The 67,174-nt window shown below is 36.2% G+C and overlaps 3 protein-coding genes and 3 pseudogenes across 3 annotated transcripts; 2 read left to right on the top strand and 4 right to left on the bottom strand.

Moving 5' to 3' along the window:
- Positions 1-7,003: 7,003 nt before the first annotated feature.
- Positions 7,004-7,966, top strand: LOC106828923 (olfactory receptor 52E8-like). Its single transcript, XM_014837737.1, has one exon. It carries the CDS (start codon positions 7,004-7,006, stop codon positions 7,964-7,966), a length of 963 nt encoding a protein of 320 aa, XP_014693223.1.
- Positions 7,967-20,044: 12,078 nt separating this feature from the next.
- On the top strand, positions 20,045-20,986 carry LOC106828992 (olfactory receptor 52E8-like; annotated as a pseudogene).
- Positions 20,987-30,656: 9,670 nt separating this feature from the next.
- LOC106828924 (olfactory receptor 52E4-like) lies at positions 30,657-31,595 on the bottom strand. Its single transcript, XM_014837738.3, has one exon. It carries the CDS (start codon positions 31,593-31,595, stop codon positions 30,657-30,659), a length of 939 nt encoding a protein of 312 aa, XP_014693224.3.
- A 10,638-nt stretch (positions 31,596-42,233) lies between these two features.
- LOC106828925 (putative olfactory receptor 56B2) lies at positions 42,234-44,532 on the bottom strand (annotated as a pseudogene).
- A 2,237-nt stretch (positions 44,533-46,769) lies between these two features.
- On the bottom strand, positions 46,770-47,729 carry LOC106828926 (putative olfactory receptor 56B2). Its single transcript, XM_014837739.3, has one exon. It carries the CDS (start codon positions 47,727-47,729, stop codon positions 46,770-46,772), a length of 960 nt encoding a protein of 319 aa, XP_014693225.3.
- Positions 47,730-61,817: 14,088 nt separating this feature from the next.
- LOC106828993 (putative olfactory receptor 56B2) lies at positions 61,818-62,739 on the bottom strand (annotated as a pseudogene).
- Between the last annotated feature and the right edge of the window lie 4,435 nt (positions 62,740-67,174).

Here is a 67,174-nt window from a genome sequence, read left to right as displayed (position 1 = left end):
TAGTTTTTCTGAAAATTAGTGCTATACCTTGTTGAGTTTTTTATGTTTTTTCTACTTTATTATTTTATTCATTTATGTTTGTTATTCCTTTCATCCGCTAGTATTTATTTTGTCATTTTGTTTTGATTAGTTAGAATGGATACTCCTCATTTTCAGCATTGCTTTTTCCAAAGATATGCATTTAAAGGCAAGCTCTTTATTCTACAGGCAGTTGTGTTTTATCACACAAATTTTTTGCAATAAATACTTTCCAAATAACTCATGCGTACTTGACTGGCATTATGATATATGTGAAAAAATAAAATACTTTTTTTCTCAGAAATCTGGTGAGGATACCATATTATGAAGGGAAGAGTGATTGATATTGTGACATGCAAGAGAAATAATAAAAGAGAGTGAGAAAAGTGTCTTTAAAGTGTCAGTTTACATTGATCTATGTAAACACGTGGCCCATTAACACACTGAGGAGAGAAACTAGCAAGAAATGTATTCCAATGTGTTTAGATTCCTCCTTTTGGAATTACTTTATTATTTATTTGTTAAAGATAAATTAATTGGCAATCACTATGTTTCAGACACTCCTCTAATGACTGAGGATATAACTAGGAAGAAGCTGGTCATGATGATGTGGATTAAGGCTGTCCCAGCTAGAGAAGCCCAAGGTGACCTGGCCTACATGCCAAACTATACGACCCAGTGGACTTTTTTTATGGTATGAATTAGGGCCGCCCCAGGGAGAGAAGCCCAGGGCATCCTCACCTACATGCCGATCTATATGGCCAGATTCGTATCTAAAGTTTTATGACCGCACAATAACCAGACCCCATCTGCACTGAAATCATTTAATGACTTTTTACATCATCTTTTCTTTTCTCCAGTAAAAATAAGTCACGTACCCATGCCTTATAAAATTAGCCCTAACCCTCAACTCAGGGCAGCAGCAGGAGCTCTGACTGCCCATGGGTCCTGTCCCCATGCAGCAGCAGCAGGAGCTCTGACTGCCCATGGGTCCTGTCCCCATGCAGCAGCAGCAGGAGCTCTGACTGCCCGTGGGTCCTGTCCCCATGCACCAGCTCTGCCTGCCCATGGGCCCTGTCCCCATGCCAGCGGGGGCAGCAGAACTGGCGGCAGCAGAAGCTCTGACTGCCCATGGGTCCTGTCCCCATGCTATTCCACACTATTCTCTAAATAAAAGAGCACTACTGCCAGATCTTGAGAGTCTAAGAAATCTTTCTTTCGACTCCTCGGCTCACCGACCCCGCATCAATGGTCTCTGCCCTCAAGGAACTAATATCTTTATAAGAATGAGAGAAAGAGAAATGAGTACAATACAGTTTTATTTAGATGTAAATGTTGTCAAGAAAAATTAAGCAGGCTAAGGGAATAGAGTTGGGAGGATGACTTTCAATGCAAAGGTCAGGGAAGACTTCTTTGAGGTAGAGATATTTGATGAGGGACTGAGTGAAGTGAGGGAAAAGACTTTTGAAAGCGCTGGAAAAGGGTGCTCCAGGTTGCATGGATGAAAATGACAAAATAACTGGGTTAAGAATTATCTGATACTATTTGAAGAAAGATGTAAAATGCCATGTTCCTGGAGTGAAGGAAAGAGTGAGTGGTAGCAGATGGCTTTAAAGAATATTTCAAGGGCAAACTGACCATCTTAAGAAGTTTAAATTGGATAATGTTGATGCGGGGTCAGTGAGCCGAGGAGTCGAAAGAAAGATTTCTTAGACTCTTAAGATCTGGCAGTAGTGCTCTTTTATTTAGAGAATAGTGTAGCATGGGGACAGGACCCATGGGCAGGCAGAGCTTCTGCTGCCGCCGCTTCTGCTGCCCCCGCTGGCATGGGGACAAGACCCACGGGCAGTCAGAGCTCCTGCTGCTGCCCTGAGTTGAGGGTTAGGGCTAATTTTATAAGGCATGGGTACGTGACTTATTTTTACTGGAGAAAAAAAAAATGATGTAAAAAGTCATTAAATGATTTCAGTGCAGATGGGGTCTGGTTATTGTGCGGTCATATAACTTTAGATATGAATCTGGCCATATAGATCGGCATGTAGGTAAGGATGCCCTGGGCTTCTCTCCCTGGGGCAGCCCTAATTCATACCATAAAAAAAAGTCCACTGGGTAGTATAGTTTGGCATGTAGGCCAGGTCACCTTGGGCTTCTCTAGCTGAGGCAGCCTTAATCCACATCAATGTGAATAAAGAAGGAAAAGGAAAGAGATGAATAGATTAGTCGAGTTTCATTCCATGGAGAACGTTATTATAAGGAGGAGTGAGAGAGCAAAAGGAGAAGGCAGGGAGGGATGGGGAGAAAATGAGAGAGAGAGAGGGACAGGAGAGAGAGAAGATTGATGGACAAGGTAATGAAGAATATAGGATAGGATTGGAGCTAATAAACCAGGTTTTTGACAGAGTCTTTGAAATGCGATTTGGAAAGAAGAGATCATACAAATTCTATTATGTTGGTAAAAGAATAGATTATTTGGGAAAATAAAGAAGCAATGAAAAATTCTTGTCCTGTAGTCTCAGTGTAGGGAGAAAGAGTTTCCAAAAGAGACTCTCTAGTGGATATTAATTAAACTATGTCAAAGTCTCAAAGATAGAATAGTACTCCAGGGGAATCAGAGTTTTAATAAAAGCTTAAATATCTTCTCTTCAGTATGTTAAAATATGTGCTCCAGAAAGATTCCAAATGGTGTTACAAACAGTTGCTTTAAAATTTTGTGTGTTTCTTATGTAACAACTTACAAATCTAGTCCATTAAACAAAATCCATAATTAAAATTCACTTCAAGATAAGTCCTTCTCTACCTTAGACCTTCTGTGAGGCTGCTATAAGGGTAATATTATTAAGTTTCTTAGAAGCCTTACAGGTTAATAAAGAGGGTTTATGATGAGGATTTTTAGGCTGGTTAATTTTAAAACTACAGATGAGAAGCAGGCTCCGAGGAGTGGAATTTGCTTGTCCCTTTGTTGGGAAACATTTACATTTCTAAGGGAAACCTCTATCTGTGAAGATGCCTCCCTCTCTGTGCCAGGAAGAAGGCGGGTGGCCTTATCTCTAGAAACTCTTAATCAATGCCAAAGGCAAGAACTTAAGTCGTTTATTGTCTGGCAACCTCATGTAACTGACACCCCCCCCCCCAACATCCTCCTTTGTCTTTAGTTGAAGATAATATTTAAGCGGTGACTTCTGCCATTTACTCAATCCGGTTTGATTCTTATCTAAAAGTTGTGGGAGGCCCAATGGCCAGACCCTATGGGCACTGATACCATTTTAACTTTTTTACATATTCTTTCCTTTGTCTTGTAAAGAGATAACTCACATACCTATGCCTTAAATTTAGCCTTACTCTCCACCCATGTTTGCAGCAGTGGGGGGGGGGGGGGGCAGCAGCTCCCCATGCCAGCAGCATCTCTGACTGTCCGTGGGTCCTGTTCCCACGCAGCAGCCCTGACTGCCCATGGGTCCTGTCCCCATGCTATTCTATACTATTCTCTAAATAAAAGAGCACTACTGCCAGATCTTAAGAGTCTAAAAAATCTTTCTTTTGACTCCTCGGCTCACTGACCCCGCATCAGTTTATAAAGTGTAAACTTAAGATCCTGGAAGCCTTTTTTCAATCTATCAGAAATGGTATATGAGAAACTAACTTAGGTCTTTGAGATCTTAACAAAGATTTTATAGTCACTCTCTTAATTCGATCTTTGCCTTGGAACCATCTCTTATGTTGAGAATGTTTTGCAGTGAGGAGAGGATAAGAATGAAAATTGGCTTGACTTTGGAAACCAGCAATTCCTGGCTCCTTTATATTTCCTCTAAATTTTGGTTGAAAACTGAATACTCCCCTTTTTAACTTGTCTCTCTCTATCTGAATTTTATTGTACATAGATAAAATAAACCATTTGACACTTTCAACATTCTGCCTGGAAATCTCTTTAGCCAAATCCACCAGTTCATTGTATAAATATTTTCTATTTTCCATGTTACTGAAGACAACAGTTTGGCCAAACTTTCTTTCCTTATATTGAAATGATCCCCTTTCTTACAGCTCTCAATTCTGTCTTCCTCATTTTTCTTCCCACCCGCACTTCAGTCTCCCTAAGGTCCGTGGATCTTTCACTCTATGCACAGCTCCAAAACCAATGACATATTTTTTGGATTTTATTAAGATGGAATCTAATTTGTGGTAGAAGATTCTCTCTTGTTTTTGTTATTTTTTTTCTTGTGTGTCAAGAACCTGAAAACTCAGTGTAAAACAACAAATCAAATATTTTATTATGTTCACAGATTCTGTAGGTCAGAAATTCAGAAAAAGCATAGCAGGGAAGGCTCTTATTCTCTCTAGAAAATCTAAAGTCTTGGAGTAGCTCAGATGTATGAGATCAATTTAAAGAACTTGGAGACTGTGACTGTTGGGGCTACGTGATACAAAGCTAGTCTCTTCACTTGTAGGTCTAGGGCCTAGGCTGGGATGGTGGATGGATCGACTCAGCTAAGACTCTCTTGTCTGGGGCTCTACAAGTTTCCTTGTATCTAAGTGGCTTCCCTCTGCCGTGGTCATCAGCCTATTCCGCTGGTCCTGCAATCATTAAACAACTGGTGAGGTAATGATGAGTAAGAATATAGGCTCACTTTACTGAACGTCCTTCTCCTCAGGATCTTGGCTCCTCACATCTTTGCTGCTTTATCAAGTCTTTCACCTAAATGTTTCATGAGGAGTAGGGCAAAGGAATTATAGGCATATCATATTTAAGCTGTAACAGAGATGATCTAGAAAAAAAAGAGCCAAGGAAGACTAATGGAACATGTCATTGAAGAAGATGGCAGATAATCATTTTAACAGCTCAGGTGCTAAGCAAGAGCTTAGGCTTTTAATTTGGAAAGCAGAAAAGATAGAGAATCTCATTGGAAAGAAAAGAGGAGATGACTATTGCCCCATCATTCCAGTGCAGGGAGAGAGGTTTCTTAAGAGAACTCCCCAGTGAATATCACCTAATCTATTCCAAGAACCCAGGGAGCTACAGTCTGCATACCACAGGAAGCAGGGCTACTGCACCAATATAAATGCTTACTCCTTGCCTTGGAAAGTGTGTACCCAGAGAGATGCCAGATGATGCTTTCAGAGTGCATTCTCTCGAGATATTTGGAAAGCAAGGTAAGGCTATGTTATCCTTAGTTAGGGCTGTGGGAAATAGCATGGGTAATGCGGAATGAGTTCATGCTAAGCCAGGATATAGAGAAGGATGGAAAATAAGTGAACAATAAAAAGTTGGGAAAAGGATAAAGAAAACACACAGACAAGTTTAGGACATTGCAAATTTTATACACATAAGCCATCATGGCTACATATGTTTCTACATGTACATATATCTCTTTGTATTCATAGTCCCACATATGAGACCCTCTGAGGTGCAGAAGAAAACTCTGTATCAGCTCAGCTACTTTTTCTCACCTTACATAGTAGGGACCAAGTGTGAACATCAAGAGATCAAAGACTATGTTTTCCTGGCATCTTGCCTTTGCCAGGCTTAGCAAATGAGATAAACATGTATGTCCTTGAACAAAGGAATTCATGAATGAATAAATCATGAAGCATAACTGTAAAGGCTAGTAGAGTTTGTTTCATTTTGTTTTGTTTTATTTTTAATAAGACCCAAGAACAAAGTTAGAAGGTAGCTGAGAAATGTGATAACATGTAGATAGATCAGGTCATTTCATAATAATATATGCCATGGACTGGGAATAAGGCAGAGATAAGATGGAAATATATAGAGCAGAGTTTCTCACGCTTGGCACTACTGACATTTTGGGCCAAGTAATTCTTTGTCCTGGGGGGTTGTCTTGTGCATTGTTTGGTATGCGGTGTGTAGGTCCACTGCCAGGATCTGGACCAGTGAACCTTGGGCTGCCAAAGCAGAGTGTGAACTTAACCACTCAACTATGGGGCCAGCCCCCAATAAATTCCTTTTTATTTAGTACTTAAAAGGAGACATCCAGTAAAACATCAAGATCTGGAATAGAGGACAGCTTTGCTGGTCTCCCTTTTCCATGCATAATAAGGATTAGATAAGATTTGAATAGAGTAGAGCTCAAAATATTAGAAACTCTTTAGGTATTCCTGATTCGACTTCCTGAGATACATTCTTAGATTAATTCGAAATTTTATGGATTCAATGTATAATAAGATCATTTCAACTTAAAAATTTTATAAGTCCAAGTTTCACCCTAACTTAAAAGTTCCTGTGTAAAACTCCATTTTCTTGTCTTTATTAGTGTTCCAAAATATTTTGGATGAAAATGACTTTTCGAAGACCTGGTTAAGATGGAAATTGTGTTATTAATCTTCTAGGTCATGCTAGTTGCTGTTATCACTTTCTTCCAACTCATTCATTTAATCAACATTTTTTCTGAGAAAATGTGTGTGTGAAGTAGTTTTAGGTGCATGAATATACAAAAGTAAATTTGAGGTCTCAGACTTCAGATTCAAATAGACAGAAGTATTCAGTCAAATATATATGCATCATATATACATACATATGTACATACAAATACATATTTATATATACATGTATATGTGTATATATATAAATAGTCCTCAAGTTCCCCAATAAAAGAATGGGTTGGATTACATATGCTAAAGCATTTTTCATTTACATTAAATGCAATATGTATAACACCACCAGATACAAAGAATAAAAACCTTTATTATTTCTGCTCCTTACCTTGAATATTCACCTGATTGATGGATAGTCTTCTCCTTTCTCTTCTTGTTCAACTAAAAGGTTGAATAGGAGTGATCTTGGAAAGAGTGAAACTAGCTCTCCATCTGATGTTCAGGTAAGGATGGCAGAAAAGTTTTGGTAACATTGAATGGGAGAAAATGAATATTTCAAAATTATTTTGCATTTTACCAGGAGTCTGGAAAAATAATGAAGTGGAGCAAGTGTCACTAATGGGAAGTCAGCATCTAATACTGATATGCATAATCACCAACAATGACAGAGAGAATGTCTCTTCTTAATGACACCCAGTTCCATCCTTCTTCATTCCTCCTCTTGGGTATCCCAAGCCTGGAAGATGTGCACGTCTGGATTGGATTCCCCTTTTTCTTTGTGTATCTTGTTGCACTCCTGGGGAATGCTGCTGTCCTGTTTGTGATCCAGACTGAACATAGTCTCCATGAGCCTGTATACTACTTCCTGGCCATGCTGGACTCCATTGACCTGGGCTTGTCCACAGCCACCATCCCCAAAATGCTGGGCATCTTCTGGTTCAGTTTCAGGGATATATCTTTTGAAAGCTGCCTTTCCCAGATGTTCTTCATTCACTTCTTCACTGCCATGGAGAGCATTGTATTGGTGGCCATGTCCTTTGACCGCTACATTGCCATTTGTAAACCCCTTCAGTACACTATGATCCTCACCAACAAAATCATCAGCATCATTGCAGGCATTGCTATTCTGCGGAGCTTGTGTATGGTGGCTCCACTGGTATTTCTCCTCCTGAGGTTGCCCTTCTGCGAGCACCATATCATTCCTCACACGTACTGTGAGCACATGGGCATTGCCCGTCTGGCCTGTGCTAGTATCAAAGCCAACATAATATTTGGTCTTGGGGATATGTCTATTTTATTATTAGATGTGTTTCTTATTACTCTTTCTTATGTCAGGATCCTCTATACTGTCTTCTGTCTGCCCTCCTGGGAAGCCCGGTTTAAAGCTCTCAACACCTGTGGCTCCCACATTGGTGTTATCTTAGCCTTTTTCACACCAGCATTTTTCTCTTTCTTAACACACCGTTTTGGCCACAGTATCCCTCAATATATTCACATTCTCTTAGCCAACCTATATGTGGTTGTTCCACCAGCCCTCAATCCTGTGATCTATGGGATCAGGACCAAGCAGATTAGGGAGCGAGTTTCATGGATTTTTTTTAGAAAGATCGTTAACCATCAGTAGTCTTAGAATGTCCTACAGTTCATATTTTCTCCATAAGCTCATTAGAAGGGATTTATTGTCTAAAAAGATAGAAGGCAGAGAGAAAAGTGAATATGAACAATAATGACATTCCTTTCCCCATAATCTTTTAAGTTTAATAATGAGTTTATTGATGATAACATTATAATCTGTAAAGAGTGCATTTTTTTACAAAGTGCTTATATTTATATTGTTTGATCATCAAGATAGCTCTGTAAAGTAAGTACTATCTTCACAAGTTTTTAGATGAAAGTTTGATGCTTCAGATTGTTAAATGGTTCATCTGAAAATCCAACTGTTAGTGGGAGATCGATTATTGTCAAGTAGTTTTAAAATTGCACAATTACTGAATCACCAGAAGAAATATGAAAGCAACAGAATGAAATTTCCTCAGGAATTGTAGATAATTTTGGTGACAGGATTCTGAAAATTATAACAATTACATTATTTAACTCATTAGCATTTCCTGTTCTCAATAATTATTTATATTAATATATCTATTTTTTTATGTGAATTCAATGATGTGGTTACTCTTAATATTTGCAGTTTCATATAAGTAAATTGTGAATGAGAAAATTCTCCATAGCAAATTATGATTGATATTTTGGCTCCAGGCACCTAGGGAAACAGAAGAAGCCAGGCATTTAGAAGTAAAATAGAGTAGGGGATGATGATGCATAAATTATGAAAGATCTATTTATTGGATTAATATTTATAAACTTCTGCATGTACTAAGTTGTATGTGGCTGTTTGATGATAGACGGATGGGAAGACAGAATCCTATGTCCTGAGAAACCCATCATGGAAGAGTTAGGCTACTAAGGCTAAGAACGTCATGCATAAAATTACATACAAATTTATGTTTGGGAAGAGTTTTTTAGAAACTTTCTAATAATATTCACTAAATATTCCAAATACTGGGACAATATATTGAAGATAGCCATGCAAAACTAGAAATACATTCGACTTATTTTCGCTTTATATAATAATCATATGGCAAATTATTGACCTAGTCCGTAAAGGAGGTGTTATTGGAAACTACATTCACGTGAGTCTTCCAGAGTTATATTATCACTTTTATTTTAGCTAAAACTTCTAATTCATCATCAATTTATGACCATGGAAATTCTACTGCATGGCTGGAAAAATCTCACAGGGAAGTTTAAAAAGTTACATATCGCCTTATAAACTTGTAGTTAATTCTGACAAAAATATTGTGAACAGGACAGCATGGTTATTCATATATCATACTTGCTAAAAATATTCATAGATACAGGTAAATTTTTGTATTTAGAAAATCTAGTAGACCAAGAGTACATACCAGGGCAATTGAACAAACAGATATCAGACAAATGAATTAAGTCAAACCACCTTGTATATTTAAAAACTCTGACTCTAGATAAGGTAGGAAAACTTTAGCCATCTACATAGACAACAGAAGAGCTCATCTACTGGTACATTAAAAAAGAAAATAGTATTATCACACTCAGATATGAGTATATATAAAAATTAATAACATTAATCTACAGCAATTTAGACATTTGGATAAAATAGTCATGGTAAGAAAAAAGTTTCTGAAGCCTTTTTAGAGGAAGACTATACAGCTTGAAAATATGTGTTTTAGTAATCAGAGGATGAATAATAAAACTATCTGCTTGGTATAGTTAGGTTAGACATTGCTGGTGTTTGCTGACATTTCCAGTTTTCTTTTTCTTCCAGCAACATGGGAGGATTACATGTGTCCAACCTCTCGCAGTGTGACCTGCTATGGCGAGTAAAATATTTGTAGAAGTCACCTAACCTGTGTCAATTCTAAGAGAAAACATTTAAAAGTGAATGTGTGCTTCCCTGTTTTCTTTATCCATGCTCTTGTGTACCCTGAGCTTTTGTTAAGATGCCATGTCATAAAATTCTGGTGCCTTCATCGGAATAGATCCCTGAATGACCAATAGAGTCCTTCCCCACCCCAAAAGCCTGCACTAGTTATGTAGTATGAACAAGAACTAAACTTTTAATCTTTTAACACACTGAAATTTGGGAGGAGGTGGATGTTACCTCACCATAATCTAGCCTGTCTTGAATGATATCATACTTCTGGACAGGAAACTGTCAAAATATATATTTAACCAAGAATAGCTAACAATAACCAAGTTTTTCCTGAAGAATAAAGTTGGAAGACTTACACTGCCAGAAAAACAAGATCTTTCCCAAAGCTATAGTAACTGGGAGCATGTGATTTTGGTGCAAGTATAGAAAACCAGTCCAATAGAGAGCCAGAAACAGACCCGCAGATATATGTTTATTTGAATTATGGCAGAGATAACATTGCAGTACAGTGACAAAAGATGATATTTTCAATAAAAGATACTGGATTAACTGGAGACTCATATTAAAAAGTAATGAATCTTGATATTTATCTCCTGTCATACAAAAAATTCTTCCCAAATGAATTGTAGATGTAAACTTTAGAGGAAAAACAATACAGCTTCTGGGAAAAAAGAGAAAATATCTTCATAACCTTGAAATAATGAAGGATTCTAAAATAAGACGCAAGGACATACACATTTACATGCTAACAATATTGGAAGCATTTTGATTGGTCAGTGTATATTAAAATTAAGAACTTTTATCAAATATGCCATTAACGGGATAATAGGCAAACCAAATTACTTGTATTACAGAATATATAGAGGACTCCTATAAACTGATAAGAAAAAGGAACACCACCACCTAGAAAAATTAGCAAAGGACTTGTATGGGGATTTTGCAGAGGAGGATATCTAAATTTCTAGTAAACATGAAAAGATGTTCTACTTCCTTAGTCATAAGGGAAATCACATTTAAAATCCCTAAGCAGTTCCACTATACACAGACCAGAATGAATAAAATGAAAAATGTTGAGTAGTAGCAAATATGAGGAGCAACTGGAATCCTCATACATTGCTGATGAGAAGGCAAAATCATTACTAAAATCATTTTAGGAAACTGTTTGGCAGCATCTCAGAAAGCTAATCATGTGTATAGCCTGTAACTGAAAAATTCCACTCCTAGATATATACCCAGAAAAGATGTTACATATGTTCAATGATCATAAGGCACTAAATATAACAATCAATCATTGATACAGCTCAAATATGCATTAATAGTATAATACATAAAGTTGTGATATATTTAAACATTGAAATACTATGCAGAAATTAGAATGAACAAACTAGAAGTATAACAACATATTGAGTGAAATGATCCAGATAGAAAAAAGTTGTGTATATAACTTTGAGATTTTATATATATACAAATCTCGCAATCTTAAATTTTAAAAATCTTAAATTGTTTTAAGTTCAAGAACAAGAGAGACAACACAAGGGTTGAATTTTCAAATCAGATTCACATAAACCAATGTGAAAGTTTCCAACAATGAGAACACAGAAAATCAAAATGTTTCAATGAAACATTCTTCCCCTTGAGAAATTGAATATTGTCACATGCGGTCTCTATAGAGCTCCTTTCTCTCCCCCTCAGTATTTCTTCTAATTTTTGATTTAACATGTTAGGTTTGTTTTGAGCAATGTATGTGCAGAAATTGATTACACAGAGTGAGTTGTTTATGGTATATCCCCATCTTATACTACATTACTTATTCTGATAATTGATTATTTTCTATTATCTTCCAAGAGAAAAAAAATCCTTTGCTTCCTAGCAGGCAAACTTAGTCTGTGGTGTTAGAAGTCAGGAGTGTAGTTATTTGGTGTATTAGTAACTGGGAGCTGATATGAGGTGGCTTCTGAATTACTGGTAATATTCTGTTTTGACTTGTTTGATGTTGACAATTTGTGAAGATTTATTAATCCTATACTTACTGTTTTATGCATTTTCCTAGTAGTTTCTTATAAAGTATACTAAACTATATCTCAATAAATGATGAACATAAATTTTAAACATAACACTTAAAAGTGTAAAACTTTTAGAAGACTACATAAAAGAAGGGGCTGGCCTGGTGACACAGCGGGTAAGTGCACACGTTCACTTCAGTGGCCCGGGGTTCACCAGTTTGGATCCTGGGTGTGGACAGGGCATGGCTTGGCAAGCCATTCTGTGGTAGGTATCCCACGTATAAAGTAGACGAAGATGGGCATGGATGTTAGCTCAGGGCCAGTCTTCCTCAGCAAAGAGAGGAGGATTGGCAGCAGTTAGCTCAGGGCTAATCTCCCCCCCCCCTCAAAAAAAAAGAAAGAAAGAAAATGTTTGTGACTTTAGCTAATGCAAAGTTTTCTTAGGTATGACACTAAGCCACTACTCTTAAAAGACAAAAAAAAAAAGGATAAATTTACCTTTATTAAAAAACAAGAACTTCTGCTCTTCAAAAAGACACTTTTAGGAAAGGAAAAGGCAAATCACAGACTGAGAGAAAAAATTTGCAAAGCACATATATGATGAAAGACCTGTATGCAGAATATATAAAGAATTCTCAAAACTCACTAATAAGAAAAAAACAACCCATTCAAAAAATGGGCAAATGATTTGAACAGGCATTTCATCAAAGAAAATTATATGGCTGACAAATAAACACATAAAGAGATGCTCAGCATCATTTGACTCCAGGGAAATGCGAATTAAAAACACAGTGAGGCAGGTCTACAATCTATTGGAATGTCTTAAAAATAGCCCTGAGAATGCTAATTATTGCTCAGAATGTGGCCCAGCTTATACTCTCACGCATAGGAAATATCAATGCCCTCAGTCAACAACCACTAAAAAAAAATAATAGTACAATTTATTACTTGCTACAACAAGGGAAATCACACACACTGATGACACGGTGGTAGTATTAGCAAGAGCATGGAAGGATTTGGTGTTGGATTTGTGCTTGTTTGGGGGATGCTTTTCAGAAGTAGGTGGTTTCAAGAAAAGGGACTAATTGTTTTCTTGAGTATCTTTTTTTATTGAGATATAATTAACATATAGCATTGTGCAAGTTTAAGGTGTACAACATATTGATTTGACACATTTATATTGCAATATGATTGTCATTGTAGCGTTAGCTACAATCTCTAACTTGTCATGTAATTATTATTTCTTCTGGTGGTGGGAATAATTAAGGTCTAGTCTCTTAGTAAGTTTAATGTTCTTAAAAGAGTGTTGCTGTCTATAATCACTGTACCGTGATTAGATCTCCAGGACTTGTTTATCTACTAGTTGCGAGTGTGCACCCTTGAACAACATCTCTCCCATTTTCCCAACTTCAGCCCTGGTAACTACCATTCCACTCTGTGTATTTTTTTTTTTTTTTGAGGAAGATTAGCCCTGAGGTAACATCCATGCCCATCTTCCTCTACATTGTATGTGGGACATCTGCCACAGCTTGACTTAATAAACAGTGCATAGGTCCACGCCCAGGATCCAAACCAGCAAACCTAGGCAGCCAAATTGGAGCAAGCGAATTTAACCCCTACGCCACCGGGCCGGTCCTCCAATCTGTTTATTTGAGCTCAGTTCTCTTACATTCTGCGTATGAGAGTTATCATAGCACTTGTCATTCTCTGTCTGGCTTATCTCATTTAGCATAATGTCCTCCAAGTCTACCCACGTTGGCGCAAGTGGCAGGTTTTTTTTTTTCTCATGGCTGAATATAATTCCATCATATAAATCTATAAAATCTGTAAATTAGATGTACATAAAAATATATGAGATATTCTGGATTGTTTAGTAGTTCTATGTTTAAATTTTGGGAAACTCCACATCTTAATAATTTTTATATAGAAGGTGAGAGGAGTGGAGTGGGAGCTAAAGCTACATTTGATACAATAGCCATAGTCACCCCTATTAGCCAGAAGGACACCTTTTTTTGGGGGGGGGGCAGTGCTTTTGTTTTTGTCTCTCCTCTGACAGGATTATGAAAGAATCCTGTTTTGATTTCACTCCATCATTACTGACACAAAGTGATCTTGTCTGATGTTCATGTTTCATGAAATTGTTCATGTTAAGTGGGCATTATCATTATCAAGATGTTAATGCCAGGCCAGCTGACAGCTGACAGCTGTCAGAGCTACTTTTTTCTTTCTCAAAAGAAAACCGGTCTCCCATGATTCCAGACACAGTATTTAATCTTTCTGTGATGTTCTCAAATAATATCTGTTTCTATCTTACTTTGAAGTTTTTTGTGTCTGTGTGTGAGGAAGCTTGACCCTGAGTTATATCTGTTGCCAATTTTCCCCTTTTTGCTTGAGAAAGATTGTTGCTGAGCTGATATCTATGTCAATCTTCCTCTATTTTATGTGGGAAGTCACCACAGCATGGCTTGAGATGTGGTGCTAGGTCCACGCCTGGGATCTGAACCTGCAAAGCCTGGGCTGCCAAAAGAGAAAGTGCCTGAACTTAACCATTAGGCCACTGGGCTGGCCCCTAGTTTGCAGTTTTTATTGTGCCAGCTTTCAACTTCTTTCTAAAGGAAACTGAGTTAGAAAGCCTGGAAGTCTTACTGGTTATCCAATATTCTGTAGCTCTAAGGTTAGCTCCAAACAGCTTAAAGCAATTATTTGCATATTTATACGTGGTTAGTATTATCTATGCAACCAGAACATAAGCTTCTTGGGGGAAAGATTTACAAATACAAAACATAGCTGAGCACATGCTTAACCTTCAATAAGTGCTCAATGCCTTACCTGACTTGTAGATAAATAAATTATATTTACTGAGAAAATAAATGGTACAATGATTAAAGAATAAAATAGCTTTGGGTAACAAGATGGGGAAATTACAGGCTGGCTCAGGTACTCTTATTATGGAACTGCTGGCAGGAGAGTCATTAGAAATGGTGGGGTGCTGGAAAGTGAGAAATTCTTGCAAGTTGGGAACCTAAGGGGAAAAAGTTGAAAACCCCAAAGGATTCCTTTGCCATGTACTTTTTATGCCCATAAACCTGTGGTGGGAACTTGTGAATTCATCGTTTTTCATGCTCTGCTCCCATGGAGCCCCAGAAGAGCAGCTACTCCTGCTCAGGGAGAGGATTTTCAGTATCATATAAACTTTCTTCCTTGAGCTACAGTTATGACGCTGAGATACCTGGAGGAGTGATTACTCCGGATGATGGATTCTTTCAATATTGGCTATACCTGAGCCTGGTGAGTTGGGTACAGCCTCGGCTGCCATATGTATTGGAACATATAGATTGGGAAGATTTGAACTTGGATCTATTGATGTAATCCCTTCAGTATCTTTATATATGATACAAATATCATTTGGAGGCAATAAGTCAAAATATTTAACATGCTTATTTCTAATTTGTAGAATTTCAGGTAATTCTATATATTTTAGAGTTTTCTCATTTTTTTACAAGTGTATCTATTTTTAACGATAAGAAAAATAAAAAGAAAGGAACTAAGTGAAACAAGCAATTTGTTTTGTTGAGGTATTGTTGACTTTCTCTCTCCTCCTCTTCTGTTTCTCTCATCTATTTTCCCTCTTTTTTTCTCTCTCTTTCCCTCTCTCTCATTTCTAATTCTCTCTTTTAGCCTAATTTTACTGAACTTTGTCTTGTTACTCATTATTTCAGAATGTTTTTTGTATTTAGTATCCAAAAAAATGACATTTTCAAAATTTTTCAAAATCAAGTCAATACATTTTCTATTTTTATTTTATTGTCACTAAGGGTGAAGAGCATCAATATTTTTATAGCTTCAGTTCCAAATAGTATGTATCTTCCTAAAAGCATGCAATGAATTTTTTGCATTCTGAATTGTGCATGTATGGCTACATGTATGCATACACATTCATTCTTGCTTTATCTTCCATATTATCAAGCAATATTAGTATTAAATATATAGGCTGTAGATAAAACATATAACAGTTGAAAAATAATAAGAGGTTTTTTAATAACATCACTTTTCCTTTCCTGTGAACACGGCTATAGGCAGAACTCAATCACGCATTACTCACTGACTCTTCCAGTTTATCTATCTTTTACTATTATTCTAATACCAGGGTCTGGTTAGGAAAAAGTAAGATGACCCTTTTTCCCTCTCCCACATCATGAGCATGTGTTATTTATTTAGGTATCCACCTGTCTATCTATTTGGTGCAGGTTGGGGGGGTGGATTGTATTTGAGTTGAAATATTTCTATAGCAGTTGCTTCTGAACTAGACCTGCTCAGTGTCGTGCAGAGGAAGAATTCTGATCTCAGAGAGCTCCCCCTTTACCCAGGACTGCAGAATACCTGAGGGAACATATTTCTGGTCTTAACACAGTTCTTGAACTTTTGTTGCTCATTCTATGTAGGGATAAAGATCTCCAAGACAAAGAGAATAAGTATCTCCTAGATAGACAGGCAGAATGAGGTTGTTTTGCAGCAATTCTTCTCCTATTTTCTCTCCTACTCTATTTCTCTTCTACAGGGAGGTCTCCTGAATTCCCTTACAAGTCCAACAAGTCTACAAGTCTTTGATTACAGATTTCACAAATCCCTGGCATGATCCTTTTGCCCCTTGCACAATTCTATTTGTTTAGGCACTCTAATATAGAGTAAATAATGATTTTTATGCTGAAAACAAGTTGCCATTGTAAAAGATAGAATAACTCAGATTTTGTAACATGCACCACCATGAGACTATTTTATTGATGTTTCATTGAGGTCATAGAGCTGCAAAATAGTCAGGAGTTTCCATAAGAAGAATAAATTATGTCTATCAATTATATTTTACTTTCTATTTCTGATTTTCATGCTCACTTTCTTTTACTAAACTCTCCCCAGAATTTCTGCCTGATATTCTCCTTTTAGTACGTCACAGGCCCATTGATAGCCCCCTTTATCAAGAAAGCCTCTCATTAAAGAATTATCTTTATATCTTATGAGGATTTTGGTTCTCCTCATTTCTCCATCCTTAACTGCCAGATACACTGTGTTATTTCTGTTCCCATCCTTCTAATATGAAGCCTTTTGACCAAGAGTTAAAATTAGTAATTACCTACTATTCAATTTTTCATTAACAATTGTATTGAGTGGGAGCTATCCTGCCAGATGCTGTGGTAGACGAATAATAATGGAAAAACTACTCCCTGGCCCCCTTTGTAACTCTGCATGAAGCTTACAATTACATGGGAACTCAGATACTGATTAAATAAACATACAGAGAGATGTGGAGTAGAAGAAGAGGGCCCTAGGAGAGAATATTACAAAGGCAACATACTGATTTCAGTAAAGGCCTTTCCAAGAATGGGTAACTAAGGTGCAGACATGGAGGATTACTAGGAGGATGATACTGGTTCTTCACGTCTGTCTTGGGGAATCCCTCCAACAGGTACATTCCCATATCACAGATTTCATCATCCTTTCTTTTCTCTCATAGGGTCATGCTCTTTTATTCTTAAAATCTTCTACTGTGATTTCCTAAAATCTCAAGTGCGTGGTATATTGTGCAACATTCTAAATTCCTTGGCTTCTAGACAGAAGTCATGTCTCTCATTATTAATACTATTTGATCCTCTTCAAAGGACTACCCTTTTTTTCATTTTTTTTTTTAAAGATTGGCACCTGAGCTGACATCCGTTGTCAATCTTATTGTTTTTTCTTCTTATTCTCCCAAAGACCGCCCCCCCCAACCCCCCCCCTGCAGTACATAGTTGCATATTCTAGTTGTATGTCCTTCTGGTTGTGCTATGCAGGAGGCCATCTCAGCATGTTTTGATGAGAGGTAGTATGTCCGTGCCCAGGATCCAAACCGGCAAAATCCTGGGCCACCAGGAGCACATGAACTTAACCACTCAGCCAAATGCCAGGCCCTAAAAAGCTGTTCTTCATGTATCATAATTAATAACGTATTCAACTTTGGTTCCTTCTTCTCTAGAAATGTGAATTTAGACCATTATGTTAGCTAAATATGCCAGAGGTAATAGAGAATGAGGAAGAGTAAATTTGGAAGAAACCTGAAGGTGCTAATCATGATGGGCAATGTACCTAAAGAAACTGAATAAAGGGCTAAATGCCTGAGACTCAACCAAAGTCCAGTGAACAAATGCATTTCAGCAGAACCCTAGGAATACCAGGAGGTCAGAGAGCTGGTTGGCTATAACAAAGCAGCTTTGTTTATAGAACAGAGACATGCACCTCTGATACAGACATAAAAGAGATGCACTTATTCAGGAACCAGAATCTGTCCTGTTTTCCCCATGTGGATGATGTGAGTAGCAAGTGATATAATTTGCCTGAAATTTCCTTTTGGAATCAAAATAAATGATACTAAATGCTTAATAATATTATTTTTATAATTGTTCTCCTCATTCTAATAACAATACAATAATAGTGATGATAATAACAATAACAATAATAATAATAATAATATCCATGATTCCCTATTTAGGAATGGAGTTGGAAATGAAATGCATTATTTAGAAATGAAGTGAGCCCAAGTTGTCTGCCGTGAGGAATAGGAGAAATAAATGGGAAGCATAAAGGGTTCAGTCAGTGCTTTAAGCTTGAGTCAATCTCTCTAAAAACTGGTGGTTATATATCTAAGATTAATTATGTTGCATCGAATTTTGTGAAATTAGTGACCTTATAAGGCAAGGTCCTTGTTTCAAAGAACAAAGCATATGTCTTCATTGATTGATGACAAGAGTTAAAAGTAATAAAACAAATTTAGAAGCAGAAAAAAATATACTTAGATTTTAATGAAAGTTATTTATCAGCATGTTGAGAAGAAAGATAGGCCATTTTAAATAGCAGGAATAAGGTCCATTGGTTATAAGTGGAAATGCCCAGAGCCATATATAGGACTCACATTTCTAGTTAAATAAATTATCTTAAAGGAGAGTTTTGAAATCTGCAATATTGTCATCGCACACAGGTTGTAATCATTTGTCAGTGGGATATTAATGTATGTTCTCTCAATTTATAATTAAGTATTTCAAAATGTTAGAACCTAATATAGAATCTTATATCAACTGGCTTGGTCTACATTCTCACTAAAATTAATTTAGATTAGGGGCTGGCCCTGTGGCCGAGTGGTTAAGTTTGCGCGCTCCGCTGCAGGCGGCCCAGTGTTTCGTCGGTTCGAATCCTGGGCGTGGACATGGCACTGCTCGTCAGACCACGCTGAGGCGGCGTCCCGCATGCCGCAGCTGGAGGAGCCCACAGCAGAGAATGCACAACTATGTACCGGGGGGCTTTGGGGAGAAAAAGGAAAAAATAAAATCTTTAAAAAAAAAAAATTAATTTAGGTTATCTTGACTGTTGACGAAAATAATCCATAACCAATCTATAAATGAAAATTTGGGTGAGTTTATTCTGAGCTAAAATCTGAGGACCATGGCCTGGGGCCTTTCTTCCCAAAGGAAGAAAGGGCACCAAAGAAGTGGGGTGCACAGAGTGGTTATATAACCCCAAACAGGATATTTCACATAGGATTGAAATGGCCCTTTTACAATAGTTGCGAGACTGCTCTGTTGGCACAGTGGTTGATGGAAACAGCGGTAAGTCTGCTGTCTTGGTGAATACAGCAGGGTGGCAGGTCTGTTGTCTCGAGCTGGGTGGTCACAGGTGAGCTGGGTGATCAAAGGTGAGTGCAGCAATCAGTTCCTAGCCTAAGGAAAGATGCTTATCCCTAAGGAAATGCCAATTTGGGGAGAAGTTGCACCTTTTTCTTAAGGCTATTTGTTCTTGCCATAGGAAATGTTTTAAAGCAGATATACAATGCGTGCTCAACAGCCACAGTCAGGCCCTTTTGGAAAAAACAGTCAGGCCGAATTAGTTTTACACCAAATGGCTTCCTCATATACTCCAACATCCTATTGCTTGCCATTTCAATTTATCATTGCCCAATGTCCAAATATCTATTCATTTCTTAAGGAATATTCTTCTTCATTTGCCATATATGTCAATGAAAGTAAATGAGAAGAGAAGTTGAGGGAAAACACAATTTTTCTTCTATATTTCTAGAGAAAATGTACTAATTACATCCTTTTTGTTCTTATTCAGTAGTGAGCAGTATTGATGAGATGTTGAGAAGCCTTTATAGAACTAAATATTCTTTCAGATGAGTGGAGTGTGACCATCAGAATCCCTTAGCAATATGTCTCCAGCCAATATCTCATGTATTCATCCCTCATCCTTCCTACTGTTGGGAATCCCAGGACTGGAAAATATGCAGCTCTGGTTTGGCTTCCCATTTGGTACAGTGTATCTGGTTGCCCTCTTAGGGAATCTCATCATCCTTTTTGTGATCCATATTGAGCACAGCCTTCACCAGCCTATGTTCTACTTATTGGCCATGTTGGCTTTCACTGACCTCGGCCTGTCCACTGTCACCATTCCCAAAATGCTGAGCATCTTCTGGTTTGGCCTCAGTGTGATTAATTTTGGGGAATGCTTAGCTCAAATGTTGTTCATACATCTATTTACAGGTTTTGAAGCATTCATGCTTGTAGCCATGGCTTTTGATCGTTACATTGCCAATTGCCACCCTCTTTGATACAATACCATCCTCACCAGCAGAACTATTTGTGTTATTGCTGGAGTAGGAATGTTGAAAAATTTTGTTTTGGTTTTTCCACCTGTATTTCTCCTTCTGAGGCTTTCATTCTGTGGACATAATATTATACCCCATACCTATTGTGAGCACATGGGCATCGCCCGCCTGGCCTGTGTCAGCATAAAGGTCAATGTGTTATTTGGATTAATCCTTATTTCTATGATACTTCTCAATGTTATTTTGATTGCTGTCTCCTATGTAAAGATTCTACATGCTGTCTTCAGGATCCCATCCTGGGAGGCCAGACTCAAAGCTCTTAATACCTGCGGTTCCCACGTGTGAGTCATCTTAGCTTTCTTCACTCCAGCGTTTTTCTCCTTTATGACACATTGATTTGGCCACGATATTCCACGTTACATCCACATCCTCCTGGCTAATTTATATGTGATCATCCCCCCTGCTCTTAACCCCATTATTTATGGGGTGAGAACCAAGCAGATCCGAGATCGAGTGGTGACAGTTTTCCTTTTTAAGAAAGTTTGACTGAACACTTGATTTGAAAGTAGTCTTCAAATATTTTTTCCTTTCCATCCTTAAAAAAGGGAAGTGTCCTTAAGCTTTATAGAGCAAATGCTCTACAGAATATGCTGTTAAACACAATGTTTCCCCACCAATGGGCAGTATCAAATTCAAGATGAATTTACACAGCAAATATTTGTCCCTAGACTAAATATAAATTTTGTTGTTAAATAAATAGGTGCCATTTATTTCTATAATGGATATTAAAGTCACAATTTGAAGATAAAGTCTTAATGCAACTCAAGTGCTATTAAGTTGTCTCTTTATACAGAATTGATTGATTATGGCAGAGAACAGCTATAGTCCCAAGAACTATGAGAGTTGTAACGGAGGCAACTACACAGTGCTTCAGGGTGTGGGTTCCAGGAGTGCTAATCAAAGAAATTAAACACAGATCTTATTTATTCCATGACAAGTGTTGGCTCCCTTAACCATGTAACCACAGGGAAGAAAATAATCAATAAAACACCATAGGCATCATTTTGTACTCCATTTTTATAAATTTCAAAATAGCAACTGCAGCAATTACAGAGTCAAGTATCTGAAAGGTCTCATGAGACTTCATGGGTTTTAAGTGAGGTCAAAGTAAAGCACAGCAGAAGAAAGAAACAGATACAATAGGTAAACATAGAGAGATTGAAAAAATTGAGGCACAACTTCCGAAACCTTTTCTCGGTTGCACACGATGAGCTTCATCTTTGTTGTGAACCACCAAAAAACGTGCAAAGATGCCTCTTCATCACCCAAGTCAAGTTACGTGTTTGCTGACAGTCTTTTAAACCTAACTGGTTACATAGCAAAACTGAGAACTCCATAATATGGGTGGGCCTCATCCAATCAGTTGAAAGTCTGAATAGAACGAAAGACTGACCCTCCTGGAACAAGAAGTTCTGCCAGTTGGAATATGTCTATTCCAATTAAGCATTCTGGAACTGGAGAAATAACCACAGGATGATTTCAGGGACCCACTAGACCCTTGTGAGATGGACCTGAGCTAAAACTTCGTTGATCACCTGACCTCCACAAGTCCCTACTCTGACTGTATAGACTTCATCAAAATAAAAAAAGTATGTATTTCTTTTCAAAATACGCTACTGAGACAAGGAAAAGGTGAAGGCCCAGACTGAGAGAAAATGCTTGCAACATATATATTAGATAATGGATCTGTGTGCAGATTTTATGAAGAACTTTTACAGGTCAATAATAAAAAGATAAAACACCCAATTTATAAAAATGAAGATATCCCATAATAAAACGTGTTCTTTATAGATATTCTTTCCAGAAAAAAGAATACATTCAACTAGAAATCATGTTTGCACACAGTTTTAGGGGGGCTCACAGAACTCCTGAACTTATTCCAGATTGGGAAACCTTGATATAGTGGGAGAGAGAAACACTTGAGTATAATTTCAAGGGATAACGCTGTTAGTGAGAAAGAAATTGCCATGGAGGTTAGACAAGTGTCAGCTCTTCACAACCACCACCAGCAGGATCCAGTTGCCCACAAAAATTGAGAAATGGAGAGCAAGGAGAATTACCTCCGGAACTGTGCAAATTTTACTCCAAGATTTGCAAGGGATTTGAAGGAAAGAAGGACACAATACAAGGAAGTCTGAAGAGCCTAAAATTAAAAAAGAAAAGGCATCCCGTGAGATGGCAAGGCTAAAAAGAGAGGAAATCACAGCTAGCAAACCGTATTTCTCTATCAGGCATACCATCGAGAACATCTCAGCTCAAGCACATCCTGGTTATAAAACTAGAATTGCTAAAAATGGTATTTCTGAATGTTCCTGAGGGTGTGTGTGTGTGTGCATAGTGTAGTATATCTATTTTAAAATTCCAAAAAACTTTGCTTGTAAAGAAATTCTATTATGAATCTTATTGGAAAGGGAAGCGTTATTGTAAAATCAATGTTTACTACATATTTTAACATATTGCCTAATATTTATTTTCATGATATGATTTATTTAATGTTACTTTGCAGCTATGCAGGAGCTTCGAAGATGGACATTGTAAGGTTTATTTGTCTGAACCCCCCGACGGGACTACAAGCCTCCTATAGAACAAGAAGTGCATCTATGTTATTCCCATTGTATCCCAAGCTCTTAGCACAGTACCTGACTGATAGGCACTCAACAAATATTTGTTTAATTGAAAAATAAAAAAAATAAAAAAATGAAGGTAAAATTTTAATAGATATTTCACAAAAAGATATGCAAGTGATCAATAAGCATGTGAAAATATGCTCACTGTCACTGGTCATTAGGGAAATGCAAGTTGAAGCCACATGAAACAGCATTACAAAAATTGCTAAAATTAAAGATTAGCCATATCAAATATTAGCAAGGATGTGGAGCAACCGGAATTTTCAACACTGCTAGTTGGACGCAAAATGGAAGAAAGACTTTGGGAAACAGTTTTGCAATTTTAAAAATAATGTTTAACATACCCCTATTATATGACCCAACTAATAAACTCCTAAATATTTACCCCCCAAAATTTAAAAAAACCCAATTGTTCATACAAAGATTTGTACACAAATATTCATAGCAACTTTATTTGTAATAACCCCAAACTGGAAACAACCTGAAGAACCTACATGATCTTACTTTTTTAACACAACCACACAGAGAAAAAAACCTTTTAATATACAACATTTTATGCATTATAATAATATGTGTTCTAAGACAACTAGTCAAACATATTTCAGTTAATCAAGAAATGAGGTAAAAGAAAGAAGATCATGCAAAATAGTGAGCATTAAGTAAAACAAATTGAATAATCTTATTTAAGCAAATATGACCATCATAAATATTGCTAGGCCATTGGATATAATTCCTAAAATATTCTATATATGCATGTTGAATGTTATAATCTAAAAATTATTTAATATAAATCCATCCACAAACATACTTAGAGGGTTTATAGTTAACTTGTGAACATAGACCTTTGTAGGTATTTGGAGAGCTCTGCTATAATACCCTATTCTAGGTCATTAATACCATCTTTACATTCTTACTAGTCATGCTTGGAGACGAGGCTTCTACCATACATATGTGCTTTGTTGTCTCCTTTTTGTAGTATTATCTAAAACAAAAGAAACAGAAAATAAAACAACCCAAAAGAAGTAAAAATAGAACTTTTTGTATTCAATTGGAAGAAATAGAAACAACTATTATTATTTTTTAAACGCTATTATATTTTAACAATTTTTAAAATGATACTACAAGCACCATATTTTTAATAGACTTTATTTTTTAGAGAAGTTTTAGATTCACAGAAAAATTTAGTGGAAGCTGCAGAGATTTATCCTACACCCTCTGGCCCCACAAATGCATAGCTCCCATCGTTATCAATATCACTCACTAGACTGATACGTATGTTACTATTGATGAATCTACATTGACACATCATTATCACCCAGAACGCACAGATTACCTTAGTAAACTTGGTACTGTACACTTGGTATTATACACTTTATGGGTTTAGACAAACATATAATGACATATAGCCATTATTGGAGTGTCATACAGAGTTGTTTCACTGCCCTAAAAATCTTCTAGGCTCCTGTGCTGTTCGTCCTTCCCTAACCCCTTAACCCCTGGCGACCACTGAGCTTTTTACTGTCTCCATAGTTTTACCTTTTTCAAGATGTCATATAGTTGGAATCATAAAGTCTGTAACCATTTCAGACTGATTTCTTTCACTTAGAAATTTTCATTGAAGTTTCCTTCATCTCTTTTCGTGACTTGATAGCTCATTTCGCTTTAGGGCTGAACAATATTCCGTTGTCTGGATGAATCACAGTTTACTTATCCATTCACCCACTGAAGGGTGTCTTCATTGTTTCTAAGTTTTGGCAATTGTGAATAAACCTGCTATAAACATCCCTGTGCAGGTTTTTTGTATGGACATAAATTTTCAGCTCCTTTGGGTAAATACCAAGGAGTACGATTTCTCGATCATATGGTATGAGTATGTTTAGTTGTGTAAGCAACTGCCAAATGTCTTCCAAAGTGACTGTACTATTGTGCATTTTCTCCAGCAGTGAGCAAGTGTTCCTGTTGCTCCACATCCTTGTCAGCATTTGGTGTTGTCAGTGTTCTGGATTTTGGCATTCTAATAGGTGTGTAGTGGCATCTCATTGTTGTTTGAATTTGTATTTTTCTAATGACATGTGATATGGAACATCTTTCCATAGGTTTATTTGCCATTTTTATGTCTACTTTGATGAGGCTCCCTTTTAGGTTTTTTGCCCATTTTTTAATTGGGTTCTTTGTTTTCTTATTGTTGAGTGTTGAGTGTTATCTGAGTGTGTACTTCAGATAACAATCCTTTATCAGATGTGTTGTTTGCAAATATTTTGTCCCAGTCTGTTGCTTGTCTTTTCATTCTCTTGACATTGACTTTTGCAGAGCAGAAGTTTTTAATTTTAATGAAGTCCAGCTTATAATTCTTTCTTTCATGGATTGTATCTTTGATGTTGATTTTAAAAAGTCATTGCCATATCCAAGGTCATCTAAATTTTCTCCTACGTTATTTTCTAGGAGTTCATAGTTTTGTGTTTTACGTTTAGGTTTTTGATACATTTTGAGCTACTTTTTGTGAGGAGCGCAAGGTCTGTGTCTAGATTATTATTTTTTTCATGTGGAAGCATCGTTTCTATGAGTGCTCACTGAAGCGTATGTAGTAGAAAAGTCTCCCTCACCTCACACACCTCTGTTTCTCTGGTTCCTCTTCTCAGGGGCTAACCCAGGTACTAGCTTTTATTATTTCATTTAGAGCTATTTAAAGGTATTTCTTCATGCTTCCGTAGCTATTTATTATTACATTTTATTGACATATGATATGTTGTTAAATTTTTCCCAATGTCCAGTCTTCTAAGTTATGTATAGCCTTTGCTAATAAAAATGCTAAAACAAAAAGTCATCCAGCTTCAAAGAGGTAATTTCATGTCATTAAGTGGGCATTTGAGAACCGCTGAGTACAAATATTTCAGGACCTAGCGCAGAGCCTGCTCTATAACAAGCAATCCACAAGGGTAGGGCAATCAGTTGTTCTGTTCCCGGACTCTGCTTGACACGTTTAATTGGGTGGATGGGAGGATGGACGGCTGAGTGCTAGTGTGTAAAATATGTGGCACGGATTGAAAATTATAAAGGAGATAAAGGACAACTTGTTTGCATTATGAATTCTAAAGTAAGTTTCTAAGGGAAGCTTGAAAAATCTCCTCAGATATATTATGGATAGGAAACAGGGTTAATTTGGCTGATTCTCTGCAGGCTGGCTGCCTGGAGATGGACTTGACCTCCTGTACAGTTCCATAAAAATTGGATACAGTTCAATGTTGAAGGCGATTGGTTTTGGTAAAATGATAAAGTGGTGGATCAAGCCACTGATGCATCATGTCATATAAATTGTAAGAAAAGTGTTTGGACCCCAGCAGGATAGCAGATGAGGGTATTTCAACTTTGAATATTGAGGTTGTGGAGTGGAATTAGTGAGCAAGTTTCTGCCTTGCAGGACTACTAGAATGACAAGAATTGGACCCTATATCAGGCAGTAAGAAATTTAAATCTCTGTCCTTTCTCTTTTCCTAATCTCTTATTTTTCATTCCTCCTTCAGGCACCTTCAGTAGATTTGATAGCCATGTCAATAAAAATCCAGAAAGATTTCCAACTTTTTTCCACTGATCACTTTGTTTTGCCACTGTGATGGACCTACTTATCTGTGATATGACCTACAATCTGGAATCTTCATCTATTTTGATCTGAACTTCTAGAGATGATGTATTGGCCCTATCATATAGCAATATTCACTATTATGAAATTATAGCAATTTTCGTTGTGTTGTATTGGCACATGGATAGAAAAGTAGATGAATGAGTCAAGAAACAGACTCATCTATACACTAATATCTGATTTACAACAAAAGAGTCATGAAACAGTGTGGAAAAGATGGACTTTTCAATAAATCGTTCTGGATTAACTGGGCTATTCATATAGAAAAATTGATCTTTATTTCACATCAGACACAAAACTAAATTCTAGATGGATCATAGACCAAAATGTAAAGGTAAAATAATAAAAAATATTGTAAGTAACTTAGGAGAATATCTTCATGTTATTGAGTTAAGCAAATATTTCATCAAAAGGATATAAAGAACAATACTTTAATGGGAAATATTAATAAATTGGACTTCATTGAATGTGAAAACTTGAATTCCTCAAAAAGCACCACGTAAAGAGTAAAAAGTCAATTCACATAGTGGCAGAAGATATTCTCAGGACATATAGCTGAGAGAGATCTCATACACAGGCTATAAAAAGTTTTACAACTTTATAAAAAATAATAACCAAATTCTAAAGAAATAGGCATAGATTTTAAAATGGTGTCCCACTAAAGAGAATACCCAAATGGCCTATAGCTGTAGTTTTCACAACAGCATTAGTGATAAGGGAAATATATACTAAAGCCATAGCACAATAGCATTACATATATCACATAACAGCGACAAATAAATACACATACTCACCCACACACAAACACACATACAAAACTAATAGTGCTGGTGCGAATGTGCAGCAATTAGGTTGTACATAACTGATGAAAATGTAAAATGATATACAATTTTGCAAAACTGGAAATTTTTACTAAAGCTAAAAGCATGCACACCCAATCACTCAGCAGTCATACTCTTAGAAGTTATAATTGACAGTAAGTCTCTCTTAAAAAACGAGAAGTATTCCTAAAAATTTTATTCAAAATAGTAAAAAATAGAATAAAACCCAAATGTCCATCCAGAATGGATAATTAAATTTGGTACATTCATAAAATGGAATACTATACAACAATAAAAAGTAACAAGCTACATGTATAGACAATCACACGAATGAATCTTGCAAGCATAATTTTGAGTAAAATAAGCTATAATAAAGAATGTATTTTATATAATTTAATTAACATTAAAATCCTAAACTATCTAATCTATAGTATTAGATACAAAAAAAAGTGATGAACTCTGGAGGCTATTGACTGGTCAAGGCATGAAGACCTTTTTTAGGTTGTTGGTAGATCCCTATATTTTGATCTGAGCAGTGCTTACACAGGTTCTGGGATGCCCATCAAGTGTGAAGATACTCAGACAAGTACTTTTTGTGAAGCTTCTGACTATGTAAACAATTCGAATCACCACAAATCAGCATGCCAGCACCATTCTGGTAGACTAACCTCTAGCAGTCTCATGAAATAAATACTGTACCACCCAGTGGAGCAAACTGTTCTCCAGGACAGTACCTTGGAATTGGGACTGTGCGAAAGGCCCTGGGCAACTCTATAGGCATTATCCCTGAGATCTATGGGCATTTGTTCAACATCATGAATGCAGGGTAGTGGGTTGTGGAATGTCCCAAAGGGGAATGTCCTAAAGTGGAGAAACAGGGATGGAGTCCAAGCAGGGTAACTGGAGCTAGGGGAAGGGTGGCTAGTTCCAGCTACTGGAAAGGGACTTAGAAACTTTCAAGAATGGTGTTCCAAAGCACAGGACCCCAAATAGTACATTCATAAAAAGCCATAAAGTGGTATGTGTAAGATTCTTTCTTACTATATTTAATGCAATAATTTTTTGATTAATATAATTTTTAAATTTTTTAAAATTGAGATATAATTGGCATATCATATTGGTTTCAGGTGTGCAACATAATGATTTGATATTTGCATATATTTTAAAATGATCACCATAGTAAGTCTAGTTAATGTCCATTTCCAAACAGTTACAAATTTTTTTCTTGTGATGAGAAATTTTAAGATTTACTCTTTTAGCAACTTTCAAATATATAACACAATATTGTTAACTATAGTCACCATGCTGTACATTACATTCTCATAATTTGTTTATTTTATAACTAGAAGTTTGTGCCTTTTGACTCCCTTTGCCCATTTCAGCCACCCACCACCTCCACCTCTGTCAACCACCAAACCATTCTCTTTATCTATGAGTTCAGCTTCTTGTTTGTTTGGTTTTTAGATTCTACATATAAGTGAGATAATACTGTATTTGGCTTTCTCTACCTTATTTCACTTAGCATAATGCCCTCAACATCCATCCATGTCTCCTTCTTTACAGCTGAATAATATTCCATTGTGTATATATATATATACACCACATATTCTTTATCCATTCAGCCATTCATGGACATTTAAATTGCCTCCTTGTCTTGGCTATTATAAAAAATGCTGCAATGTGCAATGAACAAGATGGTGTGTTTCTCTTTTCAAGATAGTGTTTTCATTTTTGTTGGATAAATACCAAGAAGTGGAATGTCTGGATCATATGGAAGTTCTATTTTTAAGTTTTTGAGGAACCTCCTTACTGTTTTCCATAGTGACTACACCAATTTACATTCCCACCAACACTGCACAAGGTTTCCCTTTTCTCCACATCCTCACCAGCACTTATTATTTCTTTTCTTTTTTATAACAGCCATTCTAACAGGTGTGAGATGATATCTCACTGTGGGTTTGGTTTACACTTCCCTGATGGTTAGTGATGCTGAGTATCTTTTCATGAATCTGTTGCCCATAAGTATGCTTTCTTTGGAAAATAATTTTTTTAAGTAAAAAATCTGTTGTTAAGCACCTACTATGTGAGTAACAAGGTATCATGAGGTAACCATTAACCAAATACATATCATTGATAAAAAACTATAAAATAGGGCTGAACATTGTAGTGCTTAATAAGTGATGACTGAATGAATAAATAAAGTTTGTGAATATGAGAGTAATTTCTATCCATTGTATTAGATTTGACCTTTGAGAATGTAATTGACAAGTATAGGGTGCATTTAGGAGTGTTCATTTCTGAGCATCTAAAATTCCCTACCATATTGATGCTTCTGTGAAACTTGGCTTCTCTCCCTCTCTCTCTATAGAGATATATATTTATATTTATATATGCTTTGCATTATTGCTATGCATACATCTACAGACAGATAGGTTTACTTTGAACAATAAATCACTTATGGGGAGATCTACATACGTACAATGAGCCCGAGAAGATTCCACACACAGTCATAGTCAGAGGGAAAATTTCTCCAACTTCTTCATCCTATTAAGACCCTTAAAATGTCATGTATATATTTATCTTTAAAATTTATTTATATATGACCTCAGTTTCTGACATATAATAAGTATCATTAAAATTACGGATAAAAACTATGAAGCAATTAAGAAAGGAATGAAAAAATCTGTCACAAGTATTAAAAACTTGTAGTCTTGATGTAGGGATATACAAGGGTTTAGTAATGTGACCAACAGAGTTAACTATCTACAAATCAAAACAAGCATTTCATTCCACATATTCCTATCTACAAGACTGTCTCTGTAGAGGTTATACAGGAAAGGAATCCTAATAAAACCTTGTTACTAAGTTGTCCAAATCTTTCAGGTATTGTATAAATTTTCACAGTGACTTTTTTGATATTAATCCTAGTATATCTTCTAATGGGATATCTTGGGAAATTATGAATGAAATTATGCTAAGGTCAGAGTCTTTTTTCTGTTGCAAGGTTCTGAAGTTGAGAAACACATTCTCTTTTCCCTGGATTAAAATGAATATCTCTGAGAGAGTTTATGTTAGCACTTTTTCACAAAGATGCTTGAAACCCGCTCCCTAATCTGCTTAGTCCTCACTCCATAGATGACAGGATTAAGGGCAGGTGGAACAACAACATATAAATTGGCCAGAAGAATGTGAATGTGTATGGGAACATTCCTGCCAAACCGGTGGGTCATGAAGGAGAAAAAAGATGGAGTGAAGAAGGCTAAGATAACACAGATATGGGAGCCACATGCATTAAGTGCTTTGAGTCTGGCATCTCGAGAAGGAAGGCAGAAGACAGCTCGAAGTATTCTCACATAGGAGATGACAATCAGAACCACATCAGCAAACACCATTGATATAAGAATTAATCCAAATATCATGTTTACCTTTATGTTGGCACAGGCCAGCCGAGCAATTCCCATGTGCTCACAATATGTGTGGGGGATTATTCGGTGTCCACAGAAGGGAAGTCTCAAGATGAGAAACACCAGAGGGCTAACCACAATGAAATTGATGCCAAACACCACAACAAGGATGAGACTAATAGTTCTGTTGGTGAGAATCAGATGGTACTGCAGAGGGTGGCAGATGGCAACGTGGCAATCAAAGGCCATGGCAACCAAGACAACAGTCTCCATAGCAGTGAATATATGAATGAAGAACATCTGGGTGATGCAACCCCCAAAGCTAATTTCCCTTAAATCAAACCAGAATATGCCCAACATCTTGGGGATAGTGGATGTGGATAGGCCCAGATCAATGGAGGCTAACATAGCCAAGAAGTAAAACATGGGCTGATGAAGACTGCGTTCCTTCTTGATGACGAACAGGATAGCAACGTTTCCCACAAGGGCAATGAAATATACAGAACAGAAAGGAAACCCGATCCAAATGTGCATCTCTTCAAGGCCCGGAACTCCCAGCAGGAGGAAAGAGGAGGGGTGGAACTTGGTGTCATTTGAGGGGGACATCCTCTTTCTGTTCTTTCGGAATCAGAGAGAAAACATATAATCAGACAATTTAAGAAGTCAAAAAACATAAAATAAAAGAATGCAATAAATCTGGAGCAGGAATCAGCAGGAAATTGTGAAGCAGATTATATGTTAGCCTTTAAAGTATGGTTCATTCAGACATTCAAAAATTTTAACAGTTCTGCTAAGTGTAGCAAACAAATCAGAGAAAATCTCTGATTTCATTGCATTATTATTTTAAAGATGAGACAGACAGTAATCAAATAAATTAAAAAATATGTATATGTATACGTGTGTTTATACATATTTATATATCAGGTAGATGTAGGAAATACAAGTGCTTTACAGAAAAACAAAGTATAACAATTGGATAACGATAAAGCTGGTGTCATTTTAAATTTATCACGAGGGAAGTCCTCTCTAACAAAGTGATATTGAAGCAGATACATGAATGCAATATGAAGAGGATTTAGCTTAAAGTCAATAATAAACATTAAATATGTTTAAGGCACGGAATGACACTTACAATTTGAATTCTAGAAAGAATCCTCTTTTAATCCTGTAGAACATGTCCTGGGCAGTGGTGGCAATTGTTCTTCTCTGATAAGGCTGTGAAACAAGTGCTTTAGGATGGTAGGTAACTCTCTATCTCTGGGAGGATCAGGAAGCAGGTGTGTAAGGAGCAGTAAGGAAGGAAATCTACTCTTGCTTCTTATTTTATTTTCTTCTTCTTCTTCCGTGATACATAGCTGGTGTGGCAAGTCACACGGCTCGGGGTACCTGTGCTGGAGAGTTTCCCTGAGTCTTTCAGCTAAGTAAGACTTAGGTAAGACAAATGGATCAAGGATGTACTTACTTCCAAGGGCTTTCTATTAAAATTTCTGTAGAAATATATTTTTAAAATTCTGAATAGAAAATAAATTGTACCTTATTTTAAAACACTATTTGGTCTTTACCTTTAAGAAAACTGAAATTAAGAAGAAGGAAACACTACCTCTACCAGAAATATTCAAACTACTCCTACCTTATGCTCCTCTCTGTTCCTCACAGCTCCAATCCTATTTAGGGGTTTCTTCTTTGTTACTAGTTCTGCATCTCATTTCGGATGCTTCCTGCATCTCATTTCGGATGCCTCGCTCTTTGAGCCCAGCCTTGAGGAGCACCACCTGCTTTGGCTATGACCATGATCACTTTAGGATCAGAATACAACAATATCTCTCATTCTGACTTCATTTTATTTGCCATCGTTACAAAGGAAAATTTATACTTGTGTTGCAACAGGCTACCAACCCCCAGCCTATCTCCCACAGAACCATTAATCCTTAGGGTTTGGAAGCTTCCTCTTCCTGAAGGAAAACAGTTAATCCTCCTGTGACTGTATTTCTGAACCATGGGATCTATGGCTGCCGCCTTCCGTTATTCGTCTCCACTCTGACTATCCCCACAGACCCTATCCCTGAGTTTCACCTTTGGCCTAGCAACAATAAACTCTTAGAAGATGTTGACTTTGATTTGTAATAACACAAGCAAGATAATATAATGGAAAATGTATGATATAGCCTCGAGAAATAAAGAGAATAAAAATAATGCTAATGCCATCCCATGCAGAAGTGGTTCTGAATAGCAGCGAGCAGGAGGGCATCAAGGTCTTCCGAGATATTCCTACTCTAGGTTAAATAAGGGGAAATAGTCAGACTGTGCACATGTCATATTTCCTAGAATTGTGTTAATAAGTGGAGTTTCATGGAGATTAGAGTATTAATAGGTTTTTAGGTTCTCCATTACTTACTGCATTCTGGACTCACACACAGAGATCTAACATCCCCTCCCCTGGGACCCAACATCATTGTGCAGTAGCAGCCGTATTTTACCATGTCAGCATTCAGAGCTCAGACATTCCTTCTCATGCTGTCTAAACTTCATGTCCTTTTTGTTCTGACCAACATATATTAGGTTTCCAGGGTCCACACTACAGCACAGATGAGCAGGTTTACCCAAGCAGGACAACATTGTAGCTGGTGTAAAGAAGCTAGAAATCCCCCCACGTATGAGTGGACGCAGGTTAGTAAATGCAATATGGAAAGCTGAAGTCAGTGAGAAAAGAGAGAATAAGAAAAAGGGAAGGAATAGCAGAGAACTAAATAATTTACTGCTGTATGTGACATGGTGAACTGCTAGCATGAACCGATCTCTCAGCTTCCAGTAGTGAATTTAAGACTCATCTGTAGCCAGTTCTCATGGTATTCCTTAGGAGACCAACTACTTTTTTGGGTGGCCAACCTGTAGGGAATCTGAAAGATTAACCTTTACTTATCAGTCTAACCACTTATCCCAAGAAGTGGCCTCTATTTGTCATACCTATCTCCGTCAGAAACCCAGGCCATTTAAATCCATGAGGCTGAGAGTCTGCTCACTGACATTATTGAAGATGACGCTGCTGGGTGGTGAAGAATGTACTCATGAACACTGCCAAGGTGCAGTTTATAAGGAATGGCTTTATTCAGGGTGTTTATATCATTAGGTAGGTGGTTCACTTAATTCTTCAGGAGAAACTGGTACTGGGTAGACACAATTTGTCTTTGTGTCAGGCTTTTTAGTGTTCTCTTGCTCCCAGAGTTGCAGAAAATATAAGGCATAAAATAACAGTTAGAAAATGTTTGGATATCCTAATGGTGATGAATTATCTTTCCAACACTTGAATTTGTACACAGTGGAGTTGACAGTTGGAAGTCGGTGTCTCTGATTTCTCATTCTAATCACCAGATAACTCCAGGGTCCCAGGGAGACCTTTGGCATGTGATTCTCCCAGGGCTACATCTGTGGAATAACAGTTTAACAATTCTAACCTCCTAGGGATGGAGTACAATTTTATAATCCTCACTCTGTTTATCTTCCAGATGGTTCACATTCTCCCTTAATATCCTTTGTATGCCATGAACTAGGTGATCAATGCATGAGTGCCAAACCCTTTGACAATTACGGGGAGAACCCCTCCATCTCAGTGTTTTTGCCATGAAACAGGGTTGGGAATACAATCAATCTTCTCTCATTTGTCCCCTTAATCAGGGAAGCTCACCTGTTAGTTCAGTAGACTTACTTGGTTCCTCCTACAGTTATCAACTTCATGATGGGGGGAAGACGACTTGGAAATCACAGTCAAGTGGTCCCAGGTACCATACACTTTAAGCCTCCGTTGCCTGGTTCCCATTTAAAAAGGGCAAATAAAATCCCAGCAATAACGTTACATCTAAGAGTGACCTTCTCAGTCTCAGGATGAGAGTCAGGGAATTCACTTGTTTATTTCACCTTGCTATGGCATAGAGATATAGGAGAATTTCATCAAGAGTCTCTTCCATGCATTTGGATTTTTAAACTGCATTTTCTTCTTCACAATGGAATTTATCTTCTTCAAAATCTAGATGCTAGTCTAGCCTGTCCCTCAATGAATGTATGACATCTTGGCCAATTAAAAGGCCATTAAAAAAGCCAACCAAACAAACCTTAAAATATTGTCTCTATTTATAAGAAATTCATCACTGGGAATTGGAAGCATTGGAAAACAAGTCATCATAAATATTTGCTGACCATCTTCCACGTTCCAGTCCTTAAATTTGACTGTTACTGTCACTTCAAGCAGACTTTTCTTACCGTTAAAGTGGTTCTTTGATCTCTACTTACGTGATTCACTTATAGAAAGCACACAGTTGACTGACAGATGCTTAGCTCACTGAACTAATTGTGCCAGACCGTACACTGACCAGGCCTCTAAGAAGAAAATTTGTTGGAAGACACATATAGGGAAAGTAGTAGTAGCAGTAGTGCAGAGTTTTCCTTTTCAATTGTATTCTGGGGTAGTATACAGATATTTTGTGGGGCCAGATGTCAGAAATTATGAGAAGAATCCTTACCCTTAGGCTGGGGGACTTTAAACTATATTAAATCACCAGTCTCTTCCTGAAATAAGAAGGGACTGGGACCCCAGAGAATAAGATGGGCTAGAAAATTGGCTTCTAACTTTATTCTACTATCTTACATTCATTATTTGAGAGAATAATGATTAGAGTGATTAGGGGGCAGGGGTCCAAATAATGCCGATACAATAGCCCAGCTGTTGACTCTGGCTGCAGTCTCCAAAAAGTCGATTGGGACTTAAGGATGTGCTTCCAAGCTCACTCCTGTGGCTGTTGGCAGAATGCTTCGGTTCCTCCTTAGGTCTGCACATGACATGGTTTCTACAAAATCGAGTGAGCCCCAAGAGAGACAGAGAGTGAGTTGGAAACCACAGTATCTTCTTACAATCTAATTTCAGAGGTGACATACCAACACTTCTGTCAGATTCAGTTGGTGACACAGACAAGCCCTGGTTCAATGTGGTTAGGGGCTATGCAAGTGTGTAAATACTGAGAAGCAGAGGATCTTTAGTAGCTGTCCTGGAGACTAGCTACTCTGAACTGTTAAGTTGAAAACAAAATAGCTATAATGAAACAGATAAAATATTATTTTAAAAGATGGAAATTTATTTCTTATTTTGTAGTCTTTCCCATTTAGTAATGAAAGGATGTTGTGTTTTCTTTTTGATATTTGTTCATTTCTTCTTTTTTATAAACAAGTTTATTAATCTTCTGGATAAAAGGAACTGCATTTGGACTTATAGATTACCAGATTTTGAGTTTTTGACCCAAATCCTGAGATTGGATAAGACTTAAGGAATTCCTGGAATGGGAATGAGCATATTTGGGATGTGGAGGGTGTATATAATTAACTGTAGCATCAAAGGCAGATGATGGTAAATCAATGGCGTGAAGGTTCCTTTCTTTCCATGTCCGTGTACTTTGCTTTGTGGTTTTGAAGTTTTCTCACTAAAAAGATAGAGTTTATTCTTCCACGCTTTGAATATGGACTCAGCTATGTGACTTGCTTTGTCTATTAAATGAGAGAGTGATGATGCACCTATTCTGACACTTGGCCTGAAGAAGGCTTACATGCTTCCATTTGTCTTCTTCTGCACCAGCTACTCTCCTTCTGCCTATAAGAACCTTCCATTTGGTACAACTCCTTGGAGTATCTCACTACTTGCTAGACAGGATGCTACCTGATTCATGCATCATTGAATAAAGCCAATTAGATCTTTAAATTTACTTGGTTGATTTTTTTAACACAACTTAGATAAGATGAGCAAATTTCTAGAGAGACAAAAGAAATAGAAGCCTGGATAGCATTATATTACTAAAGAAATTGCATTTGTGGTTAAAAATCTTCTTACCACAGAAAATTCAAGATCATTATTCTTTACTGTGAATTGTATGATAGCCAAAGATGAAGTTTTACCAATTTAACAAAAAATCTTCCAGAAAATTGGAGAGGAGTAAACACTTTCCAGCTCATTTTATGAGATATGCAATACTCTGATGCCATAAGAAGAAAAAAAAATCAATAAAAGCAAATTATAGGCTAATTTACAATGTGAGTATATATATAAACATCTTTATAAAACTTTAGCAATTTTAATTCAAGTGTACAGACATAGCTCATTTTATTGAGATTTGCTTTATTGCACTTCACAGATGATTGTGTTTTTTTATAAGAACTTCTACCAGCAAAAGATTACAACTCACTGAAGATTCACGTGATTGTTAGCATTTCTCAGCAATAAAGAATTTTTTTTTGTTTGAGGAAGATTAGCCCCGAGCTAACGTCCACTCCCAATCCTCCTCATTTTGCTGGAAGATTGGCCCTGAGCTAAAATCTGTGCCCATCTTCCTCTATGTTTTTATATGTGTGTTGCCTGCCACAGCATGGCTTGATAAATGGAGCATAGGTCCATGCCCAGGATCCGAACCTGCCAACCCCAGGCTGCTGAAGCAGAGCACACGAACTTAACCACTATACCACCAAGCCAGTCAAAAGCATTTTTTTAAAATTAAGGTATGTAGATTTTTTTGACATAATGCTATTGCATACTTAATAAACTACAGTATAAATATAACTTTATATGCACTGGGAAACTAAAAAATTCATGTGACTCTTCTTATTGTGACATTCACTTTATTGCAGTGGTCTGGAATTGAACCTACAATATCTGTGAGATATACCTGTATATAAAAAGGACAATATATCATGACCAAGTTGGGATTATCCCAGGAAACAAGATTGTTTTAATACCCCAAATTCAAACAATGTAATAATTCTCCACAGAACCAGAATTATTATATGCATACACATTCAATTAAATGGTTGCCAAAAAATGCATTTGACAAAATAAAACATCAGTTCATGCTAAACACTCTTAGAGAAATCCTTCAACCTAATAAAAGACATTAAAAGAACACCTACAGGGAAAATCTCCTCGTGGCAGGGCAAACATTCATTCACCAAATGTTTGCTCTTTCCCTTTCCCTGTGAATTATCTTCCTCTCCTTTGAAGTCCCTGACTGGTGCTCCCTTCTCCTTACCTCAAGGCAGACAGGTAAGCCTCAATTGCCTGACTGTCTTTGGGTCTCATATTCTTATGGGGCCCCCACACATAGGTAATTAATTTTGTTTTTCTCCTGTTAATCTGTCTTATGTCAATTTAATTCTTAGACCAGCCAGAAGAATCTAGAAAGGTAGAGGAAAAATTCCCCCCTCAGAATGAATGAATGAACAGGTGAATAAATCCAAGGTGACAAAATATGTATAGATTTGTCAATCATAAAATGAGAAGAGCTTGAAAATAATAACAAAAGAAAAAAGAGAATGCATCATTGATGAAGGAAATAAAGTGGGTTGTTTAGGAAATCTTAAGAAATATATTCACATATTATTTGGTACTACTGTATTAGAAGACATTGGAGCTCTCTTATTCTTTTATTCTGTTTCTTCAGTTATAGAATCTTAGTATAAGTTTACCTTGAGTTTGAGGAGGAGGATTGACAGTGAATGTTAGCTCAGAGCTAATCTTCCTCAAAAAAAAGAAAGAAAAATAAAAAGGAATGGGGGGGAGGTTCGGGGAAAGTCTGAATGGTGCTTGTAACCAAATTACCTTCCCCTTTGAAAGAGAAAGTATGAATCACCCTACACAATTCTCTTTTTCTTTACCTGGAAGATGACTGGAGTACTGGGCAAGGAGAAATTACAAAAAGCAGGAGCTGTAGAGGTACAAAGTTAGAAACATGAAGCCTCATATTCCTCCAGAGAAAACAAACACACACAAAAAAACCCACAAAAACAAATAAATAAGAAATAAATCACTGATCCATTGCTCGTTGGCTTTTATAAAATACTTTATTTAGTAGAACCGATGTGGAGTCTGAGCTAGAAAAATCTGGATTTCACTCTAAATTAATCACTAATAGCTTTGGGCAAGCAAATTAAACATCCTATATCTGACTCAGGGAATTTAGTGACAACAGCTTACGCTGGTCTCTGGAATGCACAGCCCTCTGTAAAGGAAGTGCCATTCTATCCCAGGGTTCAAAGAAACCTTTTCGAAATAAGTGTATGGCAGACAGACTTTCAAATAATGGAAAGAAATGGAGCAAAGTCAGCAGAAGCTTGAAGTAAAGGTAGTATTTTGAGATTGACAAATAGTCCAGCAATGTTTAAGCATGAAATGGTAGCATACAGTGACCATATAATTCATCACCCAAACCAGGACACTTTTGGGTGCTTAGAGAATGGAAAGAAAGAAAATGGGAAAGAGAAGATAAGACCTTAATTTTACTTTATTGAATGTCATGCCAAAGAATTTGAGTCCCACCCTTAAATTGATGAAAAGACATTGAAAGTTATTAAGCAGTGGATTAAAATGTTTTCAAAATTATGCTATAGGACAAAATTGATTTGAAAGCTATAAAAGGCAAAGCAAACCTATAGGTAGATATTGCTAGGTGGTCTTTAAAAGACTGTAAGAGTGGTGATAGAAAGAAAGGGCTGATATTAGAAATATTTCTGGATTAAAAATAGAGGTTTTTCTTCTCTGAGGATAGGTTAGAGATAATAGACATGCTGACCTGGGAAGGTGACCTGGGAAGTGTAAGAACCGAGATATTTTGAGCTATAAAGAAATTATACCCAAGATGAGGTAGAGAAATACCCGAGAAGATGACAAAGATGCTGGTAAATCATGTCGTAGGTTATGACAGTGTTATCCAAAAGGCAGAACTCAAAAATGGAGGCTATTTTGGCATGAGGTAGAGGTTGAAGTGATAAGCTTAGTCTTGTACATGGTGAATTTAAACTGTCCATGGTAATTTAAGATGAAAACATCCAGTATGCATTTAAAAGGAGGACTCAACAATTTAGACAGGCATTCTGATGTGCTGTGTAGGGAGTCCTTTGTTGGTTAATGGATGTTCTCTTATTTGTGACTTGGAGGGGAGAGACAAAGGAATCAACTCATTCCTCCATGATGCTCCCTAATGCCTTCTAGTATTGATAAATATGACTATATGTAAAGTCCAAATAGACGTGATATTAATACAGGACTGACTGAAGGAAATCCAATCGTTGTGTTCATCTGTATATTCTCAACTTTACACTTAAATGAGAAAGAATAAGAGAAAACTTTATACCAGGACCATAGTGATGTCCATGCTGTACCCTTATAAAATTGCCTTTACTGAAACTTTACTTCTTTTCATTTCTTTGGACTTATGCAGTACACTATATGAAACAACAAGAAACATCAATTATTTTTATTACAGAGATGTTACTGGGAAGGCCATAAAGTAAAACAATGCTTTATTTTAATTAGAACTCATGCAAAATAACATCTCTTGCATCTCAGTATCAGGAATGTGGGTCTTCACTAGAACAACTAGTTTTGATTAAGCTTCTATAAAACTTAAAATTTAGAATTCTTTCTTTTTGTAGCCAAAATGTTTGAAGGAAGATTTGAAATCCCAAGCGTAGCAATTTCTAAGAAGCGTGGTCTGAATTTCTGTTTGTGAGTTTTGTTATTAGATTATATTTTCTTGTTTGTATTTTGTATAGATCCTATTTCCACCAATTTCTATTTCTATCCTATTTTATCACCAGCATTTTTTCCAGTCTATGTCAGTTAAACAGACAAATGAGTGGCATGGAAAATAAATAGAAAATAAACAGTAAATAAAAAGCAGATCTGAGTTCACTCTAACATGATACTTATGGAAGCCCCCAAATACGGTTTGACTGAATAGCAAGGATGACATTAAGTAGATGAAGCCTCTTTGAAAAACTGAACAGTCTGGGATAGAAGCACAAAAGGTTTACAAAAAGACAAAAAAAAAAAATTATCCTGAACATAATCATGGTCTTTTGGTTATAACCATCGAGAATTTTTTAAGAATAAGGCACATTGACATTGGCAATATGAAAAATAGTCCTGATAACTTTTTCATTCATACCATTTTCTAGCTATTTTATACACAGTGGATTATGATAATGTATCCCCATCGAATACAAATTACACTGAATGCTTTGTTTGTTTTGCTTCCTCAGGGTCCACTGTCCCCAGTAATATTCCTCCTCTTTCTGGAAGCTGTCCTTTCATTCCTTCCCAATTTATCAACATGGAATCTGTGGGTGTCACCTTACAAGTACGAAAGCCCCAAAGTAGCTTAATAATTCTAGAAGCCCCGAATTCAAACTATGAACATAGAAAAGTGCTCTAATCATATACAACTCTTAGAGTTTTGTTGTGTTGTAAAGACATCGATTTATGTGGATATTCATAAAGCTTTTTCTAGACATTCAGTCTGCAATATTTAATAGTCCATTAAAAGTGAACTATTCTCCTGATTTTTAATTCTTGTTTTGCTGGTATTCTAAGGACATTATTTAGTTCACTTGTTGAGTGATGTGTGAAAGACATGGCTCTTGGACAATGATTAAGTATTCCATAAAGGATTTCCCAAACCAGATGTGGACAGTGAGAATGCTTCACTGGGTATTTGTAATAGGAAAAAAAGTATTCCGAATTATTCTGAAATGTCTTGGACTAATGAATATGATCAATTTTGGCAATCAGTATTATCTTACTTGTTAACTGAGAAATAGAGAAAGATATTCTGAACCAAGAAAAAAGAGTGCAGAAGATGCATATAAAGAAGACATATGTGAGAAAAAGAGGTTTGAGAAAATACAGGTCATGTATTTCACTTGCATTTCCCTTGGATTCCTTGAGAAGATAAGTATTATAATGTTACTGGATTTTTTTTAAAATGAAGATTAGCCCTGAGCTAGCATCTGCTGCCAATCCTCCTCTTTTTTCTGAGGAAGACTGGCCCTGAGCTAACATCCCTGCCTATCTTCCTCTACTTTATACGTGGGATGCCCGCCACAGCATGGCTTGACAAACAGTGCATAGGTCTGCATCCAGGATCCGAACTGGCGAACTCCAGGCTGCCAAAGCAGAATGTACAAACTTAAACTGATGCACCACTGGGCCAGCCCCCATATGTTACTGTTTTTGAATAAGGCTTTGTTTGCAACCCAAACATTTCAAATATAAGTGTCACTTTTTCTTTGAGTTCCAATTCTTGCCACTGATCCATTATAATAACTGAAAACCTATCAAGTGCCCCTTTTCCTTAGTTCTTCTGCCATTAAGAACTCATTGGATATTATATTGGGTAGATATCTAGAAAAATTAGAAAAGTGAGCATCCTCTCTCCATTAGTTGCTCTTTATGTCCAGCTTAAGAATCTTATATAAGCCCTGACTGGGACCCTTCATCTTGAGTATGTACACCGTGGGGTTGTGTGCAGGAGGAATGACATTGGGTAGTACATTGGTGGAACTGAGATGAGGGGAACTGTCATTTCTGCAATATGGGTGATAGAAATGACAACAACGACTCTCTAGAAAAACAGGATTAGGATGACGTGGGAAGTGCAGGTACTTAGGGCCTTGAATGCAGATTCTGCTGAGTTCAGCTTCAGCAAAGTGTGAAGTATCAAGGCATATGACAAAATAATCAGACCCAGGTCACTTCCCATGAGTGTCCAGGCCAGAAGTAGATGGTAGATGCTGTTGACTATCCTGTTATCACAAGATAGGCTAGTGACTCCAAGATTAGAGAACAGACAGTGCTCAATTTTGTTCTTGGGGCAGTAAGTTCTCTGAGCAGCCAACATGGGCACTGGGATGGTAGACAGACTGTTTCTGAGTTGAACACAGTTACTTTGACCACAATAGATTCAGTGATTTTTGAAGGATAGTGTATGGGTTGGAAAATGGCTAAGTATCTATCTATAAACATGCAGAGAAAGATAACTGACTCTATGCCCACAAAACAACGTGTGACATACATCTGAGCAAAGCACTCAGGGAGACTGATGGTCTTAGCATTAAGCCATAAGTTGCCAAAATCTTAGGCATGATGTTGGTAGCTAGACAGAAGTCCACCACAGCCAAGATGCCCAGAAAATTGTACATAGGCTGGTACAGGGTTACTTCTTGATTGATGATAATCAGGATAAGGATGTTGGCCATGAGATCTAAGAGGGAAAGCAGAGCCATTGCAGGGAGAGCCAGGGCTGCCAGCTGTGAATGCCTGGGAATCCCAACAGAATGAACTTAGAGGCGGGAAACTTGGGGCTGTTGGAATTTCTGAGATCCTGAAACCTACTTCCCTAAGAGGAAAAATGTTCAAGGTTACAGCTTTTAATAATCTCTCTGATAATATTTGAATAGGGGTAACCTAAATTCATGATATCATAGGTGGGATTCATCATTTTCATTATTCTCATCCCACCACTAACATTATTGGACATTTCTAATTAAACAGGAACTGTCGTAGCACATATGATGTGTTAATTTAGTTAATTATGGCAAATTTCTTTCTCCTCATAAGCGAGGAATAGAACATTAGAGCAAATAAAGACGTTGGTCCTTATCTTCCGTCTTGTAGATCATGGAGCTTTTCAAGAGGAAAACAATCTGGTATCACAGACTGCCACCTTTACACTTTTTACAGAAGGCCTGCTAAAATCAAATCACATTATATCTAAGACATTGTTGCTTTAATCATTTATTAATATTATAATTTAAAAACGAAAAAGATTTTCATGATATGTTTTATCAAATGTGTGCTTTTAATATTTCAGGTATTAAAGATGAAATATAAATACATAAAATTAATAATTATGTGGTTCAAAATTATGAGGCAGTGTGGAGGTAGACTTGGTGGATGTAGTCATCCTAAGTAAGTAATGACTTTCCATGATATTTGTAATATAACAAAGAAAGGTAAATTAAATAAGTTATATATTTACATGAATATATCAATTTTACTTCATATATATCATTTCAATAAATTCTGAGCTTCAATCATTTATTTTGGTAGGTTGATTTTTTCCGAACTTTAATTTTGGAACTCTTTCTCAAATGTCTTGCAATCTCTAATCATTAAGTCACACCTAATAAAAAGCCTTTAGAAAGTCGATTTGAAACTCTGGGTGATGAGTGAGTCTCACAGTTGGTAGGATTTACCTTCAGTGCTCTAGTAGAGACCTCTTTCCTTCAATATAAGAAATCCTTACCCTTATAATCCTCAGTGTTTATAGGTCTTTTCTCAGGGACTTACAATTTTGTCATAAAAGGATTCAGCAGTCTACTTACTGGAGGAATATATGACAGACTGCCAGTGTTCTTGATATTGAGTAGAAGAAGGATAATGGGGATCTCAAACTAAAATGTGAATATTGGATTCAATATTTATTGGATAAAAAACATCGTGATTCCGCAATATATGTACATTCACAGTCTTCAACATCTCCCTTGATATCTGTACTATTAAACTAATTCTTTAAGGAAATCTGTGTGTTATATATCGCAAGGGGATATTGCAAAACACTAGACACAGGTGCTGTTATGGGAATTCAGCTAACCCCTATCAGAGAAGGAAAATACTTACGTTTGCACCACCTATAAGATCATGCACAAAAAAGAGAATAATTTTATAGTCATGCATATATCTGTGTGCTTATATGAGACTAAATACATATGAGGAATGAGAACAAACACAATATAATTTTAATGAATGTTAGCAATTTTAATATTTTTAAAGAGTTTTTTTCTTTATGTATAAGATATTTTAGGAGACAAGTTGGAAGCCCTTACAGTGTTTCAGAATGTTTCAATCAGTCTTGCAAACATTCATGTATTCTTTTATTGTAAGAAATTTTCTGTCAAGTGAGGTTCATGATAAATATTATGGCACTGTAGAAATTCATGCAGAGTTCAGGCTTATCATGCATACATCTTAAGTTAGGAATATTTAGATGACCAAGTATTGAGATAATATTGAAGATGATGATAAGATTAATAATTGATATTCTCAATATATATTTGTTATGTTTTTGAAAACATTTGAATAGTACCATATTAAAACATAAATTCTGCCATTTTTAATTGACATATCTCATATGATGAGTGCATTCAAAGGAGGATTATTCAGCAATACTATGATTCATTGAAAGTACATAGTAGGGCCGGCCCATGGCTGGGTGGTTAAGTTCATACACTCTGCTTCGGTGGCCCAGCGTTTTGCCAGTTTGGATCCTGGGTGCGAACATCACACCACTCATCGGGCCATGATCTGGTGGTGTCCCACATAACAAAACCAGAAAGACCTACAACTAGAATATACAACTATGTAACAGGGGCTTTGGAGGGAAGAAGAAGAGATAAACACAAAAATTAAAAAAAAAAGATTGGCAACAGATGTTACCTCAAGTGCCAATCTTTAAAAATATAGATAAATAAAAAAGAAAAGAAAAGAAATTACATCAGATGTGTTTATGCAATTTCTGTCATCCTGTTCCTAATCTTAGCTATATATGTTCTTTAATATTGAGGGAAAAGATACAACAAATGTATATGTAGAGAAAAGTTTTAGCACAGTTTTTATTCCACTTTATTATTTTTTGATTGAAGTGAAATTCACATGCCATCAAATGATCATTTAACAATGTACAATAGATTCCCTCTAGTGCATTCACAATGCTGTGCGACTATCAGATCTATGTAATTCCAGGACATTTCCATTGCCTCAAAGGGAAACTCTATAACCATTAAGCAGTCACTGCCTATGGTCCTATCCCTCCAGGCCCTGCCAACAATTAATTTTCTTTCTGATTCAATGAATTGCCTATTCTGTGGATTCTATAAAGTTGAAATCATAAAACACTTAATCTTCGTTTGTTTTTTCACTTAGTGGAACATTTTCATAGTTCAGTTCTATAGAAGCATGCATCAGTATTTCATACTTTTATGGATGCATAATAATCTCTTCTATGCATATGCCTCAATTGTTTATCCATGCGACAACTGATGGACATTTGGATTCCTTCCATTTCTTAGCTCACACTGCTACTATGAGCGTTTGTGTACAAGTTTTGTTGTTATACCTGAGTTCAATTATTTTGATTATATTCTTAGGTGTTGAATTGCTGAGTCATACAGTGAGTGCATTTAACTTTTTGAGTAATTACCAAACTGATTTCTACAGCTCCTGTGTAATTTTACATACTCTTCAGCTATGTATGAGGATTCTAATATGTTTCCAGAAATTTGCCAACACGTGCTAATATTTTTCTTTAAATATTGTAGCCTTTTTAGGTTGTACAGTGGTATCTTATTGTGGGTTTGATTTGAAATTAATGATTTGAGCATCTTTTCATGTGCTTGTTGGGTACTGTACAACTACTTTAGAGAAATATCTGTTCAAATTCTTGGCCCATTTAAAAAAGATATAAGACACATTGGAAGGTCAATAGATAAACTGCAGAAGTAATTCCTATCTGATCAGTAATTACATCAAAAGTACATGGATTAATCTTTCCAGTTAAAAAGAAGAGATTGGCAGATATCTGCTCTAGCCATCTGTATTCAGCATTGTCAGGACGTTCTAGCCAGGACTACTAGGTAAAAAAAAATGAAATGTATATTCCATGTGTCTTTCCCCTGGCTTCCTTAAGACAATCAGCATCATTGTGTTATTCTTTGGGATGAAGATTTTCTTGACAACTGAGATTTCAAATGTAAGTTTCACCATGTTTTTAAATTTTTTAATAGCTGCTGATTCCTTATACTAACTGAAAAGTTGTGCAGTGACAACATTTCTTAGTTCTTCTGCCATTTGAAAAACTTGCAAAATACAATGGATATTTATGTGGTGACATTCCAAAGGTGAGTACTGTCTCCACTTTACTTGCCCTTGATATCCAGCTTAAGAACTTTATATAAACCCCTCCTGAGCTCTTTGTTCTTGAGTGCATACACCACGGGGTTAAGGGCAGGAGGAATGACATTGTGTAGAACATTGAGTAGAACTGCGATGAGAGGAACTGTCATTGCTCTGCTATGGGTGATGGAAATGACAACAATGACTGTGTAGAAGAAAAATATTAGGATGAGGTGGGAAGTGCAGGTACTTAGGGCCTTGGATGCAGATTCTGCTGAGTTCCGCTTCAGCACAGAATGAAGTATCAAAGCATATGACAAAACAATCAAACCCAGGTCACTTCCCATGAGTGTCCAGGCGAGAAGTCGCTGGTAGATGCTGTTGATTGTCCTGTCATCACAGGATAGGCTAGTGACTCCAAGATTAGAGCACAGACAGTGCTCAATTTGGTTCTGGGAGCAGTAATTTCTCTGAGCAGCCAACATGGGCACTGGGATGGTAGACAGACTGTTCCTGAGCGCCATGAATACAGTTGCTTTGATCACAAAAGATTCAGTGATTATTGAAGGGTAGCGTAGGGGTTGGCAAATGGCTATATATCTATCTATAGCCATGCAGAGAAAGATGCCTGACTCCATGCCCACAAAACAATGTATGACATACATCTGAGCAAAGCACTCAGGGAGACTGATGGTATTAGCATTAAACAATAAGATGGCTAGAATCTTGGGCATGATGGTGGTAGCCAGGCCCATGTCCACCACAGCCAAGATGCCCAGGAAGTGGTACATAGGCTGGTGTAGGGTTGCTTCTTGACTGATGATGATCAGGATAAGGATGTTGGCACTGAGAGCTAAGAGATAGAGCAGACCCAGGGGCAGGGAGAGCCAGTGCTGCCAGCTGTGAATGCCTGGGAATCCCATCAGAATGAACTCAGAGACCTGGAACTTAGAGCTGTTGGAATCTCTGAGATCCTGGAACATCCTTCACTGAGAGGAAAAGTATTCAAGGTTACTAGTCTTAATAACCTCTCTGACAGTACTTGAAAAGGAGTAACCCATGTTCATGATATTGAAGCGGGGAAATCATCTTTAAGTGTTCTTATCCCACCACTAACATTATTGGACATTTCTAATGAAACAGGAACTGTGGTTCACATTGTAGGTATTAACTCAGTTCATCATCACAAGGACCCCACGAGGCATGTCACATAATTTCCACATTATTGAGGAATAGGACATTAGAGAATATCAGGTCTTTGGTCCTTATCTTCTGTCTTGTAAGCCTTGGAAAATGGACAAGAGGAAAATGATCTGATGCCCCAACCTGGCCTCTTAATCATTTTGCTAAAGCATTGGTTTCTCTAGAAACTTAATGTACAGAATAAGTGTAGGGATTTGTATTAATGGGGACAGTTAGGTAAGAGATTAGTATATAGAACATCTAAAAGAACTCTTTTTATTCAAGGACTTGAGAATTTGTGAATTAATCATGAGTATTATTTAGTATTAATTGAAATCTATGAGGTAATTTTGTATACCCATGTTTTAGTGAGGAAACTGATGTCTCAAATTGCTAATGACCTGATCAAAGGCAAGTAACCCTAAGAGAGAAATATGGTTTAAGGATCTCAGTGTTCTTTAAATCCAATTGACTCCGGTTTTGAGTACCTTTCCACTTCTAGGACACACTTTTTGCTTCTTAGAGGAAGCCAGATAGCCACACTATAAAGTCTAAAGCAGATGCTTAAAAAAAATGAGTTTCAGGTCAATGCTTCTAAAATCCAATCACTCTATATCTAAGAAAATTCCTTGATTTAATCATGGACTCATTTTTAAGGTAAAAACTGAAGCAGATTTTCATGATATGTTTCTAAGTTATGTGTGCTATTTACTATTTGTTTCCTTTCAACATATCAAATATTAAAGACATAATATAAAGACTCAGAATTTTTGGAAAACATGTTTCAAAATTATGGTGTCTACAGAAGCACAGGTGGATATATACTCAGCGCACATATTCAACTTAACCCAATGGCATTCAATTGTATTTAAAATATAATGAAGAAAGGTGCGTTAAAGAAGATGCATATTTCTATGCACACATCTATTTTGCCTCACATATATTATTTTCATAACCTATGAATTTTATAATCTATGTTTATAACTCATTTGTTTTTTATCTTTAATTTTGGAAATATTTCTCAAATTGTTTGCCATCTTTGGCTATTAATTCAGACTAATAAAGAGTCTTTAGAGAGCTGATTTGAAACTCCAGGCGATGAGTGAGTCTCATCAATTGCTAGGATTCACCATTAGTGCTCTAGTAGGGACCTCTTTGTTTCATTATTGGCATCCTTATTTATTAATGTTTGTAGATATTTTATCATGGCCTTTCAATTTCTCCAAGATGAATCCAGCAATCACCATCCTGGAGAAATTTGTAACTGGCTCCCAGTGTTCTTGTCTTTGAGTGGTAGTACGGCACTGTGGTTCTTACACCTCTGTGAATATTGGTTCAACCCTCTGATTTTTTACAATACCTCATTCTTGGTCATCATCACACCTGATATATTTGCTTTCATAGTATTTATTAAAATTTCTTCCCAGAATAAATTTACAAATATTGTAAGAGGATAGTTACCATTGTTTAGAAGAGTGGCCTGATCAGAGATATCAAGTTATTCTTCATCCAGTTTTTCTACCTACATCCTTGTTTAATTTGTATGTGTCTGCAGTGAAGGATGGTAGATTAGACACTGCAAAAAGCAACTTCTTGTAAATTGTAAAGCAACGTACTATGCAACAGTTAATAAGAGTGATTTCGAAGACCTGTCTTCTGTCATCACAAACTCTTAGAGCAAGGAAAAAAAATAAGAGAAGAAAAAACAAAGATTGTGGACTGGGAAATAAAAGTTAAACAGTTAAAATATACTACAAATTGGTAATGATTTCAGTTATAGTATATAAAAATTATGCAATAAAATATATACACATATGTGAATATTAACGGGGAAGTGTCAAGAAGACAACAAACTAAGTATGCACATGACTTTTTAGGAAATAGAAATCATAAGGATAACACACTAAACACGTACCCCAAAATTTGGGAGGAAATATTACATCAGACAAAATAAAAACCCAAAAAATAAATGTTGGATGAAGATAACCTTTGAGAAACAATAGATGACATGCTTGACACAGAACAATGTAAGCTGAATGTATCAATTGTTTCATCTTCACATCTGATACAGTTTCCACCAGAAAACAGTAGAAAATACTGAAATTATAGTTTTTACTTTAAATGAATGGCAACTTGTTAGCTTATCTTCAATTTCCTGTTGAGTAACATTGGTATGGAATTAATCTCATAATTGAAAGGCAAAAAAAAGCCTTGCAATTTGCAGTATAAACAAAAAATAGTATGAGCTTACAATAAGAATCTGTTTCCTTACATTCTAAAATTTTCATCAAGTTACTTTCCGTCAGGCTTATAAATTTGTATTCCATGTCTGTAAGCAACATTATACTTTTCACAGTTTTAAAGAAATTTTCATTAAGAAACTAAACTGTAGCAATTCATATATGTGTATATACATATGTGTTCACATGCATTTATAATTGATTATTGTGGAAATATGATAGGCTTTGAACTGTCTTATTAATAAATATCTGAGCTGAGTACAAATTGTCAGAGTGGTTGAACAAATAGGATCATTACTTATTTCTCCCTCTCAGTAAATTTGAACAGTCAACTCTGAATTCTATGTGTCCATGCAACAGAAACAAGTAGAAAACTTAGGGAAAGAATAGATACCCATAAATTACGAGTAGTAAATATATCTCTGAGATTACTTGTGCTGTAGTCTTAAGAAGATATTTCCTAAATATGTGATAGATATCATGCTTATTATGTCCCTCATGATTTCTTTTTATACTTCTAGTGTTGATTACTAACATTGGTTTTATTTTTACCTGAGAAGTTTAGGTTCCATTTTCATTACATTTGCAAAACTCTCAGTGAATACTCCCAGCTTATACCGAGTAATATAGTATTAACCACAAATTATATTATCCTTTTTCCAAAACAAATTTAAAATGGTTTCAACACAGCTTAATTTTTCTGCAAGGAAATTCATATTATTCTGTGGGTTGGTAGGTATGTTGAAGTAGTAATATTAACATATGAATGTGGCCAGTTATAAAGCAGAATTTTTTATCATCTGTTGTCTATTCTCATTTCCAAACTGCATAGGAAATAAATTTGTTTCCTCACTAGACAGCCCTCAATTTTACAACCCGTGTCCTTCTCTCAATGTGACTGTGGGTTCTTCCATGTAGGTTTTGCTTTCTAAAATGGATGAAACACGGTCACTGATAAGTCTCTCTAGAACTGAAGCAAGTAAGTTAGACTCTCATTCTTAGGAACAAGGGGAGGACAGGTAAGAAGCAAGAGTGTGCTGACCATCATCAAGAACTATTCGCCACCTCTCCTCCCATTTCTTCTTGTCATGGGGGTGATTCATACCTGACTTCCACCACAACAGAACCATTGATTCCTATTTGGTTAGGGAAATAACATAGATATTCATAATCAGGGTGGACGTTTATCCTGAGTTGCAATCTGAGGATTGGGGAAAATAAACATCTTCAAGAAAACCCAAACTTTAACAGCATTTTTGCCTTCAAATGGGCAGATGGAATCAAACCAGTGTTTCTGATAGTATAATGTTCAATGTACATACACTCAAAAAGCCTCTCTCCAATTCATCTTAGCACTAGCAGCAACAACTATGTCCTTAATACCTTAGTTTCTGGATAGCAGAACAGTAAACTGAATGCAATCGGGTCCAGAGGTTCAGGTTATTGGGCAAAAAAACATCATGATTGTACAATATATATACATTCACTGTTCTCTTCCTCTGAATCCCTTGATATCTGTAGTACTGAACTAAATCTTTAATGAAATATGTGTGCTATATTTCCCAAGAGGATGTTCCACAACTCTAGATACAGATGCTGCTATAGGAATTCAGCTAACCTCTGTCAGAGAAGGAAAATATTGGAAGCTTTCGATTCCTAATATGTATAAGATGAAGCAAAAATAAAGGGATAATTTCCTATAAATTTATCTATATCTGTGTAATTATATAGTAGAATGAGAATGAGCACAATGTAATTTTAATGAGTATTAGCAATTTATAATATTTTATAGGGTTTTGTTTCTTTACGTGTAACGTCCTTTAGGACACAAGTTGGAAATCCTTATGATCTTTCAGAATGTTTCAATCACTCTCATACACCTTCATACGTGCTTTTATTGGATTAATTTTTACTTGAGGTGAGGTTGGTGATGAATATTATGGCATTGCAGAGTTTCATCAAAAGTTCAGGGTTGGGGCCAGGCTGGTGGCACAGTGGTTAAGTTTGCATGTTCCACTTCTGCGGCCCGGTGTTCACCAGCCGGGATCCCGGTTGCGTGCTCGTCAAGCCATGCTGTGGCAGGCGTCCCACATATAAAGTAGAGGAAGATGGTCACAGATGTTAGTTCAGGGCCACTCTTCCTCTGAAAAAAGAGGGGGCTTGGCAGCAGATATTAGCTCAGGGCTAATCTTCCTCAAAACGAAAAAAAAAGTTCAGGCTTACTATGTGCACATACTAAGTTAGGAAAATTTTGGTGTCAAAATTATGATTTAATAATTATGATAGTCATAATAGGAATAATAATAAAATACAATAAGTGATTCAAGTTTTATATTCCTCTAATTGGGCAATAAATGAAATGTCTACATATTTTTATTAATTGGTAAAAGAAAAGCCAATTTTGAAGGAGACAATTTGACTCAAATTTTAAAAAGTATAGGCTTTCTCATTCACTTCTTAACATACATTTACTATCTATTTTTGAAAAAAATACTTGCATAGTACAAAATTAAAACATAATTTGTGGCATTTTCCATTGACATTATATATTAAGCACACTGAAAACAGAATTAACTGGTAATGTTATGATTAAAGTGCATCATATGTATTTATACAATTTCTTCATTTTCCCAGACATATATTCTTAGACACAGATATTCTATAGGAAATGATACAATATACTTAGAGTACACAGTTTTTTCCCATTATCATCTTTTGTTGAGACGAAATTCACTTTCCATAAAATTAACCATTCCATTCTTTGAAATGTAAATTGAATGGCTGTAGTGTATTCACAATGCGGTGCAACCATCAACACTATCGCTACCTCAAAAGGAAGCTCCACAGCCGTTAATCAGTCACTCCTTATTGCCATGTCTCTCCAGCCCCTGACAATAACTAATTTGTTTTTTATTGAGGTATATTTGGTTTATAACTTTATATAAATATTACATGTACATCATTATAGTTTGATTTCTTTTGCTTTTTTTTCAGGGTGGTTATTTTTTTATTGCAGTAACATTGGTTTATAACATTACATAAATTTCAGGTGTACATTGTAATATATTTTGAATTCTGTGTAGGTTACATCATGTACACCACCCAAAGACTAATTACAACCCATCACCACACACATGTGCCTAATCATCCGTTTCGTCCTCCTCCCTCCCCCATTCCCCTTTGGTAACCGCTAACCCAATCTCTGTTGCTATGTGTTCATTTATCATTGTTTTTATCTTCAACTTATGAGTAAGATCATATGATATTTGATTGTCTCTGTCTGACTTATTTGCTTAGCGTAATATCCTCCATGTCCATCCATGTGTCACAAATGGCTGGATTGCATAATTTCTTATGGCTGAGTAGTATTCCATTGTGTATATATACCACATCTTCTTTCCGTCCGTCCCTTGATGGGCACCTAGGTTGCTTCCAATTCTTGGCTATTGTGTATAATGCTGTGATGAACATAGGGGTGCATGTATCTTTATGCATTTGTGTTTTCAAGTTCTTTGGATAAATACCCAGGAGTGGAATAGCTGGATCATGAGGTAGATCTATTCCTAGTTTTCTGAGGGAACTCTGTACTGCTTTCCATAGTGGCTGCACCAGTTTGCACTCCCACCAGCAGTGTATGAGGGTTCTGTAGCCTACATCATGTTCACCACCCTTAGACTAATTACCATCTGTCACCATACACATGTGCCCTATTACCCCTTTTGGCTTCTTCCCTCCCTTTTCCCCTATGGTAACTACTAGTCTAATCTCTGTATCTATGTATTTGTTTGTTGTCACTTTTATCTTCCACTTACCAGTGAAATTTTCTGGTATTTGACATTCTCTGTCTGACATTTCTCTTAGCAGAATACACTCAAGGTCCATCCGGGTTGTCGTATAAAGCAAAATTTCATCCTTTTTATGGCTGAGTAGGATTCTATTGTGTATATATATATATACCACATTTTTATTCATCCATTGATGAGCACTTAGGGTGTTTCCAGGTCTTGTCTATTATGAATAGTGCTCAGTGAATATAGGGGTACAAATATCTTTATACATTCATGTTATCTTATTCTTTGGATAAATACCCATAAGTGAATAACTGAATCATATGGTAGTTATTCTTAATTTTCTGAGGAATCTTAATACTGTTTTAATTGTGGCTGCAACAGTTTACATTACCACCAGCAGTGTATGAGTGCTCCCATTTCTCCACATGCTCTCCAACACGTTATTTTTTGTGGTGTTAATTACAGCCATTCTGGCAGGCGTTGAGATGATATCTCATTGTAGTTTTGATTTGCATTTCCCTAATAATTAGTGATGTTGAACATATTTTCATGCGCCTGTGGGCCATCTGTATTTCTTACTTGGGAAAATGTCTGTTCAGATCCTTTGCCTATTTTTTAATAGGATTCTTTGATTTTTTTGATTTTGAGTTGCATGGTTCTTTATATATTTTGGATATTAACCCCTTATGAGATATACGATTTGAAAATATCTTCTCCCAATTGTTAGGCTGTCTTTTTCTTTTGTTGATAGTTTCTTTTGCTGTGCAGAAGCATTTTAGTTTGATTAGCCCCATCTGTTTATTTTTTCTTTTTTTTTCCTTGCCTGGTGAGAGGTGATATTTAAAAAGAAACTGCTAAGACTGACATCGAAGAGCATACTGCCTAAGTTCTCTTCTAGAATTTTTATGATTTCACATCTTAAATTCACATCTTGAATCCATTTTGAGTTATTTTTTGTATTTTGTAAAAGATAATGGTCTATTTTCACTCTTTTGCATGTAGCTGTCCAGTGCTCCCAATAAAATTTATTGAAGAGACTTTCCATTCTGCATTATATTCTTGGCTCACTTGTCAAAAATTAGCTTTCCAAAGATGCATGTGTTTATTTCTGGACTTTATATACTGTTCCATTGATCTGTGGGTCTGTTTTTGTGACAGCACCATGCTGTTATGATTACCATTGCTTTGTAGTATATTTTGAAACCAGGGAGTGTGATATCTCCAACTTTGTTCTTTTTTTCTCAGAATTGCTTTCGCTGTTCAGGGTCTTTTGTTGTTCCATATAAATCTTATAATTCTTTGTTCTATTCGTGTGAAAATAGTCATTGGGACTTTGATAGGGATTGCATTGAGTCTGTAGATTGCTTTAGGAAATATGGACAATTTAACTGTGTTAATTTTTTGAATCCATGAGCATGGAATATCTTTCCATTTCCTTGTGTCTTCTTTGATTTATTTAAACAATATTTTGTAGTTTTCAACGTATGGGTCTTTCACCTCTGTGGTTAAATTTACTCCTAGGTATTTTATTCTTTTCATTGTGTGTAAATTGGATTATACTCTCAATTTCTGTTTCTGCTATTTCAGTGTATAAAAACTGATTTTTGTGTGTTGATTTTATACACTGCTTTACTGTATTTGTTTATTATCTCCAGTAGTTTTGTCATGGATTTTTTAAGGATTTTTCTTCATATAAAATAATATCATCTACTAATAGTGACAGTTTTACTTCTTCCTTTCCAATTTGGATCCCTTTATTTTCTTGAATGCTTCCTCTGGAGAGGACTTCCAGTACTGTGATAAATAAGAGTGGTGAAAGTTGGCATCCTAATTGGATTCCTGTTCTTAAGGGGTTAACCTTCAGTTTTTCACATTTGAATATAGTTAGCTATGGATTTTCCATATAAGGGCTTTATTATGTTGAGGCACTTGCTGTCTATACCCATTTTATACAGAGTTTTTTTTTTTTTTATCATAAATGGATGTTGTGCTTTGTTGAATACTTTCTTTGCATCTATTGAGATGATCATTTGATTTTTATTCTTCACTTTTTAAATATGGTGTGCTATGTTGATTGATTTGTGGATGTTGAATCATCCTTGCATTCCTGGACTAAACTCACTTGATCATCATTGATCATTTTTCTAATGTATTGTTGTACTCTATTTGCTAGTATCTCGTTCAGGATTTTTGCATCTATGTTCATCAGTGATATTGGCCTGTAATTTTCTTTTTTTGTGTTGTCTCTGTCTGGTTTTTTTAATCAGGGAAATGTTGGCCTCATAGAATGACTTAGGACATGTCATCTTGTCTTCCATTTTTTGGCAGAATTTGAAAAGGATAAATGTTAAGTATTCTTTGAATGTTTGATAGAATTCACTAGGGAAGCCATTTGGTCCTGGGCTTTTGTTTTCTGGGAGATTTTTGATTACTGTTTCGATGTTCTAACTAGTGATCAGTGTATTCAGATTATCTATTTCTTATTGATTCATTTTTGGAAGGTTGTATGACTCCAAGAATTTACCCATTGCTTTAGATTATCCAGTTTTTTGCTATATAGCTTTCTGTAGTATTGTTTTATACTATTTTGTATTTTGATGGTGTCCATTGTAATTTCTCCAATTTCATTTCTGATTTTATTTAGTTAAGCCTTCTCACTTTCTTTCTTGTTGAGTCTGGCTAAAGGTTTGTCAATTTTGTTTATTTTTTCCAAGAACTAGCTCTTAATTTCAATAATTTTTTTTAGTTTCTATTTAACTTATTTCTGCAGTTATTTTTATTGTTTCCTTCCTTTTACTGATTTGGGGCTTTGTTTGTCCTATTTTTCTTGTTCCTTTAGGTGAATTATTACACCGTTTACTGGAAATTTTTCTTGATTCTTAAGGTAAGCCTTTATTGCTATAAATTTCCCTCTTAGTAACACTTTTGCTGTATCTCACAAATTTTGACATGTCATATATTCATTTCATTTGTCTCCAGGAATTTTTTGATTTCTCCTTCAATTTCTTCATAGACCCAATGGTTTTTCAGTAGCATTTTATTTAATCTTCACATATTTGAGACTTTTCCAGTTTTCTTCTTGTAGTTAATTTCTAGTTTCATACTGTTGTGGTCAGAAAATATCCTTGGTGTAATTGTAAACTTCTTAAATTTATTGAGATTTGTTTTGTGGACTAATATGTCATCTATCCTGAAGAATGTTCTATACGCATCTGAAAAGAATTTATATTCTGCAATTTTGGATGGAATGTTCTGAATACAGCTACTAAGTCCATCTGGTATAACATGTCACTTCAGGCCAATGTTTTCTTATTCACCTTCTGTTTGGATGGTCTAACCATTGATGTAGTTAGAGTTTTAAAGTCCCTCACTATTATTGCGTTACTGTAAATTTCTGCTTCTATGTCCGTTAATAATTACTTTATATACTTAGGTGTTGCTATATTGGCTAGATAGATATTTACAAGTGTTATGTCCTCTCGTTGGATTGTTCTCTTTGTTGTTATGTACTGCCCTTTTTTGTCTCTTGTTACAGTTTTCATTTTAAAGTCTATTTTGTCTAAGTATCGCTACCCCAGCTTTCGTTCCATTGCCATTTACATGGAGTACCTTTTTCTATCCTTGCACATTCAAATTGTGTGTCGTTATGTCTGACATGTCTCTTGTATACAGCATATGGATGTTGTCTTTTTATCCATTTGGCTACCTTACGTCTTGATTGGAACAATTAGTCCATTGCCGTTTAAAGGAGCTATTGATAACTATGTACTTATGGCCATTTTGTTACTTTTCTTCAGATCATTTTAGTAGTTCTCTTTCTTCTTCTCTTGCTCTCTTCTCTTGTGATTTGATGGCTTTCTTTAGTATTATGTTTGGGTTTCTTTCTCTTTATTTTTTGCATATTATTATAAGTTTCTGGTTTGTGATTACCATGAGGTTCACATATAGTAACCTCTGTAAACAGCAATCTGCATTAAATTGTTGATCTCTTTAAGTTTAACCTCTTACTAAATACCTTACTCTTTTGCTCCCCCTCCACATTTTATGTTTTTGATATCATATTTAACCTCTTTTGTGTGTATGTCTGTGTGTACCTTAACCTCTTATCACAGAGATAGGTGCTCTTAGTACTTTTGTCTTCAGACCTTCAAAATAGCCTTATAGGTGATTGATGAACTACTTTTACTATATATTTCCCTTTGCCAGTGATATTTTTTCTTTAATAATTTTCTTATTCCTGTTTGTGGTCTTTTATTTTCCAGTTGAATAAGTCCCTTTAACATTTCTTGTAAGAGTGTTTTAGTGGTGATAAACTCCTTTAGTTTTTGCTTGTCTGGAAAACTCTTTATTTCTTCTTCTATTCTGAATGATAACCTTGCCAGATAGAGTACTCTTATCTGTAGGGCTTTTTCTTTCAGCACTTTGACTATATTGTGGTACTCTTTTCTAGCCTGTAAGTTTTCTGCTAAGTCAGTCACTAGCCTTATGGGATTTCCTTTGTATGTAACTTGTTGTCTTTCTCTTGGAGGCTTTAGGATTCTCTCTTTATCTTTAATTCTTCATATTTTAATGACAACGTGTCTTGGTGTGCACCTCTTTGGGTTCATCTTTTTTGGTGCTTTCTGTGTTTCCTGTACCTGGATGTCTTTTTCCTTCCATAAGTTAGGGAAGTTTTCAGGTATTATTTCTTCAAATATGTTCTATGCTCCTTTGTCTCTCTCTTCTCCTTCTGGGACACCTATAAGATGGATGTTAGTATGCTTGATGTTGTCCCAAATGTCCCTTAGACTGTCTTCATTCTTTTTAATTCTTTTTCTGTTCAGCTTAGCTGATTTCTTTGACTCTTTCTTCCAGAAAACTGATTCCTTCCCTGTCTTCTTTTCTGTTGAATCCCTTTAGAGAATTTTTCATTTCCATTATTGTGTTGTTCGGTTCTGATTGGTTCTTATTTATACTTTCCAATTCTTTGCTGAAGTTCTCACTTAGTTCATCTATTCTTCTTAAAAATCAGTGAGCATCCTCATGACTATTAGTGTATAGTCTTTAACAGGTAGATTGCTTATCTTTGTTTCATTTTGTTTTTTTCTAAGGCCTTGTCCTCTTCCTTTATTTGGAACATATTCCTTTGTCTCCTCATTTTACCTACTTCTTTTTTTTAATCAATGTATTAGGTAGATCAGCTGCTTGACTTGATCTTGGAAATGTGGCCTTATATAAGAGATGCCTTATGGGGCCCAGCAATGTCCTTCCTCTTGTCATCTGTTCCAAATTTTCCAGGAGTGTCCCCTGTATGGATTATGTGTGTCCTTCTGTTGTGGTGGGGTTGGTGTTGCCGCAGGTGCATGGGTAGACTAGAATGATCTCTGAGCCAGCTGGTTGTAAAGCTTACCCATGTGCTGCTGATGTGTTTGATTTACTGGCAGGGTAAGCTCTGCACAGCTGGCTGTGAGGTCTAATAGCATAACAATACTGTAGTTTGCTGTTGAGCTAGTCAGGACCCTAGTGTGTCCGGTCACTAGGCTCAGGGGCTCACAAATGCTCAGGCCTCTGGTGGAGCTCTCTGTAGAACATAGCTGCTGTTGGTTCTCTCCCCTGAGCACAGATGTGTAGGGCTGGCCCCTGGTGCAGCAGCACACAATCGTCTCAGGCATTGGAATGCAGGGCAGATCCCTTGTGTGGCTCTTTGAAATGGCCAGGGGCACAAGTCTTCTTTGGCTTACACACCCCACCACCCATGAGCCCACATACCCCGCCAACTCAGATCCACACACGTGTACACCAAACTGAGGTGGACCCACTCGCCCCACTGTAGAGAGGTCACAGACCCCACCTACATGGGCCCACAAGTTCACCATAAGCTTGTTGGTGAGCAAGGCCAGTCTCTGAGGTGGAGTGCCTACCTTGGATGCCCTGGATTAAACCTGTACTCTAGTTGGCAGGCAGGCCCCTGTGCAAACAGGCTAGAGGAAGGAATCCAATGGTGGCCATTAGTGTCTGTGTCAGCAGGTCTGCACTAGGTCACAATAATGGCTGCCACCAGTATCTCAGTCCCTGGAAAGGTGAGCTCAGCTCCCTTTAGCCTTTCATAGATGCATTCAGAACCCAGAAAGTGAATCTCTTTTACCAGAAAACTTTGTACCCTTTTTTCCAGTATTTTTGTGTTGTTTTCCAGAATGGGTGATTCTGTGCATGGGGTCTTCTAGAGCAGGCTTTTCTTTCTCTCAAGTTCCGTAGTTTTTCTGGAGGTATTTTCCTTTGTTTTTCAAAGGTAGCTAAGCCACGTATTGTGGGATCTCCTCGTGGTTGTGCTGAATCCGAAGGCTGGCATGACTTTTGGCATAGATCCCCCACTCAGATCCCCTCACTCATCTGGGAAAATCTTCATACCTTTACAACTACTCCCGGCTATGAAGTGCCGCAGCTAGGCTATAGTGTTTTCCCCAGCAGAGGTATGTTTATGCCTCTTCCTCCCCGTCAGTGCTGTTCCTTGTTGTGGGGGTTCTTTTTATCAAGTTTCCAGATCTCTCTCAGAGGAAATTGCTCCACAGGTAGTTGTAGATTTGTTGTGTCCATGGGGGGAGGTGAGTTCAGAGCCCTCCTATGCTGCCATCTTCCAAAAATCATTAATTTACTTTCTGATTCAATAGACTTACCTATTCTGGATGTTCAATATAAATGGCAGCATACAATGTGTAGCCTTTTGTGTCTGGCTTTTTTCATTTAGCATAATGTTTTCAAAGTTTATCTATATAACAGTATGTACGTGTACTTCTTCCTTCATATGGATGATTAATAATTCCTTGTATGAATATATTTAATTTTGTGTTTCCATTAAACAGCTGATGGATCCTGGGTTCTTTTAATCTTTTGGTTAATAATTCTACCATGAATATCATGTACAGGTTTTCATTGCAACATCTGTTTGCAATTATTTTAGTTATTTACTTAGGAGTTAAATTCCTGAGTTATTTGATAATTACATTTAATTTTTGGCCTATTTGCCAGTATTGTTTTCCATAGCTCTTGTATGACTTTACATTCCCAGCAGCAAGGTAAAAGGATACCAGTCTATTCACAACATCACCAATGTTTGCTAATTTCTTTTTATAAAAAATATTATAGCCATTTTTTCGAATATAGAGGTGTCTTACCGTGGTTTGGATTTTAATTTGTCTAATGACTAATTATCTTGACCATAATTTAATGTGATTGTGGGCCGCTGCACATTTTCTTTAGAGAAATCTTTATTGAAGTCCTCTGTCCATTTAAATATATAAGACTTGTTAGAAGGCAAATAGACAAATGACAGGAATAAGTTGTCAGCTATCAGTAATTACCTCAAGGTACATGAATTAAACTCTCTAATTAAAAACAGGAGATTTTCCATTTTGGGTATGGACCTTCCAATATGAAAAATATGGAATAAAAATTAGGGTGTGCTGCATTTAAAATCTTACTAAATTTTCTAATGAACAAAGGAAAAGAGATTGACAGATAACTGCTCGAATTGTCTCTACTTAACAGTGTCTAGAAGTTCTAGCCAGTGCAACTAGGTAAGAAAATGAAATACATATTCTATTTGCCTTTCCCTTGAGCACCTTGAGACAATCAGCATGGTGTTATTATTTTAAATGAATGTTTTTCTTGACCATAATGAATTCAAATTAGTTCCAGCAGTTTTTCTTGAAGTTTCGTGCATTATGATTGATTTATTATAATAACTGAAAAGTGCCTGTGTTCTTTTGTTCTATTGCTTTCTGGAAACCTTGGAGAATATAATGGATATATATGGGGCAAAACTATAAAAGTGAGCACCTTCCCCATATTAGTAGCCCTCGACGCCAAGCTTAAGGTCCATTTACAAGCCCTGCCTGAGCTCTTTCTTCTTGAGTGTGTACACCATGGGGTTGAGGGCAGGGGAAATGACATTGTGTAGGACATTGAGAAGAGCTAGGACAAGAGGAACAGTCATTTCTCTACTATGGGTGATGGAAATAACAATGACGACTGTATAGGAGAAAAGGTTTAGGATGAGGTGGGAAGTGCAGGTACTTAGGGCCTTGGATGCCACTTCTGCTGAGTTCAGCTTCAGCAGAGAGTGAAGTATCAAAGTATATGACAGAATAATCAAACCTGGGTTACATCTCATGAGTGACCAGGCCAAAATTAGCTGGTATACTCTTAAGTGTCCCGTCATCATCACAGGATATGTTAGTGACTCCAAGATTAGAACACAGACAGTGCTCAGTTTGGTTCTGGGAGCAGTAATTTCTCTGAGCAGACAACACAGGCATCAGGATGGTAGACAGACTGTTCTTGATTGCCATGAACACAGTCGATTTGATCACGATTTAGTAATTTTTGAAGCATAGCCTAGGGGTTGGGAAATGGCTGTATGTCTATCTACAGCCACGCAGAGAAAGATACCTGAGTCCATGCCCACAAAACAATGTATGACATACATCTGAGCAAAGCACTCAGGGAGACTAATGGCATTAGCATTAAACAATAAGATGACCAGAATCTTGGGCATGATGGTGGTGGCCAGGCTCGTCCACCACAGCCAGGATGCCCAGGAAATGGTACATAGGCTGGTACAGGGTTGCTTCTTGACTGATGATGATCAGGATAAGGATGCTGGCACTGAGAGCTAAGAGACAGAGCAGACCCAGGGGCAGGGAGAGCCAGTGCTGCCAGCTGTGAATGCCTGGTAATCCCATCAGAATGAACTGAGAGACCTGGAACTTAGAGCTGTTGGAATCTCTGAGATCCTGGAACATCCTTCACTGAGAGGAAAAGTATTCAAGATTACTAGAGTTAATAATCTCTCTGACAGTATATGAAAAAGAGTTTCCCAGTTTCATGATATTTAAGGAGAGGGATTCATAATCTTCATTATTGTCATCCTATCATTAACATTATTGGGCATTTCTAATAAAACAGGAACTGTAGTTGCACATTTTACATGTTAACTCAGTTTGTCGTCACAAAACTCCATAAAACAGGTCACATAATTTCCACATTATTAAGGACTAGCACATTAGAGAATATCAGAAACTTGGTCATTAACTTCTGTTTTGTAAGTCATGGAACGTGGGCAAGAGGAAAGCAATTTTATATCCCAGCCCAGCCTGTTAACTGTCATTTTGCTAATGCGTTGGTTTCTTTAGAAACTTGGCGTAAAGAATAAGTATAGAGATTTGTGTGCATGGAGACATTTAGGTAAGACACTATAATATAAAATATTGAAAATAACTCTTTTTGTTGAAGGACTTGAGAATTTATGAAGTACCCATGAATATTGTTTAATTTTAGTTAAGATGTATGAGTTATATTTGTATAATCATGTCTTACTGAGGAAAATGATGTCTAAAATCGTTAATGACCTGTTCAAAGTCAAGTAACAATAAGGGAGAAACACCGTTTAGGAAACTCAGTGTTCTTTAAATCCAGTTGATTCTGGTTTTGAGCACCTTTCCCCCACTTGGAGACACTTTTTGCTTCTTGGAGCACTGCAGATAGACATACTATAAGGAATAAAGCAGACTTTTAAAAAAAGGATTTTCAGGTAAATGTTTTTAAAATCATATCACTCTATATCTAAACAAATTCCTTTTTTTGATCATGTATTCGTTTTAAGGTAAAAACTGAAACGGATTTTCATGATCTGTTTCTACCAAATGTGTACTATCTATTATAAAATTCCTTTCAACATTCCAAATGTTAAAGACATAGAATAAAGACACAGAATAATTGTAAAATACTGTGGTTCAAAATTATATTATTTACAGAAGGAAAATGTGACTACAGACTTGGTGTATATATTTATCTTAACCCAAAGACATTCCATTGACCTTAAAACATAATAAAGAAAGGCAAATTAAAGAAGAGATATATTGATATAAATATATCTGTTCTGCTTCTTATATGCTATTTTCATAACTTTTGAAATTCAGTATTTTATTTTTATACCTTGCTTTGTTTTTTGTCTTTAATTTTGGATCTATTTCTCAATTGTCTTGCAATCTTTGACTACTCATTCAGACTTAATAAAGAGTCTTTAGAAAGCTGATTTGAATTTCTGGGTGATGAGTGTGTCTTCCCAGTTGGTAGTATTTACCTTTATTGCTCTTGTAGGGACCTCTTTCCTTCATGTTGACATTCTTAGTTATCAGTGTTTATAGCTATTTCTCAGGGATTTTTGATTTTTCCAGAAAAGAATCCACAAATCTCTGTTCTTATACAAAACAAGCTCCATACTGTAGAGCTTCTTCTCAGAGTGAGAGATTTAAATTGTTATAAATTTGGTGTGATATAGCTTCACTACAGAGGAGACAGTCACAGCAAACAAAAAGTACAAAGGCAAGCCTTCCTCATAAAGTATGCTGTGTTACAATATTAATAGCATTATGTAAAATAATATTTAAGTAAATTAAATAATAAACTAACAGATGGCAGATGTGCTCCCAGTCCTGTGCTCTGCTAGGAAGTTTCTCAAGTTAGAAAATCTTTGGATGGCAATATACTTGCTAACGTCTCTTTTGCTATATGTCTGTTTTTCTATTTAAAAACTATATTAAAATATACATGCTTATAAATATATGCATATATCGTAATATGTACTTATGATATAAATAATGGATGGATGTGAAGGGTTAACAAATTATGTTTATCCATAAATGTTTTATAACATGTACATTATTTGGGAGTGTGTGACAATACATGCCAAGATGTCTAGTAAAGACCATTCCTCTATGTTTGTGGGTGGGCTTACTGAAGGGAAGAAATGTACAAAAGTTCCAATTGATAAGAGGGAATTAGAAAGTTCTTTGTTTTTTCCTATCATATCACTGAACACAGGTTTAGTATTATGTAAACAAGATAAAATAGATGTGACAGGGCTCAGAAATTTATGTTAATACTGCTTTCTTGGAGAAAGGCTCTGAGTCAAGCTTGGCCTCAACTACTGCCTAACACATGAAATTAACAAGAGATTCCCCTAAGTTTCTGTTAGCCAAAAGTTTCATGATATGTGAGACTCCTAAGGTCGCAGTTTGTATGACTGATAGTAGAGTTCAATATAAGTTATAGCATAAACAGCAGGAAGAAAGCTGTTATGTAACAGTCAGTACCATGGAGTTGTGAATAATGGTCTTTGGTGAATGATAGACCTGAACTTGAATTTTCCTATTCCATTTAATAGCTGTAAGAATTATGTTGTTTGTTATCATCTACAGACTTCTATCAGTAGTAAATCACTTTAATCTTTATAAGACTGTAATGATAATATCAATCTCGAAGTAGTGTTTCCAGTTTTCAATGAAATAGTTCATCTAAAGATGATCAGATGGTTTTTATTTTTTATTCTTTAATGTCAAAACAATATTGATTGATGCTTAAATAATACTTCAACTGTATATTTCTGAGATAAACTCCAATTGGTTATGAGTTGTTATATTTTTCATGCATTAAGTTCAGTTTTTAATATTAATACTTTGAGTTTTTTACATTTGCATTCCTAATATACATTGGCCCATAGATTTTCTTTCTTATAATGGCTTTGTAAGGTTTTGATATTGAGGTTATGTGGCTTCATGCAACAAGTTTGGAAGTGTTACATCATTCACCATTCTCTGCAAGAGTTTATTTCTTATTTATATATTTGGGAGAATCACCATGACTGTCATCTGAGCCTGGAGTTATTTTTATGGAAAGTATTTAATTGTAGATTCTATTTCTCTAAGAGATACAGGCTTCCTTAGATTTTTTCTCTTTTTCTGTCAGTTTTGGTAATTGGATATTTCAAGGAATTTGTCCATTTCACCTACCTTGTCAAATTTATTGTTAACTTCTAATCAATTGGTAAAAATTGTGCTCTTAAAAATAGAAATGCAGAAGGTGAAATAAAAACTACTCTGATTATTGAGAGTCATAGACACACACTCATTACTCTGATAAGAATTTTCTTTATAAAACATAAACAAGCAATTCAAACACTTTAACTCACAATTAAAAGAAAATACCCTATATGGGGAGAAAATTAAACTAAATTTCTATCAAGGTAGTAGAAAATGCAGGCAGCCTTTACAAAATATCTTTGCGTGATGAAGACAATCTTTAAGCCACTTGCTTAGAGGTAGTCTCATATGAATCTAAAAATGAGTATCTTTTCCTCTTTTCCTCATGAGTTCATATCCACACAACCCTGTCTTTTGGTAATAAATAATTATAACTTGAATTCTTGAACATGAAGAAATGACTTTTTTTTTTTACCCTGTTTGTTTTGTTAGGAGAGAAAATGACTTAGTGGTGATTTGTTCAGAGACAATTTGTTTAAGATGAAATTACATTTCCCAGAATCTTCTTCTTGTTTCTTGGTGGGTTGGTGTTGGCCAAAAAAAGAGTTTGCATGAGATTTACAATGTAGAAGTAAAGCAGTAGTCATTGTCCTCTGAACGTCATCCTTGTTAAATGTGCTGAAAGACAGACACAGAGGTGATGGTTGGTTTCTGCTTATCCTTGCTTTATGCCCCAAACAGCAAAATATCCATTCTTTGCAAGTGCATATGGGTCATAAAACAAGGGAGAATAAATTTGATAGCATAGAAATCATGGAGAATCTGTTCTCTAACTAAAAATAATTAAATTAGTAATCAATAACAACAAAATACCAAATACTTCCAAGATATGTGTAAATTAAACATCTGAATAATCATGAGTCAAAGAACTGGTACAGAAAATTAGCATACTTCATTCTATCAAAACTTGAGAAAAACAGAAAAGCATTGTTTAGAGAGAAAATAGCAGATTTAAATACTTATAATAGTACTTAAAATCAGTTACGTGAAGTTTTACCTTAAAACCTAGGAAAAAAGAGTATTGAATAAAAACAAAAAGAAGAAAAGTAAATAATAAGACTAAAATTAACTTTATTCATATTTAACAACAATGTAAAATGCGAATGGAAAATCTAAGAAAAATCTAAATAATTTATCATAGGTTCAAAATTAATAAGACACTTAGGTATCTATTTAGTAAAATTTTGCAAGACCTTTACACTATACCACAGAACCTTACTAAGATAGTTCAAAGATCTAAATAAATAAATTTAATAGTTCAAGGATTAGAAGACTTGAGAGTGTTAAAATACCATTTTTCTCAAATTGATCTATAGATTCAATGTGATCTTCATGAAAATCCAGGAAAGATTTTATA

The sequence above is a fragment of the Equus asinus genome, chromosome 20 (genome assembly GCF_041296235.1).
Source record: "Equus asinus isolate D_3611 breed Donkey chromosome 20, EquAss-T2T_v2, whole genome shotgun sequence".
In the NCBI taxonomy this organism is placed as follows: Eukaryota; Metazoa; Chordata; class Mammalia; order Perissodactyla; family Equidae; genus Equus; species Equus asinus.
Note: the sequence above shows the minus strand (reverse complement) of the source record. Positions and strands in the feature narration are given on the sequence as shown.

Excerpts from the sequence above, each read along its gene's own strand:
- LOC106828923 (XM_014837737.1), top strand. The coding sequence starts at position 7,004 with ATGACAGAGAGAATGTCTCTTCTTAATGACACCCAGTTCCATCCTTCT.
- LOC106828924 (XM_014837738.3), bottom strand. The coding sequence starts at position 31,595 with ATGTCCCCCTCAAATGACACCAAGTTCCACCCCTCCTCTTTCCTCCTG.
- LOC106828926 (XM_014837739.3), bottom strand. The coding sequence starts at position 47,729 with ATGTTCCAGGATCTCAGAGATTCCAACAGCTCTAAGTTCCAGGTCTCT.